The 72,089-nt window shown below is 37.2% G+C and overlaps 1 protein-coding gene across 1 annotated transcript; it reads right to left on the reverse strand.

The window, feature by feature from the left end:
• Positions 1-26,665: 26,665 nt before the first annotated feature.
• CLEC4E (C-type lectin domain family 4 member E) lies at positions 26,666-33,012 on the reverse strand. Its single transcript, XM_007502889.3, has 6 exons — positions 32,749-33,012; positions 32,221-32,310; positions 31,341-31,439; positions 29,838-29,989; positions 28,526-28,641; positions 26,666-27,552 (listed from the first exon to the last, which is right to left on the reverse strand). The coding sequence occupies exons 1-6, from the start codon at positions 32,783-32,785 to the stop codon at positions 27,387-27,389; spliced, it is 660 nt and encodes a 219-aa protein (XP_007502951.1). The 5' UTR covers positions 32,786-33,012; the 3' UTR covers positions 26,666-27,386.
• Between the last annotated feature and the right edge of the window lie 39,077 nt (positions 33,013-72,089).

Consider the following 72,089-nt stretch of genomic DNA (forward strand, 5'->3'; position numbering starts at 1 on the left):
GGGACTCTGATTTGATTAGCAGTGCACTCTGGTTTCACCCCATACCACATCCTGTTGATTCTCTCAGAACAAGCCTCAGTCACACCCTCTTTCCCCAGTCGAGGGTTTCTCCCCTCCCTCCTCACCCTGCTCTCTGGACCCTGCCCATCGAGTCTAAACTTCTTGCACCCACAATGCCTCCCAGTGAACTCAGTAGTTTAAGCAATTTGGATTTCCTTTCCTTTTTTTCAAATTGACTGAGTTCTTCCATCCTTTGGGCATCCATCTATTGGAGCCCAAGAATGACAGGTGGTAGCATATTTTTAAGGAAAGAAAAATGGCTCTGGAGTCCCAGGTTCAAATTCTGTGATGCTTTTTGTTTGCCTAATCTTTACTGAGTCTCTTACTTCTCCTGGGCATCAGTTTCCTCTAAGGGGATTGGATTAAATGGCCTTGGAAATTACTCCCATCTCTAGATCTAGGACACTATAATAGGAAGAATTTAATGTATTTTTTATGACAACATCTATTCCTTTCACAATTGGGCCTATTGGTCCATAATTCCCATCTTTTCTAGCAGGTCATCTTTGAGCATCTTCTTTTATGACATCTCCTTCAGTATCCTTTCCATCCTTTGCCAATTCTTTCTGGTAGTCCTTTATTACCTCTTCTCTTATTCATCAGAACCATCTACCCCATTTGCTCAGAATCTCATTTGTTCCTTCAATCTTATCCCAAGGCAATTGTGGGGCTTCTATCTTTAAAATCATTTACCCCCTAATAAATAATCTACTTAATCCTAGAATGAAGAGATAGCAGGATTCTGTCCCTAGAAATATCTCCTTTTTACTACCGCCCATTTCAACCATCACTGAAAAGTAATTTGGAAGCAGAATCAGGAAAAAAAATATATACACCATTGATGACAACACCTACAGAGATGGAGAGTAGATCCGCCATAAAACTGAATGTTGACGGCACATGTCTAAATTTCCCGCTACCAGAGAGACTGAGACTGGTGAAATTCTTGAGCTCAAGAAATCTGAGCTGCAGTGAGTTAAGCCCATTTGGTGTCCATATAAAGTCGGCATTATTATGAAGAGGTCCGGAGAATGAGCAGGTCAAGGAGAAGAGAAGCAATAAATTGTTTTAAATTTTTTCTACATTTAACTAAAAAGAAAAAGGGGAAAAAAGAAAGAAAGATCACAGGATTTAGAGGCAGGAAAGCCCTGGGTTCTCATTCTATTCAGAACTTTTGCTTGCTGTCTGACTGTGGGCAAGTCATTTTTCACCAGTGAGCCTTAGTTTTCTCTCCTGTAAAATAGGGACAATCATACCTTTAGACCCAATATCTCAGGAATATTATGAAAATGAAACGAAATAATATCTGTAAAGCTCTTTCCAAACATTAAAATGGCATATAAGTGGCAGCTATTATTATTTTTCTGTTCCTTAAGCCATTTTAAGGTCACTTAGACTTCTCATGGTTTATTCATTCATACAGAAATGTCAGCTATAATTATCAGCAATTATTTGGGTTAGTTATGCATAAAATCAAGTGGAAGGAGCACTGTTCTTGGTTTCAGGAAACATGGATTCACAACCCAACTCTGCCATTTACTGGTTGTCTGCCCATTGAATTGTGGGTTCCTCAAGGGCAGGGGCTTTCTCTTGTCTCTATTTGTATCCCCAGAATTTTACACAGAACCTCTCACACAGTTGTTGTTCAGTCATTTTTCAATCATGTCCAACTCTTTGTGATTCCATTTGGAGTTTTCTTGGTAAAGATGCTCTACTAGTTTCCCATTCCCTTCTTCAACTCATTTCACAGATGAGGAAACTGAGGCCAACAGGGTTAAGTGATTTGCCCTGGATCACACCTCTGGGAAGTGTCTAAAGTCAGATTCAAACCTAAGATCTTCTCTCTCTCTATCCACGGAGCCATGAGCTGCCCTCAACTCTCTAAGACTTAAGATACAGACAAGCTGATGATTTGCATCACCAAAAGGCTACCTACATTGATAAAAATAGCAGGTCTGGACCAAATATAAATAGAATAGCAACACCATGACCTCTCACAGGTCCTTCCAGGACTGAGTTATTTATTCTGTGAGCCTTTTCTTTTCATCAGAAACAAACAAATAAAGCCGAGCTCTCACCAGTAGATGGCATACCCCAAACACAGTTTACCATCCCTGAGTGGAGAAACTGAGTGAAAAGACAGAAAACCTCTTAAAACTGGTTAAAACAAAAATTCCCTTAGTGGGAACCATTTGGCTTTTTGTTTCTTCTTTTCTGTTGGGCAGGGATGGAGTGAAGGAACAGAGGGAGGGCAAATTCTCAGTGACAATACACTATACTTTTAGTTTCAGAAAATTCAAATTTTCTTGGGATCCTCTTTCAACTCTGCCATATACTAGTTGCCTTTGCATTCAACTATGGCCACTAGGTGGTACACTGGATAGAGTGCCAAGCCTGGAGTCAGGAAGACCCATCTTCATGAGTTCAAATCCAACCTCAGACACTTCCTAGCTGTGTGATCCTGGGCAAATCATTTAACCCTGTTTGCCTCAGTTTCCTCATCTGTAAAATGAGCTGGAGAAGGAAATGACAAACCACTCCAGTGTCTTTGCTAAGAAAATCTCAAATGTGGTCACAAAGATTTTTATAGATTGAAACAATAATTCATTAGATTGTGATTTCCTTGAGGGCAGTTATTGTCTACTTGTATCCCCAAAGATTAGCACATACTGGGCACCTAATGAATGCTTACCAACTGGTCAGGTCTCTTCATCTCTGCAAGCCTCTATTTTCTCATCTGGGTAATGAATATATGACTTGGCACCAATTTTCTCAATGTAAATGCTCTTGATTTTCTCTTCTTGAAAGTTGTTTCACCCTGTCTCTTGTTGGTGCTTTCACTCCTGTATTTGTTTTGTGGTGTTATTTGAAGATTGGTTGGAGAGGATTCTCATGGTGACTTTGAGCTTCTCTGCTCTACTCTGCCATCTTGAGTCTGCCTCCTTCTTCTGTCTGTAAATGCTCTTGATAGCTAATGTGGAAAAGACTTAAGTATGGAGGACCCTGTATCTAGTCTCACCTTTGATGCTATCTAGCCAAGCTTAAACAAATCATGTCAGCTACTACCTGGGTTTCCTCATCTGTCAGCCTTGAACTAAGCAGATTAAGTCCCTTCCAGGCTAGATCTATAAGCCTGGTCTCCTATGACCTTACACCCTTCTTTTCTACAACTAGCCCTTGAGAAACTTGCCCAATGGGCACCCTTGCAGATGGGACATAGCCATTCCAGATCAACTATAGCATTCACCTCCTCTGTAAAACAGGGGTCATAATAGTTGGCACAGGAACAAATGAGATAATAATTAGAAAAGAACTTAGCAGAGTACCTGGCACAGAGGAAACGTGAATGCTAACTTTATTAGTATTAATGATACAATATTAAGATTATTCTCATCCCTCTCTCCAAGAGAGCTCTGCTGAATTTCAGTTCAGGAGGTTAAAAAAAATCTGCTTTTGGAAAATAAGCACCGCACAGAGTTAACATCTAGAACCAGCTCTCCCATTTGCTTTCATAGGTTCAGAGACTTGAAGCTAGAAAGAACCTAAAAGAGAATCTGGTCCAAACCCCTCAGGAAACTGAAATGCCAGAAGGTTAAAGACTTATCCAGGGCCACAATGGTAGTAAGTTAAGAGGGATGGGATTTCGGTGTCTATCTTCTGGCTCCAAATCTACCACTTTAGACCAGCCTCGGCAAAGACGTGGCACACATGCAGAGTTGGAACTCGGGGAACTGCTCTGTTCCCCCTCATCCCAGCTCCAGAGGATATTTTTTGCATGCCCCACCCCCTCTGTCCAGCCACCCAAAGCAAGCACTTTCTCCCTCAACTCTCTCTGGAATCTGGGGGTTCACAGATAGCTTGAATTTGCCCTGTAGACTCTTAAACTCCAAAAAGGCAGACCCTTCACTTCTCCTGTCGAACAGTTTTAAAAAATCAGTTGTTCTAGGAGAATGGGAGTTTTAATGGTTCTGAGGGGGGGAGGAATGGCTGTCAATCAGCAAGTGTTGTCCAAAGACAGACCTGCAAGGGGCCCTCCCTTGGTAGCTTTGGGGTAGAGGGGTCAGCAGATACTATTAGGGTACTAGATCCTTGGGTAGAGGGAAGTATTCCTGGGAAGGGTAAAGGACATACAGAAAAGGAGGTGGAAAAATACAGAAAAGTCACTGAAGATAAGCAACTTCATTGACATGACAAATAAAGCAGGAAATTAATAAATTAAATCAATCAATTCCAATTTGACTATTAAATGACTACAGCAGCTTCTTTGTCTCATTAAACTTAACCCACATTGGACATAGTGAAAGGAATGATGGACTTGAAGTCAAGAAACCTGGGATCAAGCCTGTTTCTGATACTTCCTACATGTATATTCATGAATAAATTGTTTTGCCTTGGTTTCTTCACTTGTAAAATATGGCTAATGATATCAATAATACCTACCACTCGGGATTGTTATGAAGATAAAACAAAATAATGTCTGTATAGAGATATAACTTAAACTCCCTCACTTGTAGGGAATATATAGTTTAATGGGGATATATGTCCCACAGTTTGGCTATAGGGGGTTGCCACCTATTAGCAGGTTTAAGGGGTAAGAGACCCAAACATAATTACAAGCCTGGCTCACTTTCAATTCAAGGAATTATCTCTATTAAATTAGTGGATCAATTTTCATTTGTTATTTATCTCTCTCTGTTCATAGATTTCCCTATTCATAGAGACTTCATTTGCTTTAGGTTATTGTTTTAATTTTATTATAATGATTATAAAGTATGTCTATTATATTGTGACATAATATATACATTAATAATTAACTTCTAAATGTAGTCAACTGATCATTCTCTCTCAGGTATATTTCTCCCCCTCTGATCATGTTCACATTAAATACCCAAAGATGAGTGTCTGCTACATTTTCTTTTATTTGTAACTTTATATGAACTGAGCATGGGCAAAACTCTTTTCCTCATTTGAGCTAACTACATGTTCTAACTTGGGCACTTTGGTAAAGTCACTAGCTCCTTCAGATGACTCAACACTGAAGGGAATTGGGAAGATGACAAAGCCATCCTTTTATTTGGCCCCAGAGGGAGGAAGAACCAATGACTCAGCGGGCCTTTAAAAAGGGCAGAGGGCAAGGTGAATCTATGCTGAACCTCTTCTTCCATGAGTTTTCCATATGACAAGTAACTCTCCCCTGAGGGATGGGAAAAGGGGGCCATCTTTTACTCCATCTCAACGGAAGCTCATGTCTTGTCTTTCCAAGTCTGTATTTTTTCTTCCAAGTCTTGCTGTTTCTATATTTGTTCTTTCCTGATTTTAGGTGAATGAGGATGGCTCCTGAGAAAAACATGTCCAATATGGACACCATCTTGTAAATTCTAAAGTTTCATAGATCCCAAATCCAAAGGAGGAAAATCTCTACTCTTTACTCCAAGTCTTAGAGGATGAACTCAAGCTCTGACTTTCTAAAAGACAACCACCATGAGGGAGACAATGCAGAGTAAAGGTGAAATGTAAAATCTTTATAGTCCTACAAAATGTTTCCTATTTCAATAAGTTTGAAATGTTCAACCTCCCAGCAAAGTGTAAAAAAAGCTGTTATTACCATCTCTTCCTGTCAAATGTGCACATATAAGTCTTCCATTTCAGTATTTTTTTACATGTAGAAAATAAACACCTATACCATAACTGATTCATATTCTATATTGAGTATCTTTTGACTTCTTCCTTTTGGAAGACATTAAGTTATGCTTACTTTGTATCAGGCACTAAGCCAAGCATTTTACAATTATTATCTTGCTTGTTCCTACTGGGAGGAAAGTACTATTATTATCTTTATTCTACACATGAGGAAACAGAAGCAAGCAAGTTAAGTGATATGCCTTGGATCATATAGGTAAAAAAAATGTATGAATCCAAATTTGAACTCAGGTTTTCCTGACTTCAGACTCAACACTCTATCAACTATATAGCCTAGTTGTCATGCATAGAATATCTAAATAATGCAATTCCTGAATTAAAGGTATTCCATTAGTCCATTTCAATTAGTTGAGATGTCTTTAATTCCTAGGTATGTCAAATTTTGTGAGATTAACAATCAAGCCATTATGACCCAACTAATATAAACTATTGTGAAAACTGGGAAAATATAGCTCATTCTTAAGTAGCAGAGAAGAGGGAAAGTCCATTTCTTGCCAATGGAAAAAAAAAAGGACCAAATTGGGGCAGTTAGGTAGCTCAAAGGAAAGAGCACCAGGCCTTCTAGGTTCAAATGTGGCCTTAGATACTTCCTACCTGTGTGACCCTGAGCAAGTCACTTAATCCCCATTACCAAGCCCTTACTTCCCTTCTGTCTTGGAATCAGTACTTAATACTGATTCTAAGATGAAACTGCCTCTTAGAACCCTTAGCTTTCCCTTCTAAGTCCCATATGTGTCATCTACCAAAGGAAGTTTTTCCTGGTCCATTTAATTGTCATTGTTTTCTTTCCTCCTCCTCAAATTATCATGTAAATAGATTTCTTCATCTCTTCATGTTTTATATCTCTTCAGTAAGACATGAGCTCTTTGAAGGCATGCAATTTTAAAATTTTGTCTTTGTATTCCCTAGGCTTAACACAATGCCTACCATCTTTGTTTTTCATCATTTCAGTCCCCATTTGGAAATGAATTTTTCTTGACAAAGACACTGCAATGGTTTGTCATTTTTTTTCACCATGAGGAAATTCAGGCAAAGAAAGGTAAATAACTTTCCCAAGATTACAAGTGCCAGATTTGGACTCCTGAAGATAAGTCTTTCTGATTCCAAGCCCAGTATTCTATATACTATCTAATCTGCCTGCCTTGCATCTAGCAGGTAGTTAATAAATATTTGTTGAATTGAATGACTTGAAAATAGAAACCATAAATAGATCAAATATTTATTATTTATCTACTACATTCAAGGCACTATGAAGGCTATGAAGCTAATATAAGGCAGGATTTCTACCCTGAAGGAGTTTCTATTCTAACTGGCAAGACACCCATGAGAACAAAATTATAATTCTTACATTTGGGGCTCTCACATGTGACAAGAAGGGTCTGGGGTTTCTCACTTCTCTGATTCATTGCTTCCACCCAGATAATCTGGGTACTTTACAGTGGACTCCATGACCCAGGGTGTTTGTAACCAGTTTCCTTTTCTAGTACTGCTATGGTTTAAGTTCACTTACACATTAAAAAAAAAAAAAGCAAGCTTCCCCCCTCTTTTTGGTAGAAAATATCAGCATTACTATTGATGATCTTTACTGAGAAGCTTGAGTAGCTTCCATCACCTGTGGTCATGCCCAGGGTAGGGCTTCCCTAATAACTGTTACTTCTCACAAAGTCATTATTAATAATCTCCTACTAACTCCTCTTTGGTCCCTTTGTTTACATTCCCTGTCATGGTTCATCTAGCAGCTTTTCAGTGAATCTCTTCACTGTAGTTTTCTGTTGCTCCCAACAGATGGTGGACTCTCTATTCTCAGCCTGATTTTTTCCTGTAGAGTATAGGTCTGACTATAGTTCTCCAGCAGATGGATCATAGAACTAGAACAAGAGAGGACCTTGGAATCACCTAGTCCAAGCCTGTTATTCTACAGATGAGAAAAATGAGTCCCAGGGAGGGAAAGTAAGATTTGAACCCAGGGGCTCTGAAGCCAGAGCTTGGGTATTTTCCACTCCACCCTCCTCAACTAGAAGTGTCTCATCCCTAAAAACCCATCCCATAGCTATGGTGCTGAAAGAAAAATTCTTTGTTCAGACTTTCACCCTGATTAATGAAGCAAAACTCTGGCAAAGAGAATTAAAATAATTTATTAAAGTATATCAGGGTAGCCACATGTTAACAGACTGATCAGTGGGGTCAGCAAATGGCTTGAAGATGGTCTGACTTTTATAGATAACTTTCAAAATAATAAAACAATTTCAATAGGTTCAAGTCATTAAGAAAGGTTGGGCTCTTGCCATCTCTATTTTTTCTCAAAGTAACAATAAAGGACAAGTTTTAGCTAGGGGTACAAATATCACAGGTAGGGATATAATAATGCAAAAAGTTGCAGACTCAATGTTGTCTTCCCCAACAGAGCCTTCCCTAATATTGATTTATAAGGAGGTCTAGGAACAATGGGTCACTGAGTCATCATAAATTTTAATAATAGGAAATATAGGTATCCCTTCCACATGGGAAGAGAGGCAATTAGAGGTACAGAACCCCCACAAACTGGGTAGATTTTTTTGGTCCTCCCTTCATTCCAAAAAAGTCTAATTTTTTTTCTTTTTCTTATGTGGGGTACTTATAATACCTTATTGTTAAATCTTGGTTAAGTATTTGGTCAATGTGTTGATATTATATAACACTACACATATATTTTATGCATTTCTGAGTTTCCAAACTTTCTATTTTGCTGGCCTTCACATATCACCTGTGGCTTCTGTAAAACTCTTGTAAAATTTCCATTTAATTTCTTATGCTGACCCATGACACATCAAAACCACATTGGGGAAAGTCTCAGTGTGATAGGAATACCTGTACTCCAGGGCTCCCATCTCTGAATGAAGATACTTGTCTTCTCCACCTCTGGTTCTAACAAATAAGAAACCACCTTCTGGAAACTCAGTTGATTCACTGATTAATTCTGGGTGCCATATTTTTTTTTAATTTTTTAATTTTTAATTATATTTAAATTTTTTTTCCATGCTTACATGATTCATGTTATTTCCCTCCCCTCTTCCCTCCCCCATCCTGGAGCTGACAAGCAATTCCACTAAGTTATACATATATTATCACTCAAAACACATTTCCTTATTATTTATTTTAATAGAGTAATCTTTTAACCCCCAAATCATATACCCATATAAGCAAGTGATAAATCATATGTTTTTCTTCTGGATTTCCACTCCCACAATTCTTTCTCTAGATGTGGAGATCATTCTTTCTAATATGTCCCTCAGCATTGTCTTGTTATGCTTGTAGTAGCAAATTCAATCACATTTGATCATCTCACAATGTTTCAGTTATTTTGTATAATGTTCTGGTTCTGCTTATTCTACTTCTCATCAGTTCATTTAGGTCTTTCCAGTTCTTATAGAAATCAATCAATTCATCACCATTCCTTACAGAACAATAGTATTCCATCACCATAATATACCGCAGTTTGTTCAGCCATCCCCAATCAAGGGACACCCCCTCATTTTCCAATTTGGGGGGTACCACAGTTTTGAAAGGATAGTGATAATATAGACAACATCTAATGGAGAGCAAGCAAAATGATGAAAACCTCAAGTTTGTGCCACATGAGAACTGACTGAAGGAACTGGGAAATTTTAGACTAAAAATGAAAAAAAGGAGAAATGCAAAAAAAGAGAAAAATAATAATAATCTTATTCCCTTCCAAGATCCAAGTTAGATCAAACTCTTCCATGAAAGACTTATTTGATTTCCTAATCCAAATTACTTCCTCAGAATTCTCACAGCACTGGGTTGTTTCTCTTATATACTTATATATTTTTATTATATATATTTTATTTACCCAACTAATTTTTTAATGCCTAAAAGTTCTGGCCCATGATAGGAGCTAATTCAATACTTATTGAATTAAATAAAACCCTAACCTCAAAGAGCTAACAAAGTAGCATGGAAAACAAAACACGCACACAAATAAATATAATATGAAACAAAATACAAATCTATTAAACAGGTTCAAACAATGCTTTGAGATTTCAGAGAAAGCAAAGTTCACTTGGTCTTATTTGCCTTTTCAATCTCCCTCAGTGCCTAATGACTGAACAGTAATGTAGTATAGTCGGGAAAGCCTTGGACTCAGAATCAAAAAATCTGGAATTAAATCTTGACTCTGCTGATATTTTACTAGCTTTGCATCCATTGGTAAGTCCCTTTACCTCTCGAACCTAATTTTCTTCATGTGTAAAATGGGAAGAATCACCCCACCTTCTTTGAAGAGTTCTCAAATATTCCATATAATGGTCAGACCTTTTCAAGATACTAGTTAGTTTTGCTTAAGTAGAAAGATGACTCTCAAGGAGAGGGCAGAATGAGGGATATGTTGGGAAATGTAGGTGACTTTAAAATAAAAAATATCCACTTAAGATGTTTTTGAAGTTTTGACTTAAGGAATTATTTATTTGGAACATGATAACTGCCTTCAAGTATTCTAAAAAAAAAAAGGACTGTTACCTAGAAAAGAGAATAGATTTGTTCTATTTGACCCCCATGGGCAGAACTAGGTGCAAAGTGTAGAAGATAAAGAGGCAAAGATGGACCTGAATTCAGGAAAATCTTTCTAATAATAACAACTCTACAGAAGTGTCCTGGGCTGCTTCAGAATGAAGGGAGTTGTCCCTCATCAAGATCTTCAAGAAAAGGCTCAACAAGCACTTTCCAGGTATGTTATATGAGGGATTCTTTTTCAGCTTTGATTTGGACTAGATGTCCAACAAGGTCTTTTCCATCTCTATGATCCCATGGCATTCTTTGGTTTGTTTCCAGAATTTACATTCATAATTTACTCATGACATCTTTAATTTAGACAAAGTCCAATGGGGGTTTGGTTTGGTTTTCTGTTTAACCCCTTTCCTGGACTCCCAATTTTTTAAAAACACTGTTGAGCTAACCTGTAAAACATGAAAAAAATATACCTGAATTAATGGGACATATGAACTATATGTGCCTGGGAAGCACTATATATGCTTCCCATTTTTATTTATTAATTCTTATTGAATTTAATTATTTCCTTTGTTAATAAATTTACTCATTAAATTTACTAAATTTCCATTGCCCAATATTCATAAAGTTCTTAAGCTTGATGAGAGCATGGAAAATGTGAAGAGAAATAATATGACATAAGGTTTGAGAAGTAAATTAGAATCAGACTATAGAGGGTTATCAATGCTGGAACACAAAGTTTGAATTTTCTTTGATAGGCAACAAGAAACATTTGAGTAGTGGTATGTGGCATGATTAGACTTATGATCATGATTAGACTTATGATCTAATAGGAGACAGCAAAGATTTTGAAGATGAGGTACATAAGTAATATAGCAGGTAATATACAAGATATAGAATCAGTAATACTGATCAGCTATATTTTGAATGTCTGTGAGGAGTGACCAGCTAAGAGACCATCATAATAATGGAAGCCAGCCTTAATAAGAGTCAGAATCTGTGGTGCCAATGAAAGTGAAAAGGAGTAGACAAAAATGAAGAAGAGTCTGAAGATAGACCAGCCAAGACTTGATGACTAACAACAAGATGAGGAAAGAGAGAAAAGAATAAAAAGTGACTAAGAAGTTCCAGACTAGAAGAATACCATAAAATAGAAATGTGGAAGTCAAGAAAAAAATAAACAGACTTAAATAGAGAGGAGATTGGTTTGCTGTTGGACAAGGGTTGGAGATTTCATATATAGGTATACATATATATTTATTTTATATATGTACATATACACTTAATAACTACCACCAAAAAATTTTGACTAAACAAATACATTAAAAATTATATGTGAAATAGCAAACCAAATTGCTTATAACTTGTTTTAATAATGTAGATTATATATGTATGCTAATATAAGCATCCTCTGCTATTGAGTTCCCTTTGGATTTATTTTACTTGGATACTTTTTTCTTTTGATTTTGTAGCTATTATTTTTTTAATGTGATGATGGTATGTACTATTCTTTTTCTCTTTTCTTCTCTTCATATATTTCCCTTATTTTCTTTATACTTTCAATACTGGTAATTTCTAATAACATAATATAATCCATTACATTCAAATATCACATTCTAGTCAACCATTTCTCCCATCATTGCATTTGTGTTATTTCCAGTTATGTCATAAAAAACAAAGTTTCCATGAATATTTTCACATATACATAACTATTTTCCCTTTCAGTAATTCCCTTAGGGCCTAATCTTGATAATAGTATCTCCAGTCAATGCACATGAACAGCTTTACAGCTCTTATTGTATGTCCCTATCTTTTCTAAAAAGAAATTCCCAGCTGCTCTAGCAATGTAGTATTAGGTCTATTTCTCCATGTTCTTTCTACATTTTATTTAATTACTGTACTACATATGGTTCTCAGTTAACATATATTACAAGGGTCATCATTTTCTAGATTGGTCCTTAGGCAGCAGAAACAATCTGATGCCAGGAACATACTCTTTCCAAAACAAGTCTTTCCAGCTTGGTCATACCCAGTAGAAATTTTGTTCCAGTGCCACAACCCCTCAGTGATGCAGGAATCCTCCATAATTTGACAAGTGTTGAAATAAGGCTTTTGCAGAATATTTATTCTCTCTAAACTGAAGATTTCTTTAGGATATTTAAATGGTGTTGTGAGAGGCTATTGGAAATGCCAATTTGGTGGTGATGGTGATGAGAGAAGTCAGACTAGAGGTTGAAGATGTGGATAGAAACAAAATAAGGACAACTGATACCTTCATAAAAAAATGTGCCTGAGAGCTGGCCTCAGAGTCAGGAAGATATGGGTTCTGGTAACACCTATGACAATTTTGAAATAACCCTAGGCAAGTCATTTGACTTCTCAGTATACTAGGAAGCAAGGAAGGCTTTAAGATTGTAAATGTCCAAGGAAATGCCGATCTGGCTTGCAATGGAAGAGAGAGTATCCTCCATGGGATTTCCTCAATAGGTCCAGTTTAAAACACACAGATGGATGGATAGATAGATGTAAATACATATATACATACATACATATAGATAGATAAGAGATGCAGATATACACATAGATATTACATATATATGGGGGGTGTATATACACACACACATAAATACACAGTTTTGCACAACATAAGACCAAACCTCACCTATGAGAACCCAAGATGGTTCCATGGATATTCTAGTGGGAGGAGGATGAAGCTGACAACCAAATTCTGGCTTCCCAGTTTAGAAATAGGCATAAATGTCATGCCAGCATAGAGAAAACAGGAGAGATCTTGAAGATGAAGGTGGACAGAGCACTGTACTTGGAGTCCAGAAGACATGATTTTTCTTCTTATCTAGACTTATTAACTGGCTATGTTATTCTGGTCTCTCTCGGACTCTGCTTCCTCATTGGTAAAATGGAGATAATAATGACAGCATCCACCTCACAGAATTCTTATGAGCATCAAATGAAATTATATATAATATTAATATGTGTGTAAATATAATCTTGTTTGATATATATAAAATGTATAATATATAAGCTATTTTATGTATTAAATGTTATAAATAATATATAAAATCCCATTTGATATAGAATATATATTATGTATAATATATAAAATCTCATTTGATATATATTAAACATATAAACTCTCATTTGATATGGAATATATATTATGCATAATATATAAATTCTCATTTGATATATATTAAACATATAGTATATAATATAAAATCTCATTTGATATATAAAAATATATATCATATACATATAAAATCTCATTTGAGATTTGTGTATATATATATATGCTTTGCAAACCTAAAACCCCATATAAATGTTTATGATTATTATCATCATAAGGAAAATGAAATATGTTTCAGTGAGAATGAAGAACTTGGAAAAGGGTGGCTTTCTTCAGAGAGGGAAATACCATGGATCCTATAGGCGAAAGAAAACCTTATAGATTTCTGTACCATCCAGGAAGCAATTGGACTGATTTGTTTTTCAGGTTTATGACTCTAATTAGCAGTTAGGAAATTAGAAACCTTATACACAAGATTGCAACAATTCTTTTCTTGGCCTGTCTCTACGCCCCATGCATTCTTAAGATGTCTATCTCTATGGTATCTGCAATTTCAACATTCCTAGCCTTCACAACGTGGGGTGATGGGATTGAGCAATGTTGCTGCTAAACACAATAGCAGAGAGAAGGTCTGGTCGCTGTCACAACACAATCTCTCCATTATGTCTGGATGACTGCCAAGGGAATCAGCTGAGAGGACTAGGCAGAGAGGGGGACTCAGACATTCTAGCCAGCCTGAATGAATTGAAATGAGTTCTCCAGTTCAAAAAAAAGGCAATATAGAGAGAGCCAGGCTACCATTTTGAGCAAAGGTCCTATTCCCATCCACCAAGGTTAGTAATTAAGGGAAGAGGGAGCTAAAAATTCTCCAGTATTTTTTTCTGCTTATTTTTTTATTAGGATTTGTGTTTGTTGTCACAATGGCTACTGTGGTCCACCCTGCCTTTGCCCTAGTTGCTACTCCCTTTCTCTAGCTACGTATGACAGGAGAAGGGCAGGGAGGGGTAGTTTTGGGGGGTTCAAATGATAGCATGGAAACCACACCATCTTTGGCACAGTCACTTCTCACTCAAGAAAGTGGTTTCCTTTCCCTATTCTCAATGCCCTACATGTCTTCTCTAGTTGACTTTTGTAGTTGTCTTTCATAAACATGTAGAAACTCATAATGCAAAGATCTATTTGCACAATAGTCCAAACCACTCCAGGGAAGTCTCAGGATGAGGAAGGATAAAGAGTATTGGCAGCACCCTCCCTGCAATAGATTCTGCTTTAGGAAGAAATGGGGAAGAGATGAAAGAGTTTCCGAAGACAAAGGAAGTTCTTCAAACACAATAAAATTCCTCAAATATGAGAGGGTTCCTAAAGCTAGGGAGCAAACTTTCAGATTTGTGTTCCCAAAGCAAGTTTGTAACTTATTATTTAGATGCTCATTTTCCCATAGAAATGTTATCGATGGTGGTTAAATTCCCACTATCCAATCCCCCTCTCTCTCAAGTCCATTTTGCTCAGAATATAGCTAGATTGTAGAGGAATATTTCTACTATGCTAATATTACTCTATAATTCAGCTATATCCTGAGCAAAATGGACTTGAGATAAGTGAATGAAGAAATACACGCAGTTCCCAAGTCAGATGCAAAGATGGTACTCCCAAGACTTCAACAAAGTAAGGAGGTGAAGAAGCAAGAATTTTGAGCATTCCAGCAATCCCTGTCTGAAGTGAATATCTACTTGATGGCCACCTTTCATATATAAATAGATATTTGTGTTGCATGATGAATAAATAGATATTTGTGTTGCATGATAATGGAACAACTAGGTGGAAAAGTAGATAGAATAGGATCTAGGATCAAGGAGACCTGATACACAAATACAGTCTCAAATATTTATTCTCTGTCTGATCCTGGGAAAGACACTTTCTGACCTCAGTTTCTTCATCTGTAAAATGAGGGTAATAATAGCTCCTACCTCCCAAGATTATTGTAAAGTAGTTGGCACATAGTAAGTGCTTTATAAATATTAGTGATGCTGATGCTGATGCTGAAACTATAGATAGTTGGAAACAGTCTTTGAGCTATGATGCAGAAGAGAAAACTTTGATCTGACCTTTTTTTTGAGTCTCAGATCTATTTGCTATGTGATCTTAAGTAAGTCACAATCTCTCTGAGTGATCATCAGTACCCTCTTCTGTAAAATGGGGATAACCTTATTTATTTCATTTACAACTTAGAGAGGGGGTGTGGAAAGTGCTTTGAAAACAGTAAAACTCTCTGAACTTATGAGTTGGGATTTGAGAATGATGATAATTGATTACTTAGGAGCCAATGGTCCAGGACCTTTTCCTTCAGCATTTTAACCATTTCATTATTTATTCTCATCAGAGAAGAGGCCAGACAAAGAGATGAGACCAAATCCAAAGCAGTCTGCTTAATGACTTCTGAGTATTTCCAGCAAAGAGTCTATAATAAAGAAAGCCATAATACAAGTCACTTAATCCCCATTGCCTAGCCCTTCCCACTCTTCTGCCTTGGAACCAATACATAGTATTGATTCCAAGATGGAAGATATGGGTTTAAATTTTTTTAATTAAAAAACCATAATAATCTCTACAGGTAGAATTTTAGATTATCTTGATGTAAGACTATTTTCTTTACCCTATATAAACACAAATATTTTCAAGACAGATATCATTCTACCTTAAAATTCCCCCTGCCTTTCATTGGAAGATGAGGCTTCTCTGTACAGTTTCACTGTTTAATGTTTGGGGTGGAGGGGAAAAGGGGTTGGAAGTGGTAACCACTGGGACTCATGACCTGCCCCATTTGGGAATACAGGTATGTGTGTATATAGAAATAAACATAATATATATAAATACTCATTTGTATATATTCACATATATGTTTTGTTGTTGTTGGGTCCTACTCTTTGTGACCCCATTTGGAGTTTTCTTGATACTGGAATGGTTTGCCATTTCCTACTCCAGCTCATTTTACATATGGGGAAACTGAGGCAAACAGGGTGATGTAACTTGTCTAGGGTCACATAACTAGGTAGTATCTGAGGCCAAATTTGAATTCAGGTTCTCCTTACTCCAGAGCTGATGTGATACATAAATATAGTCATAGCTAGATAGAAATGTAAATATCTATATAGATTTATCTAGCTATAAATAGATAACTTTATACATATATCTAACTATAAAGAGATAGATATATGGAAATCTATATAGATATATCTAGCCAGAGATAGATAATCTGTGAATATATATATAGGCAAAGATAGATATATAGATATCTACATACATAGATTTAAATAAAGATATCTTTAAATAAAGCTTCCTCAGAGGGGAGAGAGAAGCTTTAAGGTAGGAAGATAGAGAAAGGATAGAAGTTTTAGATACCACGAGGGGGATGACGGAGTCGAAGTAGAGATATGAGGTGGCAGGAATGAGTCTTTATTAATTATCAATAAGCCACAGCCAAGCTCTGATCAAAGGACCCTTCCGAAGGCTTTTACCAGTCCAGAGATCCAGATTTAATACCACACAGGTCAGAGAGATGATAGAGAAAGATTAAAGATGGAGCCTGGCCCCTGCAAGGACAGCCATCAGTGCAAGCTGGAAAGGAGGAAGAGCAGAAGAGAGCGAGGCGGAGCTGGCTGGGCCCTATTTAATCTCTTTGATATGCAAATATACACAGTACATAGGGATGATCATCATTGGTTAATGACAAGGGATAGGTGTGGTTTCTCTTAACCAGGTGAGCACAAAGAAACCTGTGTTCCTGCCTAACCTGGGGGAAGCTGGGGTCAAGGGTCAGAGACTTTCCCAGCCATGTGCAATACTGAGCATGCTCAGTCTTGAGCATGCTCTCTTCTAAGGCAATCTGTACATACCAACTGTTCCCCTTGCCCATAGCTAGGGGTGGACTGCTACATTAAAGATATATCTAGCTATACATAGATCATGTTTATATGTATATATACACATTCACCAAGCAGAAATTGAGCATATAAACTTCCCAGAAACTTTTTTTTAACTTTGAACACACCAAAATACCTTTCTCCTTCCAGGAATCTGTTTAAGCCAAGTTGCCATTGACCCATTACTTCCTTCATTTGTGCTTCCTAAACATTAGCAGCTTCCCTTCACTTTGAACTCCCTGATCAGATCCCACCATTAGGATAACCCCAGAGACACTCCAGGAATTGGCCTGACCTGGCTTTTGGATTGTCTACTTTCCTCTAAATATGGCATCTTGCCTCTTCCATCCCAGGGGCATAATTCACCCTTAGTAATTGGGATCCTCCTAATTGCTGACACATGCAGGGTTTGCCTCAGGCTGGGCATGACATTCTCATTCCTGTTAATCTAATTATATCTTACATTTGTGTGACACTTTCAAGTTTTCCAAACAGCCCATATCATCTAAGTGTATTCTCATAAGCCACTGGGGGATAAGCAGGAAAAGATATTTTTCCCTTTTGGAAGTAAGAAAATTGAGATAAAAGAGGTTAAGTTACTTGTCTACAGTCATACATATAATGTGTTGGTTGCAAAACCAGGACTCTTGACTGTAAGTGTCCTTAATTTCAGGCCTATTGGCCTTTTTAAATTAAATAATATTTTTATATTTGTATGTCAATATCATCAATTGTCTTTTTAATCTTAAATATTTTCTTTTGTACTTCCAAAAACTGAGGGTAGGTTGCAGCATACTGCCAAAGGGATCCATGAAACAGAAATAGTTAACATGCCTGTGGTGTGCTTTTTACTAACTGGCACTGTTTTCAGTAAGATATTAGTGTGATAAGAACTGCACAGGAAATGGGGGCTAGTTCAGGGAGCTATAATGGGGAGGATAATGAGGGTGCAACAGGGAGAAGTTGATGAAATTAATCACTAGGGTGTGGTACAAGTAATGAGTAATTCATTACATTAAATAATTTTGAAAAATAAGTAGAATTGGAAGTATTGGATAATCTTGCGAATTTCACAGATTTCAGAATTGGAACCTTCACCTTCTTGGAAAGGTGGAACAAGGGGGAGGCAACCAAAACTTGATGATTGGTTTCTGTGGCAAACATGATTGATCCATTTCTTCTGCTCAATGGCTCACTGATTTGAGATTCAGTCCTCAAAGTCAGCAAGGAGCAAGTGGTTCATCTGGCTTCATCATCCCTTTCTATCCTTTGGTGGCTTCTCTGTTGTCCCATCTGCAGATGTAAGAAAAAAAAAGAAGGTGGAGAAAAGAGGATATGTACTAACCCATCTAGAGCAGCTAGGTGATGCAGTAAATAGAGCACTGGACTTGGAATCAAGAAGACTCTTTGTGAATCCAAATCCAGTCTCAGATATTTACCAGCTTTGTGACCCTGGACAAGTCACTTACCCCTGTTTGCCTTGGTCTCTTCATTATGTGAAATGAGCTTGAGAAGAAAATGGCGAACCCCTCCAATCTCTTTTGCCAAGAAAATGCCAAATAGGGTTAGGTGTCTGACATGACTGAAAAATGGCTAAACAACAACCAACTCGTCCTTATTGTTTTATAGACACAGGGTTAGTTGAAAATTTCTAAAAACTTTATTAGATCTATAAGTGGAAAAAAAATATCCCATCAGCTATGGTGTGCATGGTTAATTGCTATTTGAGATAGGCCAATACTGACCTTCAATAAACAAAGAATAAAAATGCCCTGGGAGAAAACTTTGCCCTCCCAACCACTGCCATCCAAGAAAAAAATGCCTTGGGTTGTAAAATATTTTAAAAGCCTCAGAGGGTTTATAGATCTAGTCAGGGATTGTGAAGTTTTCAAAGTTTGTAACTTTGACTAATTTTTTCCTCCCTTAGAATCCTTCTTCCCTATTTTTCCTTCTATCCAATTCATCTGCACAACAAAACAGAAATAGGACTCTTTAGAGACCTGAGTTCAAATCCAGCCTTGGATACTTACTAGCTGTGTTTCCTTGGGCAAGTCATTTAACCTCTATTTGCCTTGGTTTCCTCGACTGTTAAGTTCTTGCTTAGCAAAATGCTTGGCACATAGTAGGCACTATAAATGGTAGTTTTATTATTACTTAGTGACACTTTGCTCAAAATTTATTCAAACATGCATTAAGAATTGTGAACTTTAAATTACTCCATCCTACTTAGATCTTACTTTATGGTGAAGATAAAGTCGTAATCTTCTGATTAAACAATGAAGGTACTTAGTTCTTACTTTATAGTGAAGCTAGAACTTTAAGCTAAGTCTATTTTTAGATCTTACTACAAAAAGGTGTTAAGTAACTATAAAGGTTAAATTAATCACAGAAAGGTTAAATAACTAACAAAAGGTTAACTTAACAAAGAAGTGTTAAGTAACTCAAAAGATATAATCTAATAAAAGAAGATGAGAACTAAAGAATGGGCTGTCCTGGAGACAAAGTCTCTAATGTGATTGGTAGATGTGAAAATTTAGAGGAGAGAACACAAGAGTCTATATATTTATCTCACTTCCTCTCTCCGGTACCTTTTGGCAACGGAGAGGTGACTGGTGGCAGCATGCTGAGCTTTTTGGCATCTTGGCATGGCTACAGCTATTGTCCGGTTCGATGGTGAGTTTCTGGCTGAGTTTTTTCTCCTTTATTTTCCAAACTTTATACTTTTAGAAGCCTCTAATCTCCTTCAGAGACCAAGTGGTGGAGATCTTAAACTCCCCCTGGCACAGGCCAGACAGGAGAAATCCTATATCCTCTTCCCTTGTTCTCCTTAAATTCTTCCCTCTATATTAATTAAAATTGCCATAAATTTCCAGACTGACTTGGGTATTTTATTTGGGATTTTTCCCTGGCAATCAATTAATTTAGATTTTAAGTCACAACCCTAAAATCTAATCTCTAATACTCATAATCATAACAATAATAAAATTGTGTCAACTCTATTATCTAATATCACTGTATCTCAATTGATGACTGACTAAGAAAGTTTTATTAGTCATCTAGGGGTCCCAGCTTAGAAGGGTCTGACTACCCTCTCTTGTGCATTCTCCATCCTGTTTTCTTCATCTCCAGAACCATCAATCGATGAGATTTAGAGTCCAAGACAACAATGTCCTCTCCAGAATTTGGAGAAGCCAAATTATGAATGTCCAGAGTAACCATTCCAGACCATTCAGTTCATAAAATCACAGAATCACTGAATTTCAAAATTGGAAGGCTATCTCATCCAACCCAGGCTCAAAAGGAATCAACCATAACATACCTGACAAATGTTATTTATTTCATTCCATTCAACAAATATTTTAAAAGCATCTACTGGATTGAAGACACAAAGGATAGAGAGATTTAAAATAATGACAAAGTTCCTACTCTCAAGAAGCTTACCTTCTGATGAAGGGTAGAAATTGGGACTTGATAAGAATACAAATAAATATAACAGTGTTTGAAGAAGGCAAAGGATGAACCTAGACAGAATATTCTAGTAAAATATGAGGAGAGAGATAAAAATTTCAGTTGGAGGAGGCATGTTCCTATTTATTAATGTTTGCCATGTTCTTGATAATGAAAAAGGAAATTAGGAGAAAAAAGGCTGTGTTGAATGGTAATGAAAAGGCAAAGGGAGTATTAGTGGGTTAAAGAATCTGGGGAGGAAAAGTAATAAAGGCAAAATTCATAAGAAAAATAGGTGGAGGAAGCAAATTAATATTTCAGGAAAAATTATTCTCCACATTAATAAATCAATATTTTAGGTGGAAGGATAATTACAGGAAGGGCAAAGGATCTCATCTAAGGACAGGAGAAAATAAAAGAAAAAAATGACTTAGAATGTGAAGGGAGACGCAGATGAGAAGCTTTCCATTTCTCTACCCTGACTTTGGGAGTGGGAGGATAACATGGGAGCAGGAAGAGAGGAACACAGAGAAACAGCAGAGGTGGTATATTTGGACAGTCATACAAAGTCAATCCTTCAAAGGCAAGAAGGAGGTGAGATAAAGTTAATATCACCAATCTTGCTGAGTGGTTTTGATACTTCTTAAGGTTCTCTGCTACAGGAAAGGACCATGGAGGTTCAGTGGATCAAGAGTCAGGACTGGAGACAGGACATCCTGGTTTCAAATCTGGCCTCAGACATTTCTTAGCTGTGTGACCCTGGGCAACTCACCTAATCCCTATTGCTTAACCTTTACTGCTCTTCTTCCTTGGAAACAATACATGGTATTGATTTTAGGATGGAAGGTAGGGTGTTTTTGTTTTTGTTTTTTTTAATGGAGAAGAAGAAGAAGAAAGGGCCATTGTCAACTTCCTTTAGAGGAGTAGTGGTTGTGTATCCTGGAAAGCATGGCTCAGAGAGAGTAGAGGAGGTACAAAGATGCAAATGACACAACATTAAACAGAATAATCATTGAGGAAAAAGAAAAGGGACAACATAAGACCCTCCTTTCCACCATCTTTATTAGGATACAGACAATTACTCAATCAAGAATTAGCATTCCTGGGGATTGATCCTAAATCAATTTTTGCTTTGGGTCCAATATTCCTTGCAATGTATAATTGAGGCACAACATTATATATAGAATTTGATTTTTTTATTTCATTAGTATAGGAAGATCCTGGTGAGGAACTTCCTTTGTGAATGCAGATTGGTACCATTTCTGCAACTTTAGTCCTAGAGAGTTTTGTAGGGAACTCATAGATACTACTTATTAACTGGGTGACTAGAAGGCATCCTAGACTTCAGGTTCTCAACTTTAAAAAAAAGGAGGTAGGACTGTATCATCTCTCAGGTCTCTTTCAGCTCTAAATCCTTTAATAGTATGAAGCGTGAGTAGTAATAACTCACATTTTCCTGGTGCTTTAGATTTCTTCACAGCATCCTTGTGAGGTAAGAAGAAAGTGTGATCCCTATTTTATAAAACAGAAGATGAGACTCAAGGGTTGTAAAGTGTTTTGCCACTTCCACAAAGGCACTTTTCAGAGAGAGGCCATTCTTTCACACGTAGCAACCCAAGGCTACCCACCTATAGAGCAACAAGAACCAGTTAAGGAATTTCAGCCAGACTACATGCCCCACTGAGATAAGGTGGCCCATCACTTCTAAACTATGAGTGTTATCAGAGGGATGGTAGCCAACAATGGCAGATGTTAGATTTAAAAGAGTGAAGCCCATAAACTGTTATATTTAAAATGGTTGATGTTGTAAACTTCGAGAATTAAAATAGTTGAGGGTCATAAACTGTAGTGAGTAAAATGGTGGAAGATATAAATTGTGATAGATATAAGAGAAGGTGAGTAAATTTGACCGCAGAAAATATGTTTCACTACAGTGTCTTGGTTTCTAAATCAAATATATAAGGTGGTCGCCAGGGAAATATTCCCAATTATTCAATATACCCAAGTCAACTGGGTTTTATAGAGATTTTAATTAATAATACAATGAGTAATTAAAGGAAAGAGAGAAAAAAGGAAACAAGTATGAAGGGCCTTAAGCCAACATGGCCTAGACCTGAGTCTTAAGAGAAAGAGAGAATCAGTCAGTTTTTCATCACTCACCACAAGGTCTGTCTAAGCAAGGATGTCTGGGGAACAGAGTCTCCCCAGAGGGAGTTCCAACCAGAGTCAACCTCTCAAGGGACTTCTTCTCAAGAGATCTTCAAAAGGCCTCCTCCAAAAGGATCTATCTCCAAGGATCTATCTCCAAGGATCTCCAAGCCTCCCTTGCTCAAGAGATACCTTTTCTTATACATGGGTTTTTTTCCTATGTCACCTCCCCTAAGTTCTTCCATCTACCTATCACCATAGATGTTTCCTAAAGGACAGCCCATCTGAATTCCTGCTAAATCGACTAATCTCCTCAGTAAGTCTGAACCAGAGAAAATGCTGCTGTATCAACTAATCCCCTCAGTAAGTCTGAACCAGAGAAAACACAGCTGAGTTGACTAATCTCATGAAGAGAAGACTTGCTCGACCCTTTTAGGTACCTAGCATCCCATTGCCCATTGTATCAATTCTAAAAAACAGGCATGGCTCAAAGAACTCCTTGCCTTATTATAAGCATGGGTCCAAGTACTTTCATTGTTTAGCAAGGAGTTTTCTCCCCTAAAGCAGTCTTAAGTACGGGTGGAGTAGAGGTCCTCCCATTTCTGATCCTGGCGAGTTCTCACATCAAAATGGGGAATGTTTCCAGTAGGGAATTTGTTCCAATGGAGGATTCCTCAATGTAGAAATTTTTAACATTCACAAGTCCGAGAAATTTCAAGATTTACACAGAAGAAACAGTAAGTAGGTATCCATCCTTTCCAACCACCTACCTTCCTACCAGTGTACATTGGGTCATTCAATCCTAATAACATGAAGAATAAGAAATGTCAAACTTTTCTCAGTTGAACAGGAAATGTGGGTGTGTTTGTAGTATATTCTCTAAGAAATAGAACTTTGGGGTTAGAAAAAACAAGTCCAGGTTTCTCATTAATTACTCAAATCTTTTATTGTAATTCATTTACTTTTCCACTTGTCAGCAAATATACACAATACTGAACTTTTTTTTTTTTAAAGACTAGGTCTTCCTAGCTCTTCCAGGCTGGAAATGCAGTAGATCACCTTGAAGGTTTTGACCCATTCTCTTTCTGACCTGGCTTGACTTACCCATTTGCAGACTGGTGGTCCCTCACCCCTGAGAGCTCACCATATCGATGCCCAATAATCCAAGGAACTGATCAGGTTCTTCCTTACTGTAGCTCACAATTTCTGAATTCAAGTGATCCACCAGCCTCACTCTACCCAGCAGCAGAGATCAGAGGCATGTAACACTATGCCTAGATTTTATTAATTTTTAAAACCAATTGGAGGACATAATTACATAACAGTAAGGTATGATTTCCTTAAAACACCTTGTTATTATTCTTGAAGGATAACTAAAAATTGTTGTTAGAACTCCTGGAGTCCTAAACATGGAGATCAGTTTTTAAAATGGATGATTATTTTGTTAATAGTATACTTACCCCTTTTACAAAATGCTTTAATGATGATGGTCAACTGAGAAAGACTTGGCAACTGATCAATACAATAACCCAAGATAATTTCAAAAGGCCCATATTGGAAAATGATGCAATGTATCTCCAGAGAGAGAGAGAGAGAGATCAGATGCACTCTGAGCACAGATTGAAACATACTCTTTTATTTTGTATTTTCTTTTTAATTTTTTGAACATGGCTAATATGGAAACATGTTTTTACATGACTTTGTAGATCATCAATTGGTATCATATCTTCTTTGGTATCATAGATTGCCTTCTCAATGGATAGGGAAGGGGTGGGAAGGAAGAATAAAATTTGGAAATTAAAATATTTAATGAATGCTAAAAATAAATAAATGCCCAGAAGGAAAATGCTTTACTCAGCAATCCAACTAAGTGGGAAAGTGAATTGTATTGTTTTCCCATTTTACAAATGACAAAACTGAAGCTCATAGAAGAAGCAACATTGGCTAATATAATCCTTTTGCCTTCTGGGCTGCTGTTCTATAAATATTTCCAGGGAAATTCAGGATGTTGGGAAGTACCTATTATCCAAAGGTCACAGAAACAATAAAGTCTTTAACTTAGTATTGAGACTTCTGGGAAGAAGACACAGGAAGACAGTCACACAGGAGGAAGGGTGGTAGAAAGGGTCAGCATGCCTGATCTCTAAGCATCTTCTGGGATAAGCTTCAAGTCCCATTGCAGAACAATGGCAATTGTTCCACTGCAGAGAAATTGTGGAGAATTGAGGATGTGGCCCACACAATGATTACCTCATGCATTTCTTTCATTTCTCTGTTCCCAAAGAAAGGTGAGCCTCCTCTCTCCTCCATGCTGGAGAGTGGGCAGGAAATCCTGATTTTCCCTCTGGAGTTAATGGTGTGAACAAATAGCTTCTTATCACTTCCCACCTGGCTGAAGTCCTTTGGACTTCTCCAACTTCACCCAGGGATGTCATAATCCAGCAAGATCACATGAATCTGGATGCTCTTGCCTCATCAGTACCCTCTGCCCTGAGACCGGAGTGATTGGACCACCAATTCCAGAGCCCCAATTTAAGCAGGGCTCTCAGGCCAGCCATCTCTTCATTTCCCATTAGGCTGTGGTCCTTTGAATTTGTCTCCTTTGAATTATGCCCTAGCTAGCACATGGTACTTTCTCCTTTCTCCCTTCCCTCACTTTTCAGCTTCCTTTTGCATGTTTTCTTCTTCCATTAGATTATAAAATCCTTGAGGGCAAAAATGATCCCCCCCCACACTTTTTTTTTAAAATCCTTACCTTCTTTCTTGGAATCAAGGCAAAAAAGCAGTAAGCACTAAGAAATGGCATTTAAGGGACTTAGCCAGGGTCACACAGCTAGGAATTGTCTCCTACCAGATTTGAACCCAGGTTCTCCCAGGTCCAGGACTGGCTCTCTATCCCCTGAACCACCTAGCTTCCCCCTTTCTTTTTTCACATATATGTACTTGTATCCCCTGTGCTTAGCACTGTGCCTGGCACATGGTACTTGTTTAATATTATCAATGAATTAATTGATTAACCAAATGAACTGTCCCTTACAACGCCCACCTAATACTCTCTTTTTTTAATTACCACCCTTTATTCCCTTTAATATAAGTGAAAATTTGGCAGTCGCAACTCTTAGTTTGTGTATGGTTAGTGACAGCAAGTGAGAAGAGATAGTGAGAGATGGGGAGAGAAAAGTTTCTCTTTGCTCTTATATAGAATCAGACTGAGACATGTTATTCCTCTCGAGTGCTAATATGAGAGAGACAGAGAGCGAGACACACAGAGACAGAGAAAGAGAAAAAGAGAAAGAAAGAAGGAGGGAGAGAAAGAAGAGAGAGGAAGGAGGAAGTACCTTGAGAAGAGGAAATCAATTGGGTTTAGATGGGGATTTTTTCTAAAATAAAGGGTAAAACTAAGTGTTAACCTTATGTTTTATTGTATTGTATGTATTATGTTGATCATAATAACCCTAAAAATAAATGAATTTGATTTGACCATAAAAAAGAAAAAGAATCAAGGACTATGTAAGAAAACAAAATCTAACAATTTGCTATCTAGAAGAAACATATTAAAAGCAAAGACACATACAGAATGAAAATGAGAGATGAAACAGAATCTATTGTGTTCCAAGTCTCTCTAAATAAATAGGAATTGTAAACATGATCTCAATTAAGGCAACAATTAATCTTTTAAAAATCTAAAGCAGTGGTTCTCAAACTTTGAGATCTAAGATCCCTTTATACTTTTTAAAATTAAATTGATTTTAAAGTATTTTTCCAAGGTTACCTGATTCATGTTCTCTCTCTCTCTGTCTCTCTCTGTCTCTGTCTCTGTCTCTCTCTGTCTCTGTCTCTCTCTCTCTCTCTCTCTCTCTCTCTCTCTCTCTCTCTCTCTCTCTCTCTCTCTCTCTCTCTCCTCTTCTTCCATCCCAGAGCTGACAAACAATTCCACTGGGTTATACATGTATTATCACTCAAAACCTATATCCATATTATTCATTTTTGTATAGAATAGTCTTTTAAAACTGAAACCCCAAATCCTATGCCCATATAAACAAGTGATAAATCCATAAGTTTTTCTTCTGTGTTTCTACTTCCACTGTTCTTTCTCTTGATGTAGAAAACACTCTTTCTCATAAATCCCTTGGGATCGTCCTGGATCATTGCATTGCTACTAGTAGCAAAGTTGATTTCATTTGATCCTCCCACAATGTTTCAGTTACTATTGTACAATGTTCTCCAGGTTCTGCTCATTTCACTCCACATCAGTTCATGAAGGTCTTCCCAGTTTTTAAACCTTTTTTGCTTTTAAAAATTATTTAGGATCCTAAAGAACTTTTATATTGTGGGTTATATCATTTTTTTGTGTGAGTTATACCTATCAATATTTATCATGTTAGAAATTAAGACCAAAAAATTTGTTAAATGGTTTTTCATTTATTAATTTGTTTAAAAATAACAATAATAAACACCTTATATGTTAATATAAATAGCACATTTCATCCTTTACTATATACATATTACAAATAGTCTCTCCACTATTTTTTCTCAACAGAAAAACTTCTCACTGGCTTTTCACAAATTCGATACATTTTGAAAAAGCAGGTCATATCATTCCAGTTGCGATTTGCATTTGAACTGTCTCTTATGGTTACACAGTCCTCAACCCCAGCAATGTTGTTTGGCTCCCCTACATCCCAGAAGCTGTAAGAGACATGAAAGATGTTAATTCACAGGGGAAAGTCTGGGGAGGTTTTAGGCAGAGGATGAGTGAGTAAAGTTATTCTGTTTTCATTTCTTTGGCATTATTGTCTCCATCTTCAATTTTTACATGCAGGTCATTTCATTGACCAGTACTATTTGTTAATGATGTCCTCAGGAGCAGCAAAATGATACAATGGAAAGGGATTTGAATTGGATATCAGAAAACCCAGATTCTTCTAATCCCATTTCTGTCCTCAATCATATAACTTTAGATATGTCATCCAATCTCTCTTAGTCTCCATTTCCTTCCCTAATATAAACTGGGTATAATAATATATTATTGCTGCTTATATCTGCTTATATCATAGGCTTCTTTAGAATGATCAGTTAACTTTATATATATATATATATATATGAAAATGATTTTTAAACTATAACTTACTAAATATGTATAAAAAGATTAAGGAGTAGAGAGAGATATTTCTAGGTTTAAAAAAAAAAACATCCAGGTCACTGAAGTGATCTCTCTCTCAAACATCTTTTTCCCCCTATTTATTGCCAATCCTGAGCCCCAAATTCTAAATGCTATTTAGTTTTTGGTCTCTCTCCCACTTTATAAGCTTTATTCATTCATTCATTCATTCATTCATTCATTCATTTCTATTCCTCCTCTTTTTTCTCCTTCCCCCTCCTCCTCTGTTTCTGTCTTTCTGTCTCTCTCTACCACTACCCTTTCTTTCCTCATGGTACTACTAGATAATGGGACAAAAAAGATGCATGGATCTTTTTCCTTCTCTATTCCCTTATACATCCTACCCAGCTGCACAAAAGATGGAACCAGAACTATCTCATGAAATAGCAACAGAAAAAAAAAAGAAAAGAAATTCTCCCTGAGACTCCTTTCACATGTGACTCATGAAAACAAGTACAGAGAAGATGATGGGAAACCAGTTTCCTTTAGGAAGGAAATCACCTTAAAGCTTTGTTGAACGGTGTGTCATCCACCCACTGCCATTGACCATCAACCACTTGGTCTGTTAGCCCAATGTAGAACTCTTTTCCACTGGGTTTTGTTTGATAAAGGAAATTCTAGAGAAAATACAATTGAACAGTTGGAGATTATTGATTTTAGCTAATGACTAAGCAAAGGCAACAACTATTAAATGGGAAAAGTCATAAATTTGGGGAGTCCAGCAAAGAGAAATGAATGAATGCACCTCTTTGATTGAAAGTGGCCCTAAAAGATCTTGTCCCTTGTTGCATTGTTGGTGGAGTTATGAAATGATCCAACTATTCAGGAGGGTCATTTTGAACTATGCCTAAAGGGCTATAAAACTGTACATACTCTTTGACTCTGTACTACCACTATGGGACTTATATACCAAAGAGATCATAAAAATAGGGAAAGTACCTACATGTACAAAAATATTTATAGCAGCTGTTTTTGTGGTGGCAAAGAATTGGAAATTGAGAAAATGTTCATCAATTGGGGAATGGCTAAACAAATTGTGGTACATGTTGGTGATGGAATACTATTGTGCCACAAGAAATGATAAGCAAAATTATTTCAGAAAAAGCTGGAAAGTTCTGCATGAACTGATGCAAAGTGAAATGGGAAGAACTGGGAGAAAATTGTACACAGTAACAGCAATATTGTCTGATGATCAATTGTGAAAACTTGTCTATTCTCAGCAATGCAATGATCTGGGACAAACCTGAAAGACTTATGTCAGGAAATGCTATTCATCTCTAGAGAAAGAACTGTTGGAATCGTATGAATGTAGATCAGAGCTTCACTCCAATTCTGGCAGTCATGGAAATTTTAACTTGATCCATTTTTCTGACCTGGGACAATTTGAACCTTAAGTAGGCTAGAACCCTGTGGTCTGGGAGGAAGGGGTCATCGCATTTGTGCCATACTTTGTGTGTACACTCAATCAGCTGTAGCCCTGCTAAAGCTTAGAACAGCTCAGGAGATCTACCAACCTCAGTCTTCCCTAGTAGAAGAGATTAAAGGCTTGTGCTATTGTCCCCAGTTCCTTACAAATACCAGAAAAAATATGCTATCGTCCTCAGAGGTTTATCAATGTACAAAATAAATTCTTCTTCATTATTACATACAAATCTCATCAAATAGGGTCCTTATCCAGGGATGTAAGTTAGAATCATTAGGAAATAACATGTATGTGTAAACTAAGATGCAATCTCAGCTTGGACCAGGAGCATCTGGAAGAGGAGATGGACTCTTTGGGATATATTGACTCCTGTGGAAGTTCTTAAGATACCTGTTCTTCTTGTGTGTTGATAACTGCCAGATGGGCCCCAACTGTTTCACAATTCTTCAAACTTGCAGTCCAAGTCATGGTGTCATTAGAGAAGAAGTAACAGCTAAACTGAAAATTTTTCCAGTTCAGTGGGCAGCAATTACTGATAGAGCCTAAGGAGAGTTTAAAGTTATAGTGAGTATCCCATTAGAAAAGAGGACAAGGACAGAAATTGTCATTAGGACCAATCTAGGCCACTGGGAAATAAAGTCCATCTATTCACCATCAGAATAAAATGAGTGTCATTCAAAATTCCTACCCTAAGATTTTAATCAATTTCAGTATCAGTTTCATAAATACTATTATTCCTATTCTTAGCATGTGTCGCTTCTTAAACTATGGTCTCCTATATGCCACTGTAATTCAGTTTATATTTATTTAGAGTCCCTAACACATTCAAGGCAGTGGAGCTACAAATAGTCTCCAAATAGAGGCTGCTATTTGGTGTAATGGAGAGAGCACTGTGCCTAGAGTCAAGAAGATCTGGGTTCTAATCCAGATTCATGACTCTGAGCAAGTAATTTAAATTGAACGTGGCTCATTGTCCTCAATTGTAAAATGAGAATAATAATAGAAGCACCTACCTAGCAGGATCATTGTGAGAATCAAATGAGATAATATTTGTAAGCTTAGCATCAGGTGCACAGCAGATCTATATAAATTCATATTCCTTTCCCTATCTTTCTTTGCCTTCAAAAGGCTTACAATTTAAGAGAGTAAGCCACAGAAATAAGTAATTTTAATATAAATCAAATATGATAAAGTACAAAAGGAAATCCAAAGATGTTAGTAGAGATTTGGAAAGGGAGAAACATAACCATAAACCAAACCTAACTCAGAATCTCTTCCAGTTTATACTACTGTGGGAAGAAATGATTGAATATTATCTGTACTTTTTTCAAAGTATGTAGGCATTTTTCTCATTACTCTCCATCACCTCAGACAAAAGCAGATAAGCAGATGACTGGCCTCATACCTGAGAATTGGAATAAATTTAACAATCCTAGAAAGTACATTTCTAAAGTGTTTCCTAAATCTCCACCTTACACAGTGTTCTTTCATTTCCTTTCTGGTTTTAGAAGTAGGTGATGATTGAGATGAAGAATGGCACTGCCATCATTATTGCTAAAGCAAATAAATGTCAGAATCTCTTCTAATCCTTTAAGTTCCTTATTACTTTCTCCAAAGTTCCTGACCTGATGAAAAATTATTATTAAATTATTCTGCCCATGCCTTTCCTCCCATATTTAGCCTCCCAAGAAGTAGTCAACATGACCTTGGATCAATCCTCCATGTCATGCAGATCAGATGGGTTAGATTGCCCAGGTGATCCATGAAAGAACTAGACCTTCTTTAACTATGATTTACTTCCTGTTTCTCTTCTTTCCAAATGCTCTTAAATCAACCTATGAGTACAGGGGGAATGTGGGTGTATGAATGGGTCTCATTTGATAGATGACATACGTGAGGCATCAGGAAAGCAAGAGAGTTCCTTTAAATGGCCAATCAGATCAGACTGGTTTGTGATTTCTTCACAGTCTTGAAAGAAGATGCGATATGACACTAGAAAGAAGTAACAATTTCATTGGTCTTTCACTTTCAATACTTCTTTTCTCTTCTGTCTACTTTTCCTTCATCACTGAGGGGCACTGGATTGTATTCTAGAATTCTGTTAGGGTTTTTTACTAAGAAGAAAAAATATATATCCTTATATTATTTGGTTTCCACTTCCCTACTCCATCTCACCTTGACACTCTCCCTTGAGTACAAGATCAGTTGCCAGGTTTTTCAAAATTAAAAAAGGAAGGAAGGAAGGAAGGAAGGAAGGAAGGAAGGAAGGAAGGAAGGAAGGAAGGAAGGAAGGAAGGAAGGAAGGAAGGAAGGAAGGAAGGAAGGAAGGAAGGAAGGAAGGAAGGAAGGAAGGAAGGAAGGAAGGAAGGAAAGAAAGAACAAAGAAAAAAGAGGGAGGGAGGAAAGGAGAGAGGGAGGGAGGGAGGGAGGATGGAGGGAAGGAAGAAAGGAAGAAGGGAATAGAAAAGAGAGAGAAAGAGAAAGGCAGAGAAAGAAAAAGACAGAAAGAATGAGAAAAAAAGAAAGAAAAACAGAGAGAGGTAGAGACAGAGACAGAGAGAAGGAGAAAGAGTGAAGAAAGTTCTACAAGGGCTTTAACACCAAGAGTATAATGATATATCTGCACTGATTTGGTTGTGTGTCCCAAAAGGTGCTACATGGAAAAGGGAATAGAGAAAACAGTCTGAGACCCCAGGAGGAAACAAGGGGAGTAAAAGGGCAAAAAGAGAATTCTTGACTTCCATAGACATATGACAGGCAGAGTCCAACTTACGAACACATTTAGTAATGAAACACAAGGTAAGCAATGATACAGCCATTCCAGCAAAAACCAAATGACGGTGAGAAAAACACTCTGCTCTCCCTGTGAAGACAGAAAGTCCCAAACAAAAGATCACCCTCTCATAAAGACATGGGAACAGAGCATGGTATTTTCTAACTGCAAGTCTATCTTCATTGAGTACCATGAGAAATCCTAGAATATAAATCTAACTAGAACCCAGCGCCCACAAATCTCTCCCTTTCCTAGCTCTTTCCTTTGCTTCTCACCTCCATCTTTGCCATTGTTTTCTCTTCTATTAACTGCTTGCCTTTTAACTGTCTTTCTCCAGAATTTCCTGTTTCCCAGTCGCTACCCTCTTGCCTTCACATCTCTTCTCTTGAGGTCATTTTTGTACCCCTATAATTCTTTTTCATCTTCATCCCCCACTTGTTCCTTTCCCAATTGCTCTGTCTCCCTCCCTTCACCACTTCACCCAAGGAAAGAGTTCTATGCACCAAAAGGAAAAACCATCAATGTTACCTGTTTTTTCTGCTGCAGAGGCTTTGGAGGGATCCATTTCTCTTCTCTGGCTCTCTCACTAACTTAAGTGCCTTCTCTTGTTGATAATATTCAGGGAAGATGATTTGGAAAGCTTGAGCCCTCCTCAATCATCCTATATGTGCGTGTTCCTCCCAGCAGTCATAGAATATTAAATTTCCCTGGGGCAACATGAGCTTACTATAGGATTTCCTCACTCTTGTGAGTAATCAAGAAGTGTCAACTTCCTATCTGGACTCCAGCAGTGTATGTCATTAATTCTGTTCACTCTTACAAACAGCAATAGGGTGGAAATGAAGCAATGGCACTAAAAATGTGCACAGGCGTCAGATGAACTGGGGGAGACCACAAAAAACTTTCCTTTCTTGGTTTATTTTTGTAATTACATTAAAGTTATGGTATAACAGATTCAGAGCTGAGACAATGGAGGTTCGATTCCTTTATTTTACAGTAGAGAGGTAAAGCTATTTGCCCAAGGTTAGACAGGGAGTGATGGGGCTGACATCCACACCCAGGACTTCAGATTTCAAATCCAGAGCTCATTCCATGGTATTTCCTTGACATTTTTTTCAAGGTCTCAGTATATCCCATTTCTTTCATGGAGCCTTCTTAGACTACTCTAACCTACGTGCATTTTTCCGTCTCTGAATTCCACTTGCTTTTACAAATTCACCCCATCTGAGAGTTTTTCTTTCTTAGATTTTCCCCTAATGGTTTTACATGTTCAAATCTTGTCTGTTCCTCCAATTTTAGACCCCTTGAAAGCATGGTTCTTGCCATATAATTCTCTTGTACCACCACCACTCTCCCCCAGCACAGTCCTAGCCATATTATAATAGGATTGATAAGTGCTCATTAATTCATTGATGATGTGTTTTATAGCTTCCATGATTTTGTTCCTTCTCTTATTTGAGGTGTTAGTGACCGTTTGGGCTCAATGATATTTCAGTCATAAATTTATATCACTCCATTTCCTAGAAATAACTATCAAAATAATAAAGCTAACATGTAAACAGTACTGTGAGAATTACAGAGTGTTTTGCATATGGTATCTCATTTGATCCTTATAACAGCTCTTATCCCCATTTTACAGATGAGAAAACTGAGACCAAAAAGAGTCAAAATAGACACTGTCGATAAGTACCTGAGGTATGATTTGAACTCATGTCTTCCTGACATTCGATATTCTTTTTATTATCAATAATCCATCATCTACTATGTGCTAGGCACTGTGCTGGATCCTGGGCATACAAAAAGAGACAAAAGACAGTCCCTCTTCTCAAAGAGCTTACAGTCTAATGAGGGAGATAACATGCAAACAAATGTATATAAAGTCAGCTATGTAAAGGATAAATAGAATGTAATTAACCAAGGGAAGGCACTAGAATTTAGAGAGCTCAGAGAAGGCTTCCAAAAGGAGGTAGAATTGTAGAATTGTAGCCTTAAAGAAAGCGAGAGAGGTCAGTAGTCAGAGTGCAGAAGTATTGAAGGCATGCGGGACAAACAGAAAAAGTGACCAGATCAGATTAAAAGCCAAACCTTGAGATGGAAAATCCTGGGTTCAAATCTGACCTCAGAGACTTCCTAGCTATATGACCCTGGGAAAGTCACTTACCCCCATTGCCTAGACCTAGACTAGAAAAATGATGATACTCTCTGAAGTAATATGGAAGGAAGGATATGGAAGGGGTTGGGGGTGGGGGAAGATAATGAATTCTGTTTTGGATATATTAAGTTTAAGATGCCTACTGGAAATCCAGTTCAAGATGCCTGAAAAAGAAATTAGAGAAGCAAGTTAAAAGTCAGCAAAGTAATTGGATTAGGAAAAACAGATTTGAAAATCATCAGAATTGAGATGATCATTAAATTCATGGAAACTTGATGAGATCACCTAGTGAAGTAGAATAGAGGGAGAAGAGGACTCAGGACATAACCCTGTGGGATGCCCATGGTTACAGGGAGTGATCTTCAAGAGAATATACCCAAGAAGCCAGAGAAGGAACAGTCAGACAGGAAGGAGGAGAACCAGGAGAGAGTGGTGTCTCAAAAACCCAGAGAGAAGAGTATATCTAGGAGAAGAGAGTGATTACCAGCATCAAAGACCTCAGAGAAGTCAAGGAGAAGGAGCACTGAGGAAGGACCATTGGATTTGGCAACTAAGCAGTCATTAATAACTTTGGAAAGAGCAATTCTGGTGGAAGTCAGTAAGAGATGAAGAAGAGTGAGAGGAGAGCAAGGGGTGGCATATATGGAAGATGGGCTTTTTGAGGAGTTAGCAACAAAGGGCAGAAAAGAAATAGAGTGATAATTATTAGCAGAGATGGAAGGATCAAGTGAGAGGTTGTTTTTTGTTTTATTTTGTTTTCAGAAAATAGGGGAGACTTGAGCATTTTAGGAGGTGGTAGGAAATGAGCCAATGAACAAGAAAAGATTGAGAATAAGTGACAGCAAGGATGACAGAGGGAAGAGAGAGGAATGGAATGGGATCACTTGAACAAGTGAAGGGATTTGTCTTGATAAGGAGTAAGACTACTTCATCATTTGAGACAGGGGTAAAGGGAGAAATAGTGACAGAAGGCACTTGAGTGATAAGAGAGGAGGAAAGAGGGAGAAGAGAGTTGACAGTGAATCACTTTAATTTTTTATTGAAATTAATATAAGGCAAAGTTGACAGCTGAGGGAGAGAGAGAGAAGGGAGAACCATAGGAAGGTTTAAGGGGGGATGAAAAGATTTGAAAAAGTCATTGTGGAGAGTGGAGAGTGGTTTGATGAAGGATGTATAGTGGGATGTCCTAGCTGCAAGGAGGTCCAATTGAGGTCATGTAGCATAAATGCATAGAGGACCCAGTCAGAATGATCATGTGTCCTTCAACAGCACATGTCTAGGTGTAGAGGTGGAAAATGGCGGGAGTGATCCAAGGCTCAAGCTTGACTGGGAGTATTCCCAGGAAAGCTGGGGATTCAAGAGAAGATGACAGTGTAGACTTTAATTGGTTTACCAGAGAATCAAAATGGGAAGAAGATGAGATTGTGGCTAGAGTACCCAGGTGCCTCATCCCTAGAGCTTTCTTCTAGGTCTTTCTTCTAAGGAGAGCACATTTCAGTTTATACTTGAATATGTCAACAGATCCAGCATCGCATCTTATCTCTGTTGGTGCATATCATATCCCTTCCCTCCCTTCTTCTCTATCTTCTCTAATCTTCTACAGAAAAGCCATACAAATGGGTTTGAGGTGTGTTCACATGTCAAAGATAGCAGTGAAGAAGTCCTCAGCTATGTGTACATGTATTTTCAATTCTTTGCTTATACCACATATGTGAATGAATACGTTAAAGAATAAAACATTTACTAAGTACTTACTATCTGCAAAACCCTGTGCTAAACTCTGGGGGTTAAAAACAGATTAGACAGTCCTGCTCTCAATAAGCTCACTTTCTAAAAGGAGGCATAATACACAAATGGCCCACCTTCTTTGCCAACTCTGTTTCTTCATTACAATCCTTTATGACACTTCTTGGCCAAAGACCATTATTAGAAATTTGTTGTGATTTCCTTAAACTAATCATCACTCCTTGGGTCTTCTACAATACTGTTTTTTAAAACCCTTCCCTTCCCTTTAAAATCAATAATGAATATTGGTACCAAGGCAGAAGAGTGGTAAGGGTAGGCAGTGGGGGTTAAGGGACTTGCCCAGGGTCAAACAGCTAGGAAGTGTCTGAGTCCAGATTTGAACCCAGGACCTCCCATATCAGTCAGTGGCTTTCAGTCCACTGAGTCACCCAGCTGCCCTCTCCTACAATACTACTAAAACACATTTTTTTCAAACAGGTCCTTATCCTCATTGGATTTTATTGTATTGATGAGTTTCTCATGCTAGTTAGAAAAATTGATATGAATTTTGTTAAAATGCATTCTCTAGAGATTTCACTTTCATTCTAAAAGCTGAGCAAGATGGGGTAAACTTAAATCTTTACAGAAGGGATTTAAAAATTAGATGTAAGAAAACTAATATTTCTATCTAGCTTTTATGAGAAGGGTTGTATGAAAAGGAAGGAGAGAAAAGGAAAAACTTGAGCAGAATATGAAAATAAGAAAATCATGTTGCTGAATTAGAGGAGTTTGGATTAGTGATATATATCACAGGTTCTAACTGGGGAGGAACAATTTGTAGGAAATTGAAGAAAATTTGAAAAGCAATTTCCAGACCAAGATACTGGTTTAGAATATACTTATAGGGGACAGCTGGATAGCTCAGTGGATTGAGAGCCAGTCCTAGAGATGGGAGGTCCTAGGTTCAAATCTGGCCTCAGACACTTCCCAGATGTGTGACCCTGGGCAAGTCACTTGACCCCCATTGCCTAGCCCTTACCACTCTTCTGCCTTGGAGCCAATACACAGCAAGATGGAAGGTAGGGGTTTAAAAATTTTTTTTTTAAAAGAATATACTTATAGGCTACAAAGGGGGCAAGAAAAAAGATAATTATGGAAAATATAAAAGTAGGATGGCAGTTTGGGGAGGAGAAAAAGGATTATGGAAGTAGATAAAAAAAGAAAATTAATATGGTTGCAAAGCATTAAGATAAGCAAGAAAAGGTAAGCGAAATAATTGTAATTAAATAAATTGATTGAATGGGAAATATGGGTGAAATAGACAAGAAATTCATGCAAGACATAAGGGAAAATGGGAGCAACCATGGCAGTGAGAAACAATTTTGAATGAAAGTGATAATTAGCTGGGGAAAAGTTTCAATCAGGTGTTTAGGGCTGAGATATAACACCCACAAATACAATAGTTTCAAGAAACAGGACTAAATTCTCAACCATTTTTGGAGATTAAATTTTATAGTGACTTGTATGGAATGTGCAATGATTGTGTTTATTTCCCAGCTGAATAACTCTTATCTGTGTTCTAGGGGTACGCTGAACTCCCCCTGGAAGAGAAGGTAAAAGAAGAGAATTTCTTCATACTCCAGGATATTGGGGAGAAAGAAGAGTACCTAAAAAACAGCAACAGCAGCAGCAGCAGCAGCAACAACAACAAAAGACTTCAATGGGAGTTGAGGGAGAAGGGAGCCAAGGTGGAAGAGGGAAGATGACCACTATCAAAATAATGGACCATGGAAGAGTATTATGTAGAGAAGAAAGAGAAAAGGGAAATTATATAATTAAAGCCTTTAAAAAGGTTCCTGAATTCCAGCCATAGCACTGCTGGGTTTGTACCCCAAAGAGATAAGAAGGAAAAAGACTTGTATATTCATAGCTGCGCTCTTTGTGGTGGCCAAAAATTGGAAAACGAGGGGATGCCCTTCAATTGGGGAATGGCTGAACAAATTGTGGTATATGTTGGTGATGGAATACTATTGTGCTCAAAGGAATAATAAAGTGGAGGAATTCCATGGGGACTGGAACGACCTCCAGGAAGTGATGCAGAGGGAAAGGAGCAGAACCAGGAAAACATTGTACACAGAGACTGATACATTGTGGTATAATGGAACGTAATGGACTTCTCCATTAGTGGCAGTGTAATGTCCCTGAACAATCTGCAGGGATCTAGGAGAAAAACACTATCCACAAGCAGAGGACAAACTGTGGGAGTAGAAACACCAAGAAAATAACAACTGCCTGACTACAGCGGTTGAGGGGACATGACAGAGGAGAGACTCTAAACGAACACTCTAATGCAAATACTAACAACATGGCAATGGGTTTGAATCAAGAACACGTGATACCCAGTGGAATCACGCGTCAGCTATGGGGGGTGGGGGAGGAGGAAGAGAAAATGATCTTTGTCTTTAATAAATAATGCTTGGAAATGATCAAATAAAATATTATTAAAAAAAAAAAGGTTCCTGAAGATGAGAGCTGAATGCTCTGAGGACAGAGAAGCTGCTTATCCTCCCAAGAATAACATAGTAGAGCCATGAATGAGAGCTCACTCAGGAAGGGGCATAAGGATTAGAGAATAGTAGTGAGAGATGGTGATGTTCCGATTGGTTGCACAGAGGCAGCTATTTGTAGATCTGACAGTAACTGAAAGTTTTCTAATATCGATTATTATCTTCCTTGGTCATGTATGCAAAACATAGAGTATCTGCCAAGACTTATTTTTAAAAATATTTTATTTATTTTATTTTCCCAATTATATGTGATAATTTTCAACATACTTTTTCCGAAATTGCAAGCTCCAAATTGTCTCCTTCCCTCCCTTTCCTCCCTGCTCCTGGAGATGGTGAACAATTTGATCTGGGTTATACATGTATGATCTTGCAAAACACATTTCCATATTGGTTATGTTGTGAGAAAATACTCATATAAAACCATAAACAAACTAAAGTGAAAAATCTTATGCTTTGATCTGCATTCTGACTCCAACAGTTCTTTCTTTGGAGGTGGAAAGTATTCTTTGTCCTAAGTCCATCAGAATTGTTCTGGGTCATTGTATTGCTGAGAGTAGCTAAGACTCTCACAGTTGATCATCATACAATTTTGCTGTTGTTGTGTACAATGTCCTCCTGGCTCTGCTCACTTACTTTCATCTAACTTACTCTTACAGTCCATGTAGGTCTTGTCAGGTTTTTTTCCTCTGAAATTCTCCCCCTCCTCATTTCTTATAGGACAATCGACAATTCTATTAACGTCATATAGCACAAATTGTTTAGCCACTCCCCAACTGATGAGCATCCCCTCGATTTCGAATTCTTTGTCACTACAAAAATAGCAGCTATATTTTTTTGTACAAATAGGTCCTTTTTCCCTTCCACCGAGACTTAATAAAACAGATAATGACCACTACCTATGACAATTAACCTAGGCAAAAATGGCACTTCCAGTAAATAACTCTATAACATAATTGTGAAAATTTTGATAATTGCAAAGTGTTTTCTGTAATTTTTCAGCCTGCCAGATTCTTTATAATCCCATTTGGGGTTTTCTTGGCAAAGATACTAGAGCAGTTTGCTATTTCCTTCTACAGTTCATTTTACAGATGAGGAAATTGAAGCCAACAGGGTTACATGACTTGCCCAGGGTCACACAGCTAGTAAATGTCTGAGACCAGATTTGATCTCACAAAGATGAGTCTTCTTGACTCCAAGCCCAGGACTCTATCCACTGTGCCACTTAGTTCCCATAATTATGAAGTACCATGCAAGAAATTGAAAAGCTTGTGTTTTCCTCACTATTATCCATTGAAGGTGAGGGATGTAAAAGAGAGAAAAATTAATTTTCAAAGTGAACAGTTGGCTGAGGAGGTGGGGTCTGGAATGGGATTTGGATTACTGGATCACGTTTTACAATATAGTGTTGATGGAGATGGAGTACACCTAACGAAGATTGATAAGAATGTCTTTGCCAGATATTTTTGAGTCTAATCAAATGTGTCTTAAACTAAAAGGGATAGAGGAAGAAAGAGACTTCCTGTGTCGACCTCAAAATCAGATATTATAGAGAAATTAAAATGGAAGAAAAAAAGGAAGAAGAACATCAAATGAAATATACAAAAATTAATGGGAGACAAAATCCAAGTAAGAAGCCAGGAGTAAATCCATGGATTAAAATGTCTCTTAAATACCCAACTAAATGGAGAGAGATATCACCAAGACTTTATGAGATGAAACCTATGACTGGGCTCTGATGCTGGATGAATAGATCTTGTTTAAAAAAAATAATAAAGATAGAATTGTTAGGGAAGATAGCTCCATGAAAGGTGCAAAGGAGCCCAAACTCCTGGTTTTACTCCAAAAATGATTGAAAAAGAGCACAGATTGAATTAATTCTATCTACTTCCCCTCCACTGTCCCTCTTCTCTTCTCCTCACTTAGTCTGTGATCATGGATACTTACATCTTTCTTTTTTATCTTTGTTTGATGATCCACACTCTACAGTTGAAGTTTGTTTTGTTCTCTCACTGTCCTATCTTCCTTCTTAGAGCTCTGCCTCCTATTCTCAACTATTTTTCTGTTCTTTAATGTATTCCTACAAAAAAAAAGCTTTATGTGTGATTGTATTCAAGCTCGCCTTGTCTAATTCAGATGAAAGTGAAATTCATGTGATATTCATTCTTTCCCACCTCATCTTCTGTTCTCTTCATCTCATGTACCCTGAGTTCCTGAGATTATAAGTTCCCTCTCCTTTCTTCCCAACCATGTTCCCCTTCCCCCTCCCTTTTTTCCCCTTCTTTTAAGACCACAAAGTTCATTCTTCTATAAAGCATGAACTCACTCAGCCCTAGGTACTTTTCTATTACCCAGCCCCCTCTCTTTTTTTTTCCTTTAGCCCTTTAACATTTCTTTTAAGGATGAAAGATTTATTCAAAACCATAGATAAACCCTTAGATTCAGTCTTTGAAAGAAAGAACTGGTATAGAGAATAGAGCCACAGAATTGAGTGCTATAAAGAAGAGAAGGGCTGTGCTCATAGAGTAAAGCCACATGACCCCAGGAAAGGAGGAACCCTGTGGTCTCAGTGATGGTAATGAACGGAAGCAGCTAGCAAAACAGTTAGGAGTTCCCCAGGCAAGTCAGGAGCTATAGGAACACAAGCCAATATATTTGTGAAGTAACAGTGATGAAGCAATAGAGGAGTTTCTGAACTAAACAGAATACTTCCTCCTGCCCAGTGCCAAGTTTAGGGACCCAGCAAAAAAGTTTTGGATCTAAGTTGGAACTAAAGACCAGGAATAGAGAAGGCATAGTCACTGTATGGAAGACTAAACTTGTACCTTGCCTTTATTGATAGTATGAATTTAAGAGAATGATGCAATTTCAAGAAAGGAGGTCAATTTTCTAACTACTTAAGATGCTTTCTCCTTAGGGAAGACAATTCCTGCCACCTTCTTGCTAACTGGAGGAAATAGACTCTTAGTCTCTTATAATGCTTCAATGCATTCTCATTACTAAAGCAGTTAATTTCCCAATTCCCTGAAAGATTTTTGGCTGCAACACATGGCTACTCTTGGTTCCGGTCCCACTCACAAATGGGGCCAAGTGGAAGAAGGTGGGAGAAAGAAGAGAAAGATCGTACTTAATGAGAATGAGTCCTGGGGCAGAGCTGACCTGGATGAAGAAGACCTCGAATATGGTTCACTCATAACCAGTCTGGCCCTAGGACTCTAGACCCTCTCTGCCATCATCAGGAGTCAGCTAGATGGGATAGTACATAGAAAACTGGACCTAGAGTTGGAAAGACAGGTTCAAAATCCAGTCTCAGCCATGTAAGAGTTATGCGAACCTGGGCAAGTCACTCAACCTTTGTCTGCCTCAGTTTCCTCAACTGTAAATGGGGATATTAATAGCACTGACCTCGCAGGGTTATTGTGAGGATCCAAGAAGATATTTGCAAAGCACTTAACACAACTGACACATAGTAGGGTTTAATAATTCTTTTTCCCACCTTCCCCTCCATCATCAGGAAAAACTAGATATTTGACATCTGCCCTGCTGCTTTGGACATATTACTCCATCATCTCTTTCTTAGAAATTGATGATCAAGGGGGGCAGCTGGGTAGCTCAGTGGATTGAGAGCTAGGCCTAGAGATGGGAGGTCCTAGGTTCAAATCTGGCCTCAGACACTTCCCAGCTGTGTGACCCTGGGCAAGTCACTTGACCCCCATTGCCTAGCCCTTACCACTCTTCTGCCTTGGAACCAATACACAGTATTGACTCCAAGACGGAAGGTAAGGGTTTAAAAAAAAAAAGAAATTGATGATCAAATCAACATTATCTTTGCAACCATGAAAAGCATGCCAATCTATTGCCCTGTGGTTCTACTCAGAATCATTGTGATTGAGTATTTATGTGCATGAAATAACAAGGAGAAGTAGCCAGGGAAGGGGACTTTGGTCTTGGCATCCTGCTACTCAGAATCACAAGACTCCAAGTGGACAAACTGGTTAACCAAAGTCCCTTTCTCTGGCCATCAGTCTCTATTCTTTCATACATGTTCATGTCAGTCCCCTCCCCTCTGAAGTCCTTATTCCATTTTCTACCTACCATCCACTGTGCCCTCTGATAGCCTTGTTCCATAACTAAACTTCCCTTCTTATTAGATCTGTGTATACCCCATTAGAAATTGCTTGAAATATATGTTATATTAATTTACATGTGATCCCTTTGATATAACATAATTTCTTTGAGGACAAGGGCAGCCTCTTCTTTGGGAAACATGTAGCTGGTCATCTAGTCCATCCCAGTAGCCATCTATCTATTTGTTGTCTTTGGTAACTACTTAGTAATTATTTCTTAGACAGTGGCAAGATATCTAATGACACTTCACCAGACCAGCCTCCAATCTATTAACTACCCATGCCAACCACTCCTCCCATTCTTCCATGAGACCTTTGGGCTTTATGATCATATTCAAATGACTTCTTCTATTCATTACAATCCTCCTTAGTCTTATCCTACCATATACTATCTCCCTGGATCTGCCAACTAACTAGAAGTGTGAATTTGAACAAATCACTTTTGAACAAATCTCACTAGTCCTAAGTTTTCTTCCCTGACAGATGGGAGGGTTGGATAAGATGCTTCCTAAGTTCCCTTCTCTCAGAACCACACCTTGGACATAATTTTCCAATTTCATTCTTCCCCCTGAAACTATTTACTGTACCCTACAGGCTTTATGACTGCATCCTCCCTATCCCAGGTGTCAAGATCTGTTTTAAAAGTAGCCTATCAGACTCTCCACTCAACACAAGAAAAAAAGCTTGAAATATCAAATCCCCCAATGGCCTTTCTAACCATTGCCTCAACTTATCCCTATACTAATACAACAAATATAATGATGGACAATCCTAAATCTACCAATTGGGACACTTGGTTGTTCCTTTAATGATCCCTGGTTCTAGCAACAGCTCGAGAGGTTCCAATTTATTCTCTCAATAAATTTTTTGTAGCATTAGAGTTATAAGTATTTAATTATTCACATGGAATTTGTTCAATTCTTGTATCTCCCCAATTAGGCTCCCCATAGACAACACATCCAAAAATTTATCATGGAAAATAAAAAATTATGCATTACCTCTACATATAGGAGACCCTCCCTTTCAAAAATAGTCCAGTCTCCCCAAATCACTACTGATCATTTTAATGTTCTGCGTAATGAAATAACCCCAATCAGCATCATATTAAAACCAAATTTCCTTGCCATTATCATTTTCAATCAACCAAATAACAAAGTTATGCCTCAAAAGAATTCCTATTAATAAATTTTAAAAGGTGAAATTTAGAAAAAGTTCAGAAATCATGATGATCTTTGCCAAGTCATCCTCACATCTTTAAAAAAATCCATAAATGGGGGCAGCTGGATAGCTCAGTGGATTGAGAGCCAGGCCTAGAGACAGGAGGTCCTATGTTCAAATCTGGCCTCAAACACTTCCCAGCTGTGTGACCCTGGGCAAGTCACTTGACCCCCATTGCCTAGCCCTTACCACTCTTCTGCCTTGGAGCCAATACACAGTATTGACTCTAAGACAGAAGGTAAAGGTTTTTAAAAATAAATAAATTTTAAAAAATTTTTAAAAAATCCATAAACCCCGGAAAGATTTTTCACAAGGATGAACCCACCTCTTGATTCATATTCCAGCCTCATGTAGCTCTCTATCAGAATTCATGTAGGGGGCTCAGATTTATGCCAGCCAGACATAAGAAGATAAATCAGCTAAAATTTCAGATTCCCAAAGTCCTTTCCAAGCTGTGTGCTAAGGATTTCCTCTACTAACCCTTTGGTACTTTGATCCCCCTTTTACATTTTCCTTTATATACAGTATAATCTTTACCCTATTAGAATGGAAGCTCTTTGAGGTGAGGAATTGTCTTGCTTTCTATTTGTATTTGTATTCCCAGCTCTTAGCATTGCACTTGGCACATAGTATCTGTTTATTAGATGCCTGCTGGTTGCCTGAATTTGCTCATTATCATCATTTGGAGAACCCAAGATTTCTCAATTCCGATCTACTGTCACTCTTCCCATTCCGCCCTCTTCTCCCCATCGTCTATTTTTTTTTTTGCTCCTCCCTCCACTGGAGCTGCAATTTCCTGAAACCTTTTTTACTTTCTCCCTAAAACTGTCAAATACTTCCTAGCATAGGGAAATTCAGAAGTCCAATATGCTTTTCCCCCCAAGCTCTCTTACACTACTGGGAAAGACAATACATTCCCCCAAACGAAATTAATCCCTGACCCACCATGACTTCTGGATTTAAAAGGCACGTGTGTACACAGAGCCCTACATATCCATACTCATACACACATACCAAACCCTGAAGCAAAAAGCCCACTTTTAAGTCATCATATGTCAAAGAGAGGTCAAACTTTAGTCAATGTTTCCACATCTGTGGCAATTTTCCTATGTCTCTAAAATAGAATTCATCCATCAGTAGAAAGCCCCCTCCTTTTTCAAGAATGTATGGCTCCTGGCTAGCTGGCAAAGTGGATAGAGTGCTAGTCCTGAATTTAGGAAGATTCATCTATATGAGTTCAAATCCGACCTCAGACATTGACTACTGTATGTCCCTGGACAAATCACTCAATCCCGTTTGCCTCAGTTTTCTCATCTATAAAATAAACTGGAGAAGGAAATGCCAAACCACTCCTGTATCTTGCCCAAGAAGTGTGACCCTGGGCAAGTAACTTAACTTTTTTGCCTCAGTTTCCACATATGTAAAAAGAGTTATAGAAGAAAATGGCAAAAAACATTCCAATGTCTTTACCAAGAAAACTCCAAATGAGGTCACAAAGAGTCAGAAGTGACTGAAAAATTACTAAACAACAATATAGACCCTAAATTGTCACGATTGCTCTTCATGTTTTTCCCTGCATCCTAAGCAGTATTGTGTCTTCCCAGCTTACCAAAATGTAACAGGTTTCCAAGATTTCTCATAGCTGACAATCTCTTTTAATTATCTGACAATTTGCAAGCTGCTATCTAAAGTGGTACCCGATGCCCAGGGCAAACATCCCACCACTACCACCCCTGAATTCTAGCTCCTTTTCACAGTTCCTCCTGCACCTTTCATTTCTCTAGGCCCTGACTCTAACCTTTGTAGCCATGCTCTTGCTCATTTATAATTTTCTCATCATGTTTGTGTTCTCAGAGAGCCAGGATCACTTCCTGTAAAGCATGAAGACTCCTACCAGGATCTGTGAGCAGCCCTTTCCCTCTCTTCATTTAATTCCAGTCCTCCAAGATGAAATATAATTGCTCCCAGGGACTTCTCTTCTGTCCTGGCCCCTGAATCTGAGAAGGTTGTAGAAGAAACTCAAATATAGCTAAGTACTTTTGTGCCAACATAGCTTATATAACCAGTTAAAAGCTATGGGGAATAGTCTTTATGTGCATGAAGTCAACTTCCTAATGCCTGGAACCCAACTTCCCCTCTAGAAAATTTCCATATAAAAAAATACCAACTCAAAGTAGTTTAAAAGAAATATGGCTAGACTAGGAGGTTTTCACCCAGGCTCTGCTTTTGTTTAGTCATTTTCAGTCATGTGACCCTATTTGGGGTTCTTTTGGCAGAGACACTAGAATGGTTTGCCATTTCTTTCTTCAGCTTATTTTATAGATAAAGAAATGGAGGTAAACAAAGTTAGTGACTTGCCCAGGTTCATACAGCTAGCTAAAGTCTGAAGCCACATTTGAACTTAGAAAAAGGAGTCTTTCTGATTCTAAACCCATCACTCTCTCCCTTGTAACCTGGCTGCCACTAACTAGACACACGAATCTGGACAAATCACTTAAATCTCTATGAGTCTAGAGTTGCCTCACTTACCAAATGGAAGATTTATTAAAATGTCCTTCAAGGCTTTTTCTAACAGGACCTCACTATTCATATGCTTTATGTTTTTAACAAAAAAAATAATTTATTAGATGCTTTCCTGGCATGTGCTTTTGTAAACATCAGATGAGACCTGCCTCCCAGTGAGGTGCTGGAGAGGAACCAGAATCTTGGGCTCTACTAATATAGTCCAGTGGGAAGAGCACTAACTCTGTAGAGAGAAGACTTGGGTTAAAACTCTACCTCTGGGGGGCAGCTGGGTAGCTCAGTGGATTGAGAGCCAGGCCTAGAGACAGGAGGTCCTAGGTTCAAATCTGGCCTCAGACACTTCCCAGCTGTGTGACCCTGGGCAAGTTACTTGACCCCCATTGCCTAGCCCTTACCACTTTTCGTAAAGGTTTAAAAAAAAAACAACAAAAAAAGCAAGAGTCAGTCATAAGAGTCGGAAATGACTAAACAACAATCATAACCCACAGGACTTCCCCTGTGATATTATGATAATCTTAAGGAAATACAGTCACTCAATAATATTCATCAAAAGGGAACTCTAGCCAGACCCAGAGATGGGAGGTCCTGGGTTCATATCTACAGACACTTCCCAGCTGTGTGACCCTGGGCAAGTCTCTTGACCCCCATTGCCTAGCCCTTACCACTCTTCTGCCTTGGAGCCAATACACAGTATTGACTCCAAGACAGACGGTAAGGGTTTAAAAAAAAAACTCTACCTCTGATACTACCTGTGTGACCTTGTATAGATTGCATAACCTCTTTGGATCTTGGTTAAATCACCTGTAAAATGGAAGTCTTGGCCTGGATGGGTTCTGAGTCCCATTATGGATCTCATATATCCTTTATGAAAAGTAATCTTTTATTAATGCTTTTTGTTTTTACATCAAACATTTCTTTTTCTTATTTTTTTAATCTTTACCTTCCATCTTAGAATCAATACTGTGTATGATTCCAAGGCAGAAGAGTGGTAAGGGTTAGGCAATGGGGATTAAATGAGTTGCTCAGTCACACAGCTAGGAAGTGTCTGACGTCAGATTTGAACCCAGGATCACCTGTCTTTAGTCCTGGCTCTCAATCCACCAACCCATCTAACTGCTACTACTGTTATTTTTTAAAATATCATCCCCACTCATCCAGTGCACAACTAAGAAAGCTATGAAAAAAACAACAATAATCATGTCTAGAAGCATAAGCAATATTTTATCCTCCTAGTTCCGTCCCCTATAATATTATGTAATAGCCTGTGAACTGGTATTACCAATGCTTGCATTCCCCAGTTAGGTTCCTGTTCTTCTGCACTGCCTACCTTGTTCAGATAAGAACCTCTTTTTTGTTGGGGGATTTTCTTTTATGGTCCATGGTCTCAGTTCTCTATAAGGCATTTTCTTCTCCTCCTAGCTTCCCTTCTAGTTTCATTAGCATTATATGGATCAGCTCATCTCCTCAGACCTCCTATTATTGAGCTAACTTTCACATTCCCATTGAGCCCCAACTCCTCCTTACAATAACCAACCCAGATGAAACTCTAACTGCCTCCTCCAACTGTACCTAGGTCTGGGTTGCTCTTGGCCAGAACCTCCCCCAGTGACCTAAGAGAGGGTTAGTGGTAAATGTCTAACAAATGGTGGTCAAACTGAATTGAATCAAGACTTGGGGGAAAGCAAAGAATTTGTTTATTCCAAGATACAAAGCTGCTCCTTGCTACAAATGACCATCTCTTTAATACCACTATTTCCCTGGTGGTGCCATGTGGCTAGAGTGGTGGAAGATCATAATTCAATTTAGTTCAATCCAATCCCAGAAATATCCACATTTCTAGCTTCTATCAAGTCTCAACTAAAATCTCGTCTTTTATAGGAAGTTTTTCCCAATGCCTCTTAATTCTAATCCCTTCCCTCTGTTACTTATTTCCCAGTTATCCTGTATTTAACTTTTTTTGGTATATTTGTTTCCATGTTTTCTCTCTCATTGGATTCTAAGTTCCTCGAGGGCAGAGACAATCTTTTAACCACTTTTGTATCCCCAGTGCCTCTGTGTCTGGCATATAGTAGGCCCTTAATAAATGCTTATTGATTGATTGATATTTATTAAGCTCTTACTACATGCAAGGTCTGGTGCTAGGCTCTCAAGACAAAAGGACAAAAGCAAAGCAGTCCCTAACCTCAGCACATTTACAGTCTGCTATTCTTAAGACAGAAGGTAAATGTTTAAAAAAAGAAAAGAAAGCATGCATAAGAGAGGGCATAAAGGTAGAGTGTGCTGGAACAAGTTCCTAGCTCTCTAGGGACTCACTTTTAAATTTTCGGTGGGAGCTTTTATATCTCAGAAATCTGAAAGTGCCAAATTATAAATTGGGACTTGTTATTTTGTCAAATGTCTAGACTTTTTAATATAATGAAAAAATGTTTTATAAAAAGATTAAACTTAAAAGTGTATTAGCATACTTTTTTGTAGACCTGGTTGTTAAACATACCAGCATACTCCTACATAAAGGACATCATCAAGGATATGTCTGACCTGAAGAGAAGATGGTCAATCATAGAATGAGAGCAAAAAACAATAAGCTGGAAGCTTGAATGATGTGTTCCCTTTGGAGGACTTATAAAATTTTAAAATAGCCAAGAATAAAGCATGAAGAAAAGGCAGGGATGGGCTGTTATCTGCTTTATTAGAAAGACTGCCCAATCTGAAAAAGACAAGTAATTCAGTGAAATACTGAAGAAAGAGGACTTGATGTGAAATTGAAGGAAATGAATTCAAATTCCACCAAATGGTCCCCCATTTCTTCATCTACAAAATGAGGAGACTAAACTAGATGGCCTCTGAGTTTCCCTTCTCGCTAGGCATATATATGTGTTACATAAACCCAGTGTGAGTCCAGAGTATGTCCAACATGTGACTGGGAAAGAGCAGAGAACAACTACAAGGAGCCCCAGTGCTAATGAAGTATTTAGTAAGTCAAAACCAAAAGGAAGCTCAGCTATGGATGCATCTGGTGAAGAAGTTCAATATTGCATAGAATGAAAGACCTTTGAACCAAGGTCAGTTGAATGATGTCAAACAGGAGATGAAAAAAAACTGAACATCAACCTCTTGGATGTCAGTGCACTTAAATAGTCAGGAAAGTGTAAGTTTAATTCAGGTGATTCTAATACATACTACTGTTGGAAAGAATCCCTTAGGGGGGAAAAAAACTCAGTAGCCCTCATAATACAAGTTTCAACCATTGACACCAAAGAGGCCAAAGTTGATGAGTTCTATGAAGATTTATAACATCTTCTAGAAATAACTACCAAAAAAAGATGTAACATACATCATAAGGAATTACAATGCTAAAGTAGGAAGTCAAAAGACCATTGGAAGAAGAAGAAAGTTTAGACTTGGAGTACAAAATGAAACAGAGCAGAGACTAACAGAGTTTTGTCAAGGGAACTTGCAGGTCATAGCAAACACTCTTTCAATTAACCAAAAGGCAACTCTACACATGGACACTATCAGATGATTAATATCAAAATTACGTTAATAATATACTTTGCAGCCAAAGGTGGAATAGCTCTAGAAAGTCAATTAAAATGAGACCAGGAGCTGACTATGACTTATATCATGAGCTTCTTATCACAAAATTCAGACTTAAATTGAAGAAAGAAAGGAAACCCAGCAGACTATATAGGTATGACCTAAATAATATCTCTTGTGATATGAAATCAAAGTGATGAATAGATTTAAGGAATTAGATCTGGTAGACAGAGCACCTGAAGAACTATGGGTAGAGCTTGGTGATATTGGACAGAAGGCAGCAACAAAAACATCAAGAAAGCAAAATGGTAGCCTGATGAGGCTTTACAAATAGCTAAGGAAAAAAGAAAAGGGAAAAGGAAAGGAGAAGGGGAAAGGTATACTCAAGTTAATGAAAAATTATAGAGAATCACAAGGAGAGATAATAAAGTTTTCTTAAATGAGTGATGTAAAAAAAAGTAAGAGAGTATCATGAGAAAGAAAAGAAGATATCTTCAAGAAAATGAGAGGAAGTAGGGGTAGGCAGGTGGCTCAGTGGATTGAGAGTCAGGCCTCAAGATGGGAGATCTGGGGTTCAAATCTAGCCTTGGACACTTCCTAGCTTTGTGACCCTGGGCAAATCACTTAACCCCAATTACCTAGCTCTTATAGCTCTTCTGCCTTGGAACCACTGCACAGTATTGATTCTAAGATAGAAAATAAAGCTTTAAGGCATGAAAAAAAAAACACAAAAATGATAGGGACTTAACAGAAACAGAAGAGATTAAGAAGAGGTAGCAAAAATATATAGAACTATACAAGAAATTAACATTACCAATATCCACAATAGTGTGGTTATTGATATAGTCATACATCCTAGAGAATGGTCAAGGGGCCCTTAGGAAGCACTGCTAACAATAAGGCTAGTAGATAAGTGTATATCCCAATCCTAAAGAAGGGCAATGCCAAAGAAGTTTCAGATTACTGAACAATGTGCTCCTTTCACACACCAGTAAGATTATGCTTAAGATTCTTTAATCTAGGCTTCAGCAATACGTGAACTAAGAATTACCGGAGAACAGACGGGTTTTTGAAGAGGCAGGGAAACTAGACAGCAAATTGCCAACTTTCAGACTATGAAGAAAGCAAAGGAATTCCAGAAAAACATTTACTTCTGATTCATCGACTACACTAAAGTCTTTGACTATGTGGATCACTACAAAATGTGGCAAGTTTGCAAAGAGATGGGAGGACCAAATCATCTTACTCATCTCCTGAGAAACCTGTGTGTAGATCAAGAAGCAACAGTTTGAACCAAACATGGAACGACTGATTGGTTTAAGAATGAGAAAGGAGTATGACAAGGCTATATATTGTTACTTAATTTAACCTATATGCAAAGTCCATCATGCAAAATGCCAGGCTGAATGAATCAAAAGCTGGAATTAAGGCTGCTAGGAGAAATATCAACAACCTCAGATAGGCAGACGATACCACTCTGAAAGCAGAAAGTGAAGAAGAATTAAGAAACCTCTTGATGATGATGAAAGAAGAGAGTGTAAAAAGCTGGCTTTATGCTTAAAATTTAAAACAAAAATAAAAACAAAAACTAAGAACATGGCAACTTCCTGGCAAATGGAAGGAGAAGAAATGAAAGCAGTATCAGATTTTATATTCTTTGGCTCAAAGTCCCCTGCAGATGACAACTGAAGCCATGAAATCAACAGATATATTTGCTCCTTGGAAGGAACGCTATGGAAAATATGGACACTGTGCTAAAAAGCAGAGACATCACCTTGCTGACAAAGGTCCACGTAGTCAAAGCTACAGTTTTTCCCAGGATAGCATTTTACTATGAGAGTTCAACTAAAAAGAAAACTAAGTGCTGCCGAATGCATGCTTTTTGAGTTGTAGTACTAGAGAACTTTTGAGAATCTCTTGGACAAAAAGGAGATCAAATTAATTAATACTTAAAATAATTCAAACTACTTATTAGAAAGACAAATATTGAAGCTAAAACTTGGTCACACAATGATAAGAAAGCACTTACTGGAAAAGACCCTAATGTTGGGAAAGATGGAAAGCAAAAGGAGAAGCAAATGGCAGAGAATGAGAGTAACAGTGTGGTGGGAGCAATAAACATGAGCTTGGACAGACTTTAGAACATAATGGAAGATAGAAGGGCCTAATGATTCATGGGGTTATGAAAAGTGAGATATGACTGAAAGAATGAACAACTAACCTCAGAAAGCAAGAACTCCAAACCAGAAGGGCTTCTCATAGTATGACTAGAACTCAAATATTGAACATTCAAACAGATCTGTAATTTTGTCTATTTAAATGTCCTTCCCCCCCCCCCAAGGATGCATATCACAAACTATCCACATCTGCCCATCCTGTGCTATGAACACAAGGGATCCACCCAACATACTGTGGGCAATTTTTCAATTTCTCAAGATGCAATGAGGTTATCAGTGGAAGCTTCTGGATGTCCATCTGTCATCCCTCACTCTGTCAGATAACCAACCCATCATCTTTGCTTAGTGTGCAATTCCTGGAATAAATCTTTTATTCCTGATCTTAGAGTTTTTCATTGGTTTTATGTGGCAATCTGTTCCCATACGCCATGTACCTCTCCACTGCCCTCACTTTTAATTCTTTAGAGATTTGTATTTTTTGTCTCACTGCTTTAGCAACATTAGTAGGGTGTTGGTATTTTTTTAATGGCCTTTAACCCAACAAGGAGTAAAAAAGAGAGAGAAAAGCCCAGTCAAAAGTCAAATATTACTACTACTATATCTACTAAGATGCACATAAGAAAATGTGAATATCCATTCAAAATAATTATAAAATATCAAGGAGTCTACCTACCAAGATGCACATGGGAATAAGTGAATATGATTACAAAACACTCCTTACAGATATACAGAATGGAATATTAAATGTTCATGATTGAGCTATTCTAATAGAATAAAAAGGACAGAATCACCCAAATTAATTTAATTTTTAGACACTATCAACCACACTACTAGAGGTAGGTTAGAAACTCGATGGGAAAGATTCATCTAAGGGGACAACAGGTCAAAATTCTCAAGGAAAATAATGAAAAAAATGATAATGAATGTGACTTAGTACTGGATGTCAAGCAATACTAAAAGCAGTAATCCTCAAAACTATTTGGTATTGGTTAAAGAATAGAGAAGTTGATCAGTAGAACAGTTTAGATACACAACATTCAAAACAAAGGAACATCATAGAATAGTGATCAATAGCTCAATGAACTCAGTTACTAGGATAAAGATTCACTATTTGACAAAAATTCTGGGCAAACTACCATAGAACAAGATAATCTCCAAATAGATACATGACATATATTAATAGTCATGTCAAAAACAAATAAGAGGAGCAAGGATGAAAAATACTGTTTGGCTCTATGGATAGAGGAAGAATTCAGCATCAAAAGATAAAAAGGATTACAAAGGAATGTGAACAATTTTGATTCCACAAAATTAAAAAGGTTTTAAACAAAGAAATCCAATGCAAATAAGATTAGAAAAGAAACAGTTAATTGAGGGTACATCCATGGAGTAAGATATTCTAAAGGGTCTCTTTTTAAGATATATACAGAACTAATTCAAAATTTTAAAAGTAAGAGCCAATCTCCAATTAACAAATGATCAAAGGTTATGATTAAGAAAGCTCAAGAGGAAAAAATCTAAGCAATTTAAAGCCATGTAAAAAAATAGTCCAAATAAATAATAATTAGAAAAATGCAAATAAATGCAACTCTGAGGTTCCATTTCACTCCGATTAGATTTGAAAAGTCAGCAAAAGAGAAAAATGACAAATGATGGAAGGGCTGTGGGAAAATGGATGCATCAATTCATTGTTGATGGAGCAATGAATTGGTCTAGCCATTCTGGAAAGCAATTTGGGATTTTACCCCCAAAGTTACTAAACTGAGCATATTCTTTAATCCATTAATACCTCTAGTGAGGAATAGGAAATATATACTAAAATATGTATAGCAGCTCTTTTTTGTAGTGACAAAAAATTAAAACTAAAAGTCTATCAAAAAGGGAATTGGCAAACAAATTATGATAGGTGAACATGTACCACTTTTGCTATGAGGAATTTTGAAAGGTACAGATTAAAAGAAACCTAGGAAGATTGTATAACCAGATAAAGTAAGTAGAACCAGAAAATTATCTATATAATCTATATAATCAAAAGCAATTTTTAAACATACAACTCTGAGATTTAAGATTAATGCAATGATGAGCCATAATTCTAAAGGACTGATGGTGAAGCATTCTATCATCCTCCTGAGAGAATAGTAATGGACTCAAGGTACAGAATAAAATATACATTTTACGACATGGAAAATAGTGGGATGTGTTTTGCTGGATTATGCTTATTTGTCACAAAGATTCTGTTTTTCTTCTTATATTTTGGTGGTGAGAATTAGGGAAATTAAAATATTGTTGCCAAAAGAAAAGAAAAGAAACAAAAGAGGGTTCCAGAAATAGTTTTAAAAATCATGGACAAAGAACTGAAAAAAAAATTCAGAGAGAAAAATAGGCAAGAAGGACAACTCTAAAATAACATGCTGAATTTATTTTATACATATATTTTAAAGTAAGCTGTATATAATAGATTCATGGTTTTAAAATGTAATACTATTTTTCTAAGCAACTTTGTATACAGAATATTTTATCTTCCCCATCATGCCTTTTTTTGCTATTCATCAAATTCAGATTTTTTTTTTTTAGATGAGCCTTTGCTTTGGGCAGCTATTCAGTGGGTAGGACAGAGGATTTGGAGACAGGAGGTTCAACGTAAGTTCAAATCCAGTATCAGATAATTACTAGATGTGTGAGCCTAGACAGGTCACTTAACCTCTGTTTGATATAATAATAACTAACGAGAAAATATTTGTAAACCTTAAAGTTACATATAAATGCTATTGCTTTCATAGAAATGTTGAGCAGAGGATCCTTGCAATTTCCCAAAGGCAATCCAGTCTGTTCTATTCAGAATGAGTAACTGAAAATTTACTTATTGCTATGAGTTATACTTTATCACTCAAGCAATAAGATGCCTTCCTATATATACTCCTAAGCACAGTATTAACATTTTTATGTTAGTGTTAACATAATAAGGGATTAGACGATTGATACAAATTGCCCATGATCCTGTCTGTCTGTCTCTTTCTTCAGCTGGGATAACTGCTAGTTCAAAGCTATTGGATCCATTTATTCTAAGTTTGCTGCAGAAAAAGGCTTTTATTTAAGGCTTCTTTTGAACACTGGAGTAGCTACTTGGTATAAGGGATAGAGTGCTTTGCTTGGAGTCAGGAAGACTTTTATCTTTTCCAGATTCTCTTTAATAAAGGTTCAGAGTCAGAGTCAAGGAGTACATTAAAGGAAAAAAAAAACACAATTTAGAATCAAAGAAACTACATTGAAATTTGACTATGCAACTTCCCACCTGTGTGACCTTGGACAAATCACTTTTCTCCATTTCCTAATGGACTACAATGGGAGTTGGGCTTAATGATTTCTAATGCTTCCTTGAGAACCGTTCTCAGATGAAGAAACCAAGGCTGTCCATCCTCATGTGGGAAAATGCTCCAAATCACTATTGATTAGAGAAATGAAAATTTAGACAACTCTGAAATACCCCCTCACATCTATCAGAATGGCTAATATGACCAAAAGGGGAAATAATAAATGTTGAAGTGGATGTGGGAAAATTGGGACAGCAATATACTATTGGTGGAACTGTGAACTGATACAACCATTCTGGAAAACAATTTGGAACCATGTCCAAAAGGCCATAAAACTGTGCACACCCTTTAACCCAGCAATGCCAATACTCAGTCTATAAAAGAAAGAAATCAAAGAAAAAAGAAAAGAACGTATGTGTACAAAAATATCTATAGCTGCTCTTTTTGTAATGGCAAGGAATTGGAAACTGAAGAGACATCCATCAATTGGGGAATGACTGAACAAGTTGTGGTATACGGCTGTAATGGATCACTATTGCTCCATAAGAAATAACAAAGGGGGCAGCTGGGTAACTCAGTGGATTGAGAGCCAGACCTAGAGATGGGAGGTCCTAAGTTCAAATCTGGCCTCAGACACTTCCCAGCTGTGTGACCCTGGGCAAGTCACTTAACCCCCATTGCCTAGCCCTTACCACTCTTCTGCCTTGCAACCAATACACAGTATTGATTCCAAGACAGAAGGTAAGGGTTTTGTTTTTTTATTAAAATAAAAATAAAAAAAGAAATAACAAACAAGATGAGTTCAGAAAAACCTGGAAAGATTTATATGAACTGATGCAAAATGAAGTAAGCAGAACCAGGAGAACAATGTATACAGGAACAGAAATATGGTAAAGTGATCAACTCTTAAGAACTAAATTATCAGCAATGCAAATATCCAAGACAATCAAAAGGACTAATGATGAAAAATACTACCCACTACCATAGAAGGAACTGATGGAGTCTGAAAGCAGATTGAAGCACACCATTTTCCCTGTATTGCCTTCATGAGTTTATTCTTGTACGTGTAATATATGCCTTTTTTTGTGACATGAGTAATATGGAAATGTGTATTCCATGACAGCACTTGGTATAATCTATATCAGATTCTTTATTGTCTTGGGGAAGGAGGGGGGAGGAAAGGAGAGAATTTGAATTGTAAAATATCTGAAAAGAATAGTTGAAAATTGTTTCTACATATAATTGAAGGGGGAAAAGGGAATTAACCTATAAGCATGTAATTTGGAACTATTTAACAAAATAAATAAAAACACAATAGAACATGAAGCTTCCTTGCAGCTCTGTGATCCTTTAAGGGAAATGCAGAGGCTCCATTTCCCACACACTTCAAGGTGAACTTTATACACACAGGGAAGAACTGAGCAGATGAGATGAGATGAGAAAGGGGAAGAGCCTAAAGAGATCACCTCTTTTCACCCCAAAAAAGGCTCCTGTTATTAGCAGAGCCTGAGTTCTGTGAAGGGACAGGGCCCCTGTAAGACCAGAATCACTAGAGATGGAACTGTTCTGCCAACGTACCCTTTTAGACACTCCTTGGACATAGTCCTACCCTCCTCAAGGGGTTTCCCATGGTTATTCTCAACCTTAGCATTATCTTTCCATTCCTTGCATATCTGATCATCATACAGCTTGCCAACAGCTCAAATCCCCTACCAAGGGATGTTCAGAATTCTGCTTCATCTTGTCCCAATCAGACCTAGCTTTCTCCTTTCTTTGAGCTCTTGACAGATCTCCCACAACCCTAAATGGACTGATAGATGCTTAGAGCCAGTCACAGGAACTTAGAACCTAAAATCTAGACCTGTCATCCAGATCTAGAGCTCACTTAGACCTAGATCAAGAAACTAAAGCCTGTCAAAGTGAAGAGATAAGAGAGTTGGGATTTATAATGTAAAGGATCAGGTTGCTCTGAACCCTATAATTTTTCTACTGTAGTGCATAGCTTCTCAATTTACCCAAGCCTTAGAAGGATCAACCTTTCTTTTACTTGAATTCCTTTCATGAATCATGAACATTCCTCAGTATGCTACAAAGAAAGTAACTCTGTTGATCATGGTCAACTCAATGCACCCCAGTAAGTTTGTGTTGACTCCATATTGATTCAGCATAGAAGGTCCCGATGCTATCATTCAGATGGGTCAGCTATTAAAGAAAGACTAGTACCCAAAGGCCCAGTTCCAAAGCATTCTACCCATTATCCTGCCTTCTCCCAAGGCTCATTTAAATAGAGAATTGTATCCCATTGGATTTCCTGCCAAATGAATGAAAGTAGGATTCCTGGTCATCCATCTGACCAATGGTACTACTTCTCGGGCCATGTGCCCACAGGTTTTACAATAGTCCCCTGAATTCCAATAGGGATTTAAAAATCTGTAGTAGAAGGAGGCTATAAAAATGATTGGACCTGCCAACCATAAGCACCACTGAAGAGAATGTAAGACCCTTGAAAATATGGGATTTTTCATGTTTGTTATTGGGTTATCCATGACCCAGTATCTCAAGCTCTGTTTTTTACAAAAATTAGATTGATTCTTGGGCATAGCTACCATCTCTGAGTTGTTTCTAAGAAATTCTTCAAGTCAAATATGCAGCAGGTCTAGGGCTTCAAAAATATAGAGAAATGGAGCTCCAGCTTATATAAGCACATAAGTTAGCATTGTATATATCAGGTGCAAGACAGCTTTTATTTCAACCCACAACAACACAGAAAACATAAAAGACTCACAGAAGACCAATAAACAAAGGAGAAAACACATGAGGAAAACATAGTAGTCCATAAATAATCTATATAACTCTCCTCCTTCTTTGGTGAGTCTCATCTTCCCAGTGCCTCTGGTGATCCAGACTTATTTTGACCTTGAATCTACCTATATAATACTCCTTTCTCTGTAAATGCAAACACAAAAGTCCCTCATTCTCTATTCCAAACACACACACAAACCCAGAATTCTAGAGTCATAAAGCATTTTACAGCTGGAAGAAACGATGAGGAATCTAACCCCCAGAGATGTTCATGGTAAAGACAGGACTAAAAGTTGTATTTCCTGACTCTCAGCTCAGAAATCTTCTAGTTCCTATTGTCCACATATCTACCAACCTTGTTTAAAAAAAAATTAAACCATCTGGCACATATGTAAATAGAATATTGGATTCAGGATCACAATACATGATCAATGTAGAGGAATTTAGATGATTCAAATCAGCATATTTCTTAATCATCTATTAAGTACAAAGAACTGACCTAGGTATGAGGGATACAGAGACTCCGAAGATGCCAAGCTCATCCACTGCATCCTGGGTCATTGCCAATCATCCTGACTTTTGTCTTGCCAATGGATTTTGATGACTCTGGAAGAGAGAATGAGGCTGATGACTCTATGCAACTCTGACTCATTTCAATCCAATTCATGTGCTAGTCTAGACATCACCCCACGATGTCATTGGTTCTCTTCAAAAAAGGAAAGACAAACAACTATAAGGAAGCATGGTGTGTTGGACCTGGAGTCAATTCAAATATAGCTTCAGACACTTAGGGTCTATATAACCCTGCACAAGTGACTTAACCATTGTCTCTCTTCCTATACCTACTGTAATGGAAGAGAGATTGGTCAATCTCAAGCTTCACAGTATGCCCAAAGAGCATACTGCCTAATGCCCACCCACCTGTGGGTTCTGGAAAGTGCTTTAGGCATGTATAGGTATTCTGCATGAATATGTCATCTTTCCTTTTGTACATAGATTTTGAGTTCTTAAAAGGTTACAAAAACCAACAGAAGCCCAAAGGTAGAATCAAACAACCAATGGATTAACCCAGTTTCCTCATCTGTAAAAGGGTGATAATAATAGCAGCTAAGGTCATTTAGTCTAATCCTCTCATTTTGCAGTTTCCATAAGCTCCTTAAAGGCTGGGACTATTTCTATTTTTGCATTTGTATTCCCAGTTAAATACCACACCTAGAATAGTCAACAATGAGTGTTTTCCCCCTCTTTTAAAAGAAATTTTTATTGATGTCTTTTGTATTTTTTAAAACATGGAAAATTCCTCCTATACTTCTCCCTTCCCCTCCAGGGAGATATCCCATAGAGAAAAAAATATTTTTTAAGTCAAAAAAAGAAAAAAAAAGAGAAAATAAACCAGCAAAAGTAATCAATATATAAAAAAGTGGAAGAATTGGCTCAATGGGCTATACTCATGGACCCACCTCTACAAATGAGTGGGTTGGGGTTCTCTTCTAATTTCTCTGCTTTGAAGCCATGCTTTTGCTTTGTAATTTTGCATCATTCAGTTTTTGTTTTAATAGCTGTTCTTCCCATATGCTTTGTTTAGTCATCGTGTATGCTGTTTTCACAACTCTGCTTTACTTTGCTCTTTATCAATTTGTATAGATCTTTCCATGATTCTCTTTACTCATGAAATTCATCAAATCTTACAACACAGCAATGTTCCATTACATTCACGTAACAGAGTTTGGTTAACTATTACTCAATTGATGAACATCCACTTTGTTTCCAAGTCTTAGCTATCACAAAAGGTAATGCTATAAATATTTTGGTGCTTATGGGTATGTTCTTCATATCAATAGCTTCCTTGGCTAATAAAACTACCAGCAGGATTTCTGAGTTAAAGGATATTTGAGTCACTTTATCTGCATAATTCCAAAAATAATGCTTGTTGAATTGAATTATTGAATAGAATGCCAGCCCATTCAGAAAACCACTATAGATTCTAGCAGATACAAGATAGATTAAAGGAATACCTTGAGCCTTTCATGGGCAAGAAATTTATGTTTTGGTACTTTTTGAACCCTTTGTTTCTGTCTTAAAATCAATATTATATATTGATTTCAAGGCAGAAAAGTGGTAAGAACTAGGCAATGGGAATTAAATGACTTGCCAAGGGTCACAAAGCTAAGAAGTGACTGAGGTAATATTTGAACCCAGGACCTCTCATCTTAAGGCCTGGCTCTATTCACTAGGCAACCTAGTTGCAACTTAGCTGCCTCACTATGTCTTTAGTATTGTCAGAGTTGAGAGAATGAGAAAATACATCAGACTGAAGGCTATAAAATAGGGAAATTGTGTTCTTTTTTTTTTATTAATTAAGAAAATTTTTTCATGGTTACATGATTCATGTTCTTTCCCTCTCCTCCTCCCATCTCCCTCCCATAGCCAACTCACAATTCCACTGGGTTTTACATGTGTCCTTGATCAAGACCTATTTCTATTTTGTTGATATTTGCATTAGGGTGATCTTTTAGAGTCTACATCCCCCATCATATCCCCATTGACCCATGGGATCAAGCAGTTGTTTTTCTTCTGTGTTTCTGCTCCCACAGTTCTTTCTCTGGATGGGAAATTGTGTTCTAAACTTCCTGTAACGTAGGAGAGATTGATCAATGGGTAGTCAAGACTTCAGAGTATGCCTAGAGGGGTCTATCTGATATTTACTCACCTTTGGGGTTTGGTGAGCATAGTTTTGGAAAGTGCTCAGGAAGATGAGAACTATTTTATAGTATTTCCCTTCTATTCATTGTGTGATAATAGATTTAGCTACTGAGCCAAATCAAGTTAATGAACATTTATTAAGTACTCACTGCATACCAAGGATTGTTCTAAGCACTCAGTATACAAATATAAGCAAAAAGAAAAACCGTCCCTACTTTCAAGGAGCTTACATTCTAAAAAGGAAGGGCAACCAACTGTAAAAGGAATTGAATAGCTTGGTAGGGTGAGCAGTAGCCAGAATTGAGCATACAAAATAACCCATCAGAGAAGCTTGGACCTCTTTTTCTTTCCTGCTGGCCACAAGGTATTAGGATGGCTCTGAGCTCTAGAGGGTCAGTGGAGGGCTCGTCTTCCTCCACCCCAATGGGCCAGCACATGAGTGCATGAATAGATCTTTTTTTCTTTAGTACACAGAAGTTTAGAAAAGCCACCAGAAGTTCAGAGATAGAATCAAACCACCAATGGTTTGACCCAGAAGCTGGAATGGCCATGTCATGCAAGCAATATGAATGGCTGCTCCATTGGCTACATCACATCTGAAAGTCAACTTGGTGGGGCAAATATTGTAGCAGCCAATTGACGCTTACTAAGCTAAGGGAACCAAGTAATAGGGAGGAGAGTTTGCTCATGATTTATGGAGTTTTGTCTTTGTCTGTACTACTATTCTTGTCATGCCCTAAGCTACTAAATCCTGGATCTTTTCCAAAGTAGGGTAGATTCACCCAAGAAGGGAAGGTTTCTAATCTGTCCCCATTACAGAGAATATTTGCTAATGGTTTTAAGAATAAAATTATTATTCTAAAGAAAATTCTGGCTTTTTACCTATGCTTTCAAGTGTTTTTATTAGGAATGAATGTTGTATTTTTATCAAAGGTTTTTCCGTATCTACTCATATAATCATATTATTTTTGTTACTTTTTTATGGACATAATCATTTGTGTTCATAGTTTTTCTTATACTAAACCATCCCTGTATACCTGGTATAGATCTAATTTGGTCATAATATTTAGCTTTTATGACATATTGTTGTAGTCTCCTTGCTAATATTTTATTTAAGATTTTTGTATCTATATTCATTAATGAAATTGATTTTTTAAAACATCCAATTATTACAGCCTTTATAGAGTCTTGAGTATAAATGTCCAATAATAAACATAATAGATCAAAAGAATGAACTTCAATCCCTCCAAATGCAAATTAAATCTGTCAAGTAAAGAAAAGTCCAAAGGACACTGGCAACAATGATTTATTTCAATATTTAAGTGTACATATGGGAGGGGCTTGGGTGTGAAAAGACTCAGAATTCTCATTCATAGCCATTAACCTAAAGAGTCAGCCAGATGTCATTTAGAATGGAGCTTGGGGAAGAGAGGTTGGTGGGGTCCTTCAATCTAATTCTCCTTGTTCAGAAGATTAATTCTTCCTAGTACTAAAATAGCCCTCCCGGAAACACTGCATATCAATTAAATGTTCAAATGTTTTAAAAAATGAACCTTTGATCACTGAAAGGATCTTGCTCCTTTCTGGTAAAAAGAAAGAGTAAGCTTTGCTATTAATGTCCTCCCTAACAAAACCCTTCCAGACTCTGCTAAGCAAGCTGATTGGAATCTTTCAAAAGTCATCAAATTATATTAAATTATTTATTTTTAATGACATCCTAAAAATATAGGGCCACACTAACATGTATGCAACAAGTAAATACTTTGTACTCAATCAAATTTGATATAAAGATTAAGAGCTTTTTAGAAAGTCAATGAATTCCAGTTTGATTCATCAAACTAATCCATACCAACAAGCATTTTTGAGGGTCCATTACATGCAAGGCAATAAAATGAAAAATGGGCCCTGCCCTCAAGGAGCCCACGTTCTCTTGATTCAACATTGTTGGTCATCCTTAGTTTCTTCTCTCTTGCTCTTTTTCTCTCTCTACCTCTTCCTTCTGTATCATCTCTCTTTTTCCCTCACTTCTCTCAGCTTTTTCTTCTTTATGTTTCTCTTCTGTATCTATTCTCTCTCTTTAACTCTCTTTTTCTCTCCAACTCTTTTCTCTGTGTCTTTATCATTCTTTCCTCTCTGTCTTCTATCTTTCTGTCCCTTCTGTTTTTCTCTGTCTCTCTTCTTTCTCTCTAGCTATCTGTCTTCTCCTATCTGTTCTCTCTCTGTCTCTGTGTCTCATTTTTTCTCTCTCTGTGTCCCTCCTTCCCTTACCCTCCATAGTACTCTCTGTTGGCCCAATATAAGGAAGAGTATTGTAACAAGTTATCATATTGGAGACAACTATGTTAACTTCCACCAGGTTGCCATGTGGCCCTAATTATAGGACATCTCTTATCCTGGAAAGAACTGAAAGAAGGAATTTTCTTTAGGATAATAATAAGTATATTCTCAAAACTATCAGCAAAAATTCTCTGTAATAGGGACAGATTAGAAGCTTTCCCTTCCTTCTTGGGTAAATCTACCCTACTTTGGAAAAGGTCTAGGATTTGGGAGATTTGAGCAAGGCAAGAATAGTGGTGCAGACAAAGACAAATCCCCATAAACCATGGGCAAACTCTCCCCTCTATTACTTGGTTCTCTTGGATTAGTAAGCTTCAGCTGGCTGCTGCAAACATTTGCCTATCCTTGATGCCTACCTCTCCCCCATTGAAAAGCAAATGGGAGCCAATGGTGTGCTGCCCTTCTACAGTCCACTCAGAAAATTATTTTATATTCCTTAGGGATGACAGAGAGGGTAAATAGGATTTTCCATTTAAGAGGTGCCTTTGTTACCAGTCTCTTATTTTCATTGATAACATCAACTATCTAGTAGGTGGGTTAGGAATCTAGCTTCACTCCAAAATCACTTTTATTGTTGTTATTCAGTTGTTTCAGTTATGATCTCATTTGGGGGTTTTCTTGGCAGAGATATTGAAATGGCTTTCTATTTCTTTCTCTGGATCATTTTACAGATGAGGAAACTGAGGCAAACAAGGTTAAATGACTTGCCCAGGGTCACACAGCTAGGAAGTATCTGAGACTATATTTGAACTCACAAAGAAGTCTTCCTGACTTTAGGAGGCATAGACTATTACACCCAGCTGCCCATTATCTTATAATTTAACTTTTAAGCTATTATATCTTATTTCTCCAACTAGATTATAAATTCTTTTGAGGGAAGAGACTATTATTTATCTTCCCCATACCCAACAGTGCCTTAAATAAGATAGTCAGGGAAAGAGAACATGCATTTATTAAGCATTGTGAATTTTAAAACTATTCCACCCTACTCAGACTGTACTTTAGAAGATCTGATGTAGCTATTTCTGATTAGTAACAATGGAGATACTTGGTCTAACAGAATCAAGTCTTGGGAACTATACATTTCTCCACCCTACTTAGTTTAACAAGGTCAGGAATGCCTGCACCATGCTCAAAGATTTAATTATCTGAGGAATGTGCAGACATTCATGTGCAGACATGTGCAGAAAAAGCAGACAGACCCCTGGGCTGTCCTAAGTGAAGCTAAGCTATCATTGGTACAGATGAGATGCAGGAAAGTGACGTAAAACCGTCTATATAAAGCACATCACTTGCTCTCTCTCCCTCTTTCCCCGGAGAGGCAACTCTGGCTGGCAGCATGCTAGGCGTCCCAACATCTCGGCATGGTGGCAGCTATTGTCTGGATTTGGAGGTGAGTTTGCCATTGAACTGATTCAGGTTCAGGCATCTTGGCTGAGTCCTTTTTGAAGTTCAGGCCGATTCCTTCCTCCTTACTCTCCAGATCCTTACCTTCCTAAAGCCTCTGGTCTTCCTCCTGGCACTAGCCAGGCGGGAGAAATCCTACACCCTTTTCCTTCTTCCTTCTTCTTAATTTCTTTCCACTATATAAATTAAATCACCATAAAATTCCAGGTGACTCGGTTATATTTCTTTTATATTTGGGATATCCATGGCAACCAAATAATTAACATAGTTTAGGTCACAATACTAAATTATCCTTTACACCATCCACTATGTGCCAGGCACCACTCTAAGTAAATACATGATTACCCTAATTCTGAAATATTTAACAATTATTTGTTTAGTTAATTTTTACTCTAGAATATGTGTTAAGGAATATATCTAGAATCTCATTTGGATTTGGTCTTTGATCAGAATCCCAGAAGCTAGCCTTCTTGTTGCCAGAAAATCTTTTACAACAATAAGTCAAGTTAGTTACTGAATAGCTCTAGGATCAATAATAAACCCAGAAGTTTAGGGTATTTCTCAAAACTGAATTAAGGCCCAAGGTTAAAGGACAAGCAACTTCTGCAACTTGTGTGTTTTCTTCAGGATATTTATGAACCACAAAATGAGTCAGGAATGAAACCACTAGTTTCACGGTAGAAAAGCTATAATCAACTGTAGGACTCAAGTGAAACTGCAGAAATAGAGAAGAGATCATTTCATCCCAACCCACCCTTTCTAAGGCAGGTAATAACAGAGCAACAAACTGCCTTGTCAACTCAAGTTTTCATGTCTCCCTTATATAAGACCAGCTCCCACTGCTAAATCTTGCCCTGTAGACAGAGTTCAAGTTCTAAAAGCTTAGCTCATCCATGAGTATTATTATTATTGACTTCAAAGCTCTAAAATAAACCAGGCATTGAGATGAGGGGGAAGAACAAGCGACAGTCCCCTTCCCTTCAAGTGTTCCATCCTTCCTGTTGGCTGAATCATACTACAAAGGAGAAACACAACAGAGAATTCCAAAATAATAATCAAATAAACAGCCTCTGAGATCATTGGATTATCTTCTTTATGGTTCTGTCATTTAAATTATTTTATTTGAAGCCACACGTTAACATTTTTTATAGGAAATACTGCTAAAAGTCTAATTTGCTGATTTCCTCAATGAGATCTTCAGGCAATTCCCATCAAGATAAATGAACATATATGATCACTATGTTAGAATCAATTGCCTTGTGTGTCCTGGTTATACCTAGAACTAATTTTCACTGCTTAGTGATAAATTCATGAACGAAATGTTCATAATTACTGGCAGATTCTATGGTATAACCACTAACAGGCATCTTTAAAATGAAGACAGATGGCCATTCCCAAAGGAAAGAGCTTCTGGTAGAAGATTTTTTTTTAATAGCAAAATTTGAACTAACTATCGGTAATTAATTAGCAATAAAAATGATTAAGTAGCTGATAATTCAGTTTAAAAATTATCTGAGTAACTTCTGCTCTCTCCTATGGCTCACCTATCCATTTTGCTCTCTCTCTCTCTCTCTCTCTCTCTCTTTAAAAAAAAACAAAAACAGAAAAACTCTCCCTCTTGTCTTGGTATCAATTCTGACACAGAAAAGCAACAAGAGCTAGGCAATGAGGGTGACACAGCTGGAAGTGTCTGAAGCCAGATCCTCCCAACTCTAGGCTTGGTGCTCTATCCACTATGCTACCTAGCTGTCCCCAATTTGCTTTCTTAGTATCTCTTGTGTATATCTTCTCTCCTCTGACACTGACATTGCCCTGGTGCAACCTTCATCATCTCAAATCTAGACTAGTGGGATGGCTAGCTGGTTTGGTCTCTCCACTCCCTATTACTATAGGGTCAAATATGAAATCTTCTATTTGGCTTTTAAAGTCTTTTACACCCTGATCCATATCTATCTTTCTAGTCTTTCTACCTTTCATTCCTCCTCATTTTTCTGCTTTTCACTGACACTGACCTTCTTGCCTATTCTCATGCATCTTCCCACTCTGAACATCTTCACTGGCCATCCCTCATGCCTGGAACTCTCTCCCTCTTCATTTCTGCTTCATGGCTCCTCTGGCTTCTTTCAAGTGTCAGCGGAAATCCTACCTCTTCATCTCTTTGGGGTTTGTACCTAAAAGCTGCATTACTGGGTCAAAAATAAGCACTCTACAGTGACTTTGAGCATATAGTTCTAAGTCGCTTTCCAGAATGGCTGGAGCAATTCACAGTTTCACTAATATTAGTGTTCCTGTCCTCCCAGATCTCTCAATAATGGGCATTTTCTTTTCTTTTCTTTTCTTTTCTTTTCTTTTCTTTTCTTTTCTTTTCTTTTTGGTCATTATTACCAATCAGTTGGGTGTGAGATAAGACCTCAGATTGCTTTCATCTGTATTTATCTTATTAGTGACATTAACATTTATCATATTATTAACAATTTGGAACATGTTATGGTTTTTGATAGCTTTTCTTTTGAAATCTGCCTATTCGTGTCCTTTACCTCACTATTGGAAAAGTGTGTTTATATATATTTGAATGAAGTCCCTTTTGTAGGGATTAAATTTAATCCCATCTTCACACTTTCTATCTTACATATCAGATCTTTATCAAAGAATTATGCTGAAAAGATTGCTTTTCCCCAAGTAATTTTTCCCTTTTAACTTTAACAACATTGATTCATTTCATTTATACAAAAACTTTTCAATTCCACATGATCGAAAGTGTCCATTTTCTCTATTGTGAGCTTCAATTTCCCTTGTTGAATTGAGAACTCTCCTTCTACCATAATGACAAAAGGTATCTCCTTTCCTGATCCTTTCGGGAATACTTTTTACTAGAGAGTGGAACACATCTTCCTTTATGTTCCTTTATAGCTAAGCCACTTACCCATTTAGAGCTTATTGTGGGATAGAATAAGATACTGGTCTAGACCTAATTTTTGCCAAATTGCTTTACAATTTTTCTAACAGCTTTTGTTGAATATAAGAACTTGAAGTCTGGGGTTCATTGAATATTGTAATATTATATTCACTTACTTCCAGGTCTTATATAAGTAGTTAGTTTCATTAATTATCTTTTCTGCTTTTTAACTAGTAGCAAATAGTTTTGACAATTACTGCTATCTAGATAATTTGAACCCTGTTACTACTAGGCCATTCAAATTTTAGAATTTCCAAATTTCCAAAAAGGCCCCCCCCTTTTTTTCCTTTCTATTCTTGACCTTTTGTTCCTTCAGATGGATTTTGTTATTTTTTCTACTTCTATAAAGTAACTCTTTGAAAGTTTGAATACTGATACTGTATTTATAAATTACTTTAGTCACTATTAACATTTTTATTATTTTTTTCATAGTCCAACAATGAAGGATTTAAATAACTCCTATATTTGCATTCATTTTGTTCCTGTGTGTTTTGGTTAGCTGGACTCCAAATTATTTTACATATTCTGTGGTTGTTTTGAATAAAACTTTATTTTCTAACTCTTCCAGCTTGATTTTGTTGGTAATAAACCAAAAAGCTGACAATTATTTTGGGTTCATCTTATATGCTATAATTATGCTGAAGTTGTTTGGATTTTTTTTTTAACCTCTGGGATTTTCATCATATCATCTGCAAAAAAAATACCAGCTTGGTTTCCTTTTTGCCTATACTATGTCTTTCAGTTTCTTTTCTTTGAAACCTGTTATTACTAGGCCATTCAAATTTTAGAATTTCCAAAAAGGCCCCTTTTTTTCTTTCTATTCTTGACCTTTTGTTCCTTCAGATGGATTTTGTTATTTTTTCTAGTTCTATAAAGTCATTGTTATCAGTAGCATTTCTAGAATTATGTCAAATAATAGTATCAGTAAGAAACATCTTTCTTTATCCCTAATCTTACTGGAAAGTCCCCTTGGATTTTTTTAATTGCATCTAACTCTGACTCTTGGTTTTAAATATAACCATTTAAGATATTGCATGTATTTATTACTATAGTACTTTTTATAAAATGAGTGCTATATTTTATCATAATTTTCTTCAACATCTATTGATATAATAATGCAATTTCTATTGATATATTCTATTTATCATTTCTCTCACATTGAATCAAGTCAACAATCTTTATATAAATTCAGCCTTGTCATAGTATGTAATGTTCAACATGGTGCTAAAGATGGTTAATATTTTATCTGACATTTCTATGTCAGTATTCATTAGGTATAGTAGAACATAGTTTTCTTTCTCTGCTTTATTTCTCCCTGATTTAGGTATAGAGGCCATTTTGTATCAAAGAAGTAATTGATAGGAAAACTTCTTGTTTCCATTTTTGTAACCAGTTTATATAATATGGTAATTATTTGTTGTTTCTACATAGGAAAGAATGCATTTATAAGGCCATCTAGTTATGATTTTTTTCCCTCTGGGTAACTCATTTGACTTGTTCAATTTCTTTTTCTGAAATTGGATTATTTAAATAGTCTATGTTTTTCTTCTTTCATTCTAGGGATTTTTGTAAATATTCATCCATTTAATTAAAGTTATGAATTTTGTTGGCATATGGTTGGGCAAAATTGTTTCTAGTGATTTCTTTATATAATTAATTTATCTTCATCTTTTCTGAATGGTTCTTTTCATTTTTGATGGTGGCAATTTGCTTTTCCTCTCTCTTTTAATCAGACTATTAATGGTTTGTATATTTCATTAGTTTCTCCCCAGGAAAAGAAAAGAATCAGTTGGAAGTTTTATTTATCAGTTCAACAGGGTTTAGGTTTTTTTCCCTTGTGTTTGTTTTTATATTTGTTCATCTTTACCTTGATTTTCCAAATATCTATTTACTTGCTATTTTTGAATTTTTGTTACTTGTTTTAATTTCATGTTTATTGTTCTTTCCTTCCTCTGTGTAAACTAAATAAAGTGATTATAGATGTAAATTTTCCCATAAGGACTGACTTAGTTTCAACCCATAAGTTCTGGTATGTTGTCTCACTTTTGTCATTTTCGTTGGGGAAGATAATCATTTCTGTGATTTGTTCCTTGTTTCACATAATCTTTAGGAGAAAGTTATTTAATCCCCATTTAAGTTTGACTCACTTCTTCAAAGACTCTTAATTGATTATAATTTTTATTGTAATGAGGTCAATAAAAATTATACTTATTATTTCTCTTTGACTGGCTTCAGTTTTTTCTGCCTTAACACACAGCTGAGAAATATGCATATTCCTTTAAATTTCATTCAATAATTGCCAAAGATTTCTCATATCTTACTTTTCTGAAATTCCATCCTGGTGCTGCATATTTTTCTTATTTTTCTTTTTATTAATCTTTTCCATTCTGGAGAGAGAACCTTGCAACCCATACCTATTATAATTTTACTGTCAATTTCCCCCTACAATATGATTAGCTTTTTCTTTAGGTATTTAGATGCTATGTCGTTCACTATATATACAGTATGCTAATTATTGATATTGTTTCATTGTGTATGGTGCCTTTAATCACAATATAGTTGCTTCTTTTATCTCTTTCAACCATGTCTAATTTTATAGTTGTTGGAGATCATGATTGCACTCCCACTTTCTTGGAGTTCTTTTGTGTGTTCTTTCAGTGCCTTATTTTAACTTTATGAAACTTTCTATTTTGAGTTTGTTCTTTGTAAACAATATATTGTTATATTATGCTTTCTAATCTATTCTGCCTCCATTCTTCTATTTAATGGGTGAAATGATCTCATTCATGTTCAGTTATTATTATTAATTGTCTATTTCTCTTCATTCAAATCTTTTTATACTTTTCCTCTCTTCATCCACTGCCTGACCTTTACCAAAAAAAATAAAAAGTAATGAAAGATAAGGAATGTGATCAAATCTAATGATCTTTCACTGAAGTGACCTTCTTCTAAACTACTACCTTTCCCCTCTTGCCTTGCCCAGTCTCTCCTCTCTAACCCTTTCTTTCTTTCCTCTTACTCCCACTCTTTATCATTCACTCTCCAAAGCTGACTCCTGTTTTGCTCACCACTATTTCCTTTCTAGCTCTGCCCAGATAATATATGTATAGCACTTAGCAAAATACTTAGTACAGAGCAGGTTCTTAATAGCTGTTTATCTCCCCTCCCTTTTAAACTCCTTTCCCCTTGTCACTGCCCTCTTTCACTGTTCAGTTTAATATATTTCTCTACCAGACTGTGTGTAGGTGTATGCCTGTTTAACCCTCCCTCACCCAGTCCAGATAAAAATGATGTTCATGTGATGCCCACTCTCCCCACCACTTCATCCATATTTATATTCTCTTCTTCTCACACACCTTCTCCTTAGAGTTATTGTTGAGTTACACTCTTGTGAGTTTACCTTTATAGGAACCTCTTGGCTAAGCCCCTAGATGAGTTCATTACACTGTCCAATGCCTACATTTTGCTCATATCTATGACTTCATTTCTTTTATTTTGGCCTTTGGTCTTTGGTCTTTTTTTTTTTTAATCCCCCTCCTGTACTCCCAGAAGGGATGATCAGCCCATGTTTGGTGGGGACTTTAATTTCTGATTAATAGGTTCTGAACTCTGGTTTACACTTCCCCCAGATCAATAAACCAACCAGCAAATATTTATTAAACAGCTACCACATGCCAGGCACTGTGCTAGATGCCAGAGATACAAGCACAAAGAATGAAATAACCCTTTTGCATTCTAATGAAGGAGACAAGTACATATAAAACATACATTTAACAAATATAAAATTAATACATACATACATACACAAGCCATTGTTAAAGCAAGTCACTTCATCTTGTTTGCCTCAATTTCCTCATTTGTAAACCAAGCTGGGAAAGGAATGGCAAACTAACTGTGTGACCCTGAACAAGTCATTTCACCCTCTTTGCCTCAGTTTCCTTATCTGTAAAATAAGCCGACGAAGGAAATGGCAAATTGCTCTGGTATTTTTGCCAAGAAAACCCCAAAGGGAGTTACAAAGAGTCTTTCATGACTGAAACAACTGAACAGCAACAACAAAAATTATGGAAGGGAGGAAACTAGCAGTTAGGAAGTATAGGGAAGCTACCAGGCAGGAAATGGTCTTAGAGCTACATTGTAGAGGAGGAAAGGAAGTCAATGAGGCAGAGACAAGGAGGGAGAACAATAATTCTAGATCTGAGTGATGGCCCAAACAAAAAAATAGGCAGGAATTGGGTTATCCTGAGTGAGGAACATAGAAAAGGTCAGTTTGGATGGCTTGCTTAGTGCAGGAGGAAGAATAATGTCCAATGAACCTTGAAAGGGAGAT

This window comes from Monodelphis domestica, chromosome 5 (assembly GCF_027887165.1).
Source record: "Monodelphis domestica isolate mMonDom1 chromosome 5, mMonDom1.pri, whole genome shotgun sequence".
NCBI lineage: Eukaryota > Metazoa > Chordata > Mammalia > Didelphimorphia > Didelphidae > Monodelphis > Monodelphis domestica.

Excerpts from the sequence above, each read along its gene's own strand:
- CLEC4E (XM_007502889.3), bottom strand. The coding sequence starts at position 32,785 with ATGGATCCCTCCAAAGCCTCTGCAGCAGAAAAAACAG. Across the intron at positions 28,642-29,837 it reads TCAACACACAAGAAGAACAG|AATTTCCTTTATCAAACAAA; the intron begins GTATCTTAAGAA and ends TATTTTCTCTAG. Across the intron at positions 27,553-28,525 it reads CCGTTCAACAAAGCTTTAAG|CTTCTGGGATGTAGGGGAGC; the intron begins GTGATTTCCTTC and ends TGTCTCTTACAG.